This window comes from Betta splendens, chromosome 15 (genome assembly GCF_900634795.4).
Source record: "Betta splendens chromosome 15, fBetSpl5.4, whole genome shotgun sequence".
NCBI lineage: Eukaryota > Metazoa > Chordata > Actinopteri > Anabantiformes > Osphronemidae > Betta > Betta splendens.
The window spans coordinates 11,712,450-11,765,416 of NC_040895.2; the positions used below are offsets into that span (position 1 = coordinate 11,712,450).

At 46.5% G+C, this 52,967-nt stretch overlaps 5 protein-coding genes and 1 long non-coding RNA gene across 15 annotated transcripts; 3 read left to right on the forward strand and 3 right to left on the reverse strand.

Annotated features, from left to right (window-relative positions):
- Nucleotides 1-3,965: 3,965 nt before the first annotated feature.
- Nucleotides 3,966-6,373, reverse strand: LOC114870442 (uncharacterized). 2 transcript variants are annotated; one of them, XR_003788338.3, is made up of 3 exons: nucleotides 6,072-6,373; nucleotides 5,131-5,281; nucleotides 3,966-5,035 (listed from the first exon to the last, which is right to left on the reverse strand). It is a non-coding gene; the product is annotated as an uncharacterized LOC114870442 (long non-coding RNA). The 2 variants fall into 2 exon arrangements; XR_008692514.1 differs by having other exon boundaries at nucleotides 3,966-5,281.
- Nucleotides 4,158-6,051, forward strand: LOC114870441 (peroxiredoxin-like 2A). 2 transcript variants are annotated; one of them, XM_055502219.1, is made up of 6 exons: nucleotides 4,158-4,245; nucleotides 4,558-4,720; nucleotides 4,956-5,047; nucleotides 5,134-5,274; nucleotides 5,358-5,522; nucleotides 5,601-6,051. In XM_055502219.1, exons 1-6 carry the CDS (start codon nucleotides 4,222-4,224, stop codon nucleotides 5,712-5,714), a joined length of 699 nt encoding a protein of 232 aa, XP_055358194.1. In that variant the 5' UTR covers nucleotides 4,158-4,221; the 3' UTR covers nucleotides 5,715-6,051. The 2 variants fall into 2 exon arrangements, with proteins under 2 accessions (XP_055358194.1, XP_029030868.1); XM_029175035.3 differs by lacking the exon at nucleotides 4,158-4,245 and having other exon boundaries at nucleotides 4,525-4,720; nucleotides 5,601-6,050.
- Nucleotides 6,101-9,822, forward strand: LOC114870440 (peroxiredoxin-like 2A). 3 transcript variants are annotated; one of them, XM_029175031.1, is made up of 7 exons: nucleotides 6,107-6,221; nucleotides 7,557-7,805; nucleotides 8,103-8,285; nucleotides 8,468-8,559; nucleotides 8,651-8,791; nucleotides 8,883-9,047; nucleotides 9,131-9,822. In XM_029175031.1, exons 2-7 carry the CDS (start codon nucleotides 7,610-7,612, stop codon nucleotides 9,224-9,226), a joined length of 873 nt encoding a protein of 290 aa, XP_029030864.1. In that variant the 5' UTR covers nucleotides 6,107-6,221; nucleotides 7,557-7,609; the 3' UTR covers nucleotides 9,227-9,822. The 3 variants fall into 3 exon arrangements, with proteins under 3 accessions (XP_029030867.1, XP_029030864.1, XP_029030865.1); XM_029175032.3 differs by lacking the exon at nucleotides 6,107-6,221 and adding an exon at nucleotides 6,912-7,044; XM_029175034.3 differs by lacking the exon at nucleotides 7,557-7,805 and having other exon boundaries at nucleotides 6,101-6,221.
- Nucleotides 9,823-10,064: 242 nt separating this feature from the next.
- Nucleotides 10,065-17,274, reverse strand: sfxn3 (sideroflexin 3). Of its 3 annotated transcripts, XR_008692513.1 has the most exons (12): nucleotides 17,150-17,248; nucleotides 16,181-16,354; nucleotides 15,845-16,015; nucleotides 14,696-14,794; nucleotides 13,816-13,891; nucleotides 13,640-13,725; nucleotides 13,428-13,555; nucleotides 13,188-13,237; nucleotides 13,015-13,064; nucleotides 12,850-12,897; nucleotides 12,626-12,774; nucleotides 10,065-12,541 (listed from the first exon to the last, which is right to left on the reverse strand). XR_008692513.1 is itself a non-coding variant. In XM_029175029.3 (11 exons), exons 2-11 carry the CDS (start codon nucleotides 16,342-16,344, stop codon nucleotides 12,678-12,680), a joined length of 969 nt encoding a protein of 322 aa, XP_029030862.1. In that variant the 5' UTR covers nucleotides 16,345-16,362; nucleotides 17,150-17,274; the 3' UTR covers nucleotides 10,065-12,677. The 3 variants fall into 3 exon arrangements, 2 of the variants coding, with proteins under 2 accessions (XP_029030862.1, XP_029030863.1); XM_029175029.3 differs by having other exon boundaries at nucleotides 10,065-12,774; nucleotides 16,181-16,362; nucleotides 17,150-17,274; XM_029175030.3 differs by having other exon boundaries at nucleotides 10,065-12,774.
- Nucleotides 17,275-17,440: 166 nt separating this feature from the next.
- On the forward strand, nucleotides 17,441-26,846 carry pdzd7a (PDZ domain containing 7a). 2 transcript variants are annotated; one of them, XM_029175025.3, is made up of 17 exons: nucleotides 17,441-18,170; nucleotides 18,540-18,737; nucleotides 18,816-19,094; nucleotides 19,188-19,325; nucleotides 19,438-19,612; nucleotides 19,891-20,067; nucleotides 20,146-20,293; nucleotides 21,049-21,109; nucleotides 21,354-21,860; nucleotides 22,392-22,553; nucleotides 22,645-22,817; nucleotides 23,067-23,158; nucleotides 23,233-23,324; nucleotides 23,720-23,788; nucleotides 24,255-24,902; nucleotides 25,065-25,165; nucleotides 26,322-26,846. In XM_029175025.3, exons 3-17 carry the CDS (start codon nucleotides 18,902-18,904, stop codon nucleotides 26,487-26,489), a joined length of 2,904 nt encoding a protein of 967 aa, XP_029030858.1. In that variant the 5' UTR covers nucleotides 17,441-18,170; nucleotides 18,540-18,737; nucleotides 18,816-18,901; the 3' UTR covers nucleotides 26,490-26,846. The 2 variants fall into 2 exon arrangements, with proteins under 2 accessions (XP_029030858.1, XP_029030859.1); XM_029175026.3 differs by lacking the exons at nucleotides 17,441-18,170; nucleotides 18,540-18,737 and having other exon boundaries at nucleotides 18,956-19,094; nucleotides 19,443-19,612.
- A 389-nt stretch (nucleotides 26,847-27,235) lies between these two features.
- lzts2a (leucine zipper, putative tumor suppressor 2a) lies at nucleotides 27,236-52,093 on the reverse strand. Of its 3 annotated transcripts, XM_029175027.3 has the most exons (9): nucleotides 51,866-52,093; nucleotides 43,244-43,349; nucleotides 32,369-33,025; nucleotides 31,037-31,696; nucleotides 30,817-30,939; nucleotides 30,591-30,737; nucleotides 30,002-30,505; nucleotides 29,814-29,918; nucleotides 27,236-29,725 (listed from the first exon to the last, which is right to left on the reverse strand). In XM_029175027.3, exons 3-9 carry the CDS (start codon nucleotides 32,990-32,992, stop codon nucleotides 29,546-29,548), a joined length of 2,343 nt encoding a protein of 780 aa, XP_029030860.1. In that variant the 5' UTR covers nucleotides 32,993-33,025; nucleotides 43,244-43,349; nucleotides 51,866-52,093; the 3' UTR covers nucleotides 27,236-29,545. The 3 variants fall into 3 exon arrangements, with proteins under 3 accessions (XP_029030860.1, XP_055358193.1, XP_029030861.1); XM_055502218.1 differs by lacking the exon at nucleotides 43,244-43,349; XM_029175028.3 differs by lacking the exons at nucleotides 43,244-43,349; nucleotides 51,866-52,093 and adding an exon at nucleotides 40,090-40,357.
- Nucleotides 52,094-52,967: the final 874 nt, after the last annotated feature.

The window sequence follows — 52,967 nt, forward strand, 5'->3', positions numbered from 1 at the left end:
TTTCAGTTACTTTTCAGGCCTCTGTTTCAGCAGCTGGACTTAAACATGAAGGTGTGGATGAAATGAAGAGTCTTCTGATGACAAAGAGAGAGACTGTGGCCAGTCTGATGCCACCGTTAGTGACCTCTGTCTGATACACCTCTGTTTGTTTTGGCATAAATGAGCCAGGGTGAAAACAGGCAAAATAAGGCTCTCTGAAAAAGAGAAGCCGGCTTTCTTTATCTGCTTTCTACATATTTACTATCATTGTCCTGACAACGTGTCAACATGAAGAGATGAGAGTCGCTGCAGCTAATCATAAAAACCTCTAAACATTTTTGTACATTTCGATTATTACTTTTTTTTGGCTTCTTTTGAGACACATTTCAAAAGCAATTTCTCTGTACATTTCTACATGTGGTCAATGCAGAGGTGGATTTTTACAATGTGAGGACACACATTAGATAAAGTTCAAAGTTTAAACTGCACCCAACCTTCATCCCCAGACCTGCTGGGCCTCTCAGAAGATGAAGTGTAAAGTGATAAAGCCCAGATGACCTTTGCGTTGTTAAAGGGGGGGTGGGTTCCAGTTTGGCAGAACAGGATAAGACACGGTCAATTCAGAAAGTTTTCACTTTCACGCACTTTGGTACAGTAGATCCAGACACGGGACAGTTTTCAGGTCACAGTCTGCCTGGACAAGAGTTCATCTGGGAGGCAGGTAGGTGAAGAGTCAATAGATCTAGCTAATAGGTCTAACCAGCCTCTGAGACAGAACTAACAGTTCCATGAACGTGTGCATCCCGCTGTGAAGCTCGGTGGAGGTGTGATGCTGTGGTGCTGACGCTGTTGTTAACCTGCCAACCCATCTAGTTTGCGCCATCATGATTTTTTTGTTGTTGTTGTATTTTTGTTGTTATACTTTGTTCAGACCACAGAATCCTCCTTTAGTGTCCTTCACAGTTAATGTGTCATGTCAAAGGTCTGTCACAGATAGCTTCACTACGAGTAGGACCACTGTGTTCCTGGGAACAGCTTTTAAAACCTTTGCCCTGATCTGGTCCTCACCACACAATATTTTTGTGGGTTTTTCCCCCTTTTTTTGTTTATTGGCACAGAGCAAGAAACGATCAGAAGGTTTTATACATTTTCGTCACCGTTGCTGTGATCGCTGGCGTTTCATGGATGTGTGGGAACCCACGTTTGGTTGCACTGAGAACCTCCTGAGTTTGTGCTGTTTGACTGTTTGCACAGGCTCAAGGACACTACTCACCGGCCACTTGGTTGCAAACCAGTTTCATCTGGTCGGTCGGAGCCGTCAGAGCTGGCACCATATATTGAAAATTTGACTGAATGGTTGATTTTGGAGTGTTCCTGTGTACAACATATCTAGTGCCTTATCTAGTGTTTGTTGATAGAACTTATCATCAAACACTAGATATCACAAACAGTCTAACTAGCACTGGGATATTTTTTGTGCCATGTAGCTGTTTTTACAGCCATGTCAGTTTATTATCATCACCTCAGCCTCAGAAATACAAATGTTACAACGCACACACTCCTTCCATCTTGAAATACACCTAAGAGATGATCTTGCTTCTCTCATGACCTACAATGACTCCCCCTGCCCTACTCCTACTACAGCCCTGCCAGCGGCTCCATTCACACAAACAATATGCCATGTTAACCAATGCCTGCTGGTGCAAACACTACACGGAGGGGTGGGGTTCCGATCTGCAGCCGTGAGTGGCTGCTCCACCACATCAGAGGACGTTTAGTGGAGACGAGTCTGTTCTGTATTTGTGTACGTGTGTGACGGCAGCAAAACAGAGCGCCTCGCTTCGCAAAGAGACATTTGTGCTTGCATGCACATGTGAAATGATTACAATCAGTTTACTACTGAACTGACATGAGTGTAAAATTGCTGAAATCTCCCTGGAATCTTTTACATTTACAACCATTTACGACATGCAGGCAGCCTGTCACACACTCACACAAGCCAGCAAACAGCCAGAGGGAGCGCAGCAGCTGGGCTCATGGAGTGTCATCCTATCCCATCTATATTCCAGCCCGTCTCGGACCCTCAGCACATTCCTGGTTGAAGCTGAAGCGGCCACCAATAACTGAAATATTACCACAGTGCAAGTGCAGGAACATAAGGTGTTCAACTCACTTGTCTGTCACTGTGTAATTAAAAAGCAACTGAATTCTGTGTCAAAGTGCATTGGTTTACCCTCCTATTATTATTATTATTATAATATTAGGAGGGGATTATATTCCAAGTCATCCACATGTCTTTAAGACCCAATCCCCAGCAGATTACTCAAAGAAGTCCTATTCTTAATGAGCTTGTCCATATTAAATCAAATCAACCAATCTTTACTCACAGGTCAAAGTAAGTAAGTCAAACATTTATTGGAAAAACCTACTCTACTCTACTACTCTACTCTACTCTACTAGACCCTGGAGAACTAGCCAACTATAGGCCAATTTCAAATTTATTTAAAAGTCGTAGCTAAATAATTATCTGACAACCTGAGCTAATTCTGTTCAGTCTATACATGTCTCCTCTAGGTGAGATTATTAGGAAGCATTCTATAAATGATCATTGTTATGCAGATGATACTCAGCTATATCTGTCTTTGGAACCAAATGAAATAGATGAAGTAGTCGCAATTCAAAGTTGAAAGACATCTAATACTGGATGTCCCAAAACTTCCTTCAACTAAATTCAGATAAAATCAAGGTGTCACGATTTGGGTTTTTGTTTGTTTTACTATCTACCGGTGGTCTCATCGCTGTGCATGTGGGTCCGATCTCTGCCGTACGCTGACACAAGGTTCTTATTGTTGAGCCTAAAACTCAGATGCTATTGAGCCAGATAGCCACCCTGAATGACATAACATTAGCTTCAGATTCTACTGTGAGGAACCTTGTTGTCATCTTTGACCAGGATCTCTTTTTTACATCATGAATTAATGAAATCTCCAGAACCGCCTACTTTCATTTGAGAAATATAGCTAAAATTAGAAGCATCATCTCTGATTAGGCTGGACTACTGTACTGTAACTCCTTAATCATAGGATGTCATAACAGCTCTTTTAAAAGCCTCCAGCTAATTCAAAATACTGCAGCCAGAGTTTTGACAGGATTACGAAAGAGAAATCACATTTCTCCCACATTAGCTTCTCTGACACTGGCTGTATGCCTGTAAAATATAGGATAGAGTTTAAAATTCTCCTACTCACTTCCTTGGTTTAGGTCACTGGCAATGATTAGTTTAACTAATTATTTGGTAAGCTGCAATAGACATAGACTGCTGAGGGACTTAATTCAACAAGCTCATTTGTTTCCATCTATTTCTTCTATCCAAGAATCCCTCATGGTTCCATGTTTAACTAACCTTGTCTCTTTCTCTCCAATAGTCGTGCTTCTCCCTCTCCCTCCCCCACTCTGTCCTCACCTACAGGTATCATCAGACTCAGAGCGTGCGCCTGTGATGGGCAGCTGCGGATCCAACCATTCCGCCTGTGCTCTGTTGTTGCTTGTTGTTGCTGCTGTGCTTTTTTCTCTCTCTCTCTCCCCTCACCCCAACCGGCTGAGGCAGTTGGCCGCCCACATCCAGCCTGGTTCCGCTGAAGGCTTTTTCTTCATTAGACAGGGAGTTTTTCCTTAAAATTCTAATTAAAGGCTTGCTGTATGTGGGATTTGAAACCTTACCTTGTAAAGTGCCTTGAGATAACTCTGTTGTGATTTGACACTATATGAATAAAATTGAAGTGAACTGAACTAAAACTATCATAGCTGAACCAGAACCTACTGGGCAGACATGTACTGCCACAAAACTCCTGCAGGGGTCACACTGGCTCTGAACTATGACAGCTGGTGATCTTAGACTTAAAGACGTTATGACAAACATGTATTACTTCCACCAGACACCAGTGTATTTCAGCAAGACAGAAATCAGAAATCATTTAGAAAACAGGAAGTGTAAATATCTGTTTAATTGTGCATTACATTCGTGTCACAGATTTTAAAAAATGGTCAAATACCACAACATATCTTATTAATTCAATACTCAAACATATTGCTTAAATGCTGATGTAACAATCCTCTGCACTGCAATCAACCCTGGTACTGAGCAGCTGAATTGAGCCTTGTTTCCCAGCAGACTTTAAGGATAATCTGTCAGATTTCAGCCGCTTAAAGGTAAGAGCCTGGCTGAAAACATTAGAATCCCTCATGTTTGAAGCCAGGCGCAGTCTGGTGAGTTGCACCTTTTTATTTTGTACATTATTATTATTATGTAAATATTGTAAATGCCATGTTATTACTATTTTATTCCTATAGCGTTTGTTGTTTAAGTTGCTAATCTAATTAAATGTACAGAGTTTTAAATGGCTACATTACACTGAGCCATTCTCCTTCTTTGAACTATAACATTTATATTTGTTTGGATTAAAATAACAGATTAAGAAATTAACAATACATACATCCCATCATATTACTTTACCAGCTAACTGTTGTGGAGCATTTCCAAAGCAGATGTGTGACATGTTTTTCTCTGTATGTGGCCAGTGGAGCATGTCTAGGGCCATGCTGACTGGAACCATGGTCCTGAAAGCTGTGAGCCTATTTATTGCAGAACTCATCAGCTCCATCACAGACTGGTTCCAGACCAAGCCGGTATGGGCTGACCTAGAAGTGTTGGAGAAAACGGACCTGAAGGCCACCGGAGGCAGTGAGTCTAAAAAATGAAACAAACAAGTGTAGGCCTTGGTCGTCCTGTTTATACTGAAAGTTTAGACATTTCCTCTCAATGCATTTGCAGTTGAAGTGAATTTAATGGCCTGTTTGTGATAAGGAAAAATATGGCATTAATGCAAAAAGCCTTGATGTTAAATGAATGACCTCTCAACTTTATTAGGCTTCATCTGTGACTTTTAAACTTTGTAATGTTCGTCTTTTCCTTTTAGGCGGTGAACATCACAGGGCCAAAACTCTCTGGGAGAAGGCTGGAGCTGTGATCATGGTGGTCCGGCGACCTGGGTGACTACTGTGCAGAGAGGTGTGACAGTCCTATACAGTATATGTACAAATGTGCAGTTACCACTCCTTTACTTTCATGCATTCTGTTTGATCCTCTCTCACCAGGAGGCTGCTGCGCTGTCCTCTCTGAAGTACCAGCTGCAGGAACTTGACGTTCCTCTCATCGCTGTGGTGAAGGAAAATCTTGGCAGGGAGCTGGAAAACTTCAAGAAGTACTTTTCTGGGACGGTTTATGTGGATCTGAAGGTCTGCCCTTGTAAAATCAAGATATTATCAGAAAATGAATATGCGTCATCTGTTAACAAGCTGCTGCTTTTGTTTTTCCTTAGAAAAATTTCTACGGCCCTAAAAAGCGTTGGATGTTTCTCTCCATGTTTCTGCGTATCGGCGTGTGGGTGAATATCTGGCGGGCCCACAGGAAGGGCTTTAAAGGAAACCTGAGAGGCGAAGGCCTTATCCTAGGGGGGTTATTCGTCATTGGGCCAGGTGATCAGGTGAGATCCAGTACACAAATACTTTTCAACAAGTGCACCAAGATGTTTCAGAGAGTTATGACTGTGTTTCTCAACTAGGGCATTTTGCTGGAGCACCGTGAGAAGGAGTTTGGGGATCAAGTGAATATGTTGGCAGTCCTCAGAGCAGCCCGAAAAATGCGAGATGACGCAGTCAAAAACTTGAATGAATAGACTGTTTTTTTAACAGAGGTGATTAAGCCTCTAGCACACTTTACAATGCAACTCTGATGTATTTGCATACACCACAAATATGTCTGATTATGTGACTTTATGTGGCTAAAGTCTGTTTATTTCCCCATTTCTGGTTTTGCTTGTGTGATGGTGTTTTTGTGCATTTAATGAAGATCTGTTTTAAACTCTGCAGAGAGAGCAGCTCTGACGTTACACAACTGTACACAGATGCAATCTATTTACGAGAATGTCTGACATAGAGAGAATAAACGGATTCACTGTTTTTTGTCATACATTTACCTGCTATCAATAAATAAACACAGAGGACATCTTTATAGAAGGTTTGTTCGTATTTACCTGTCGAGCTCCCAGTGTGTCCCACCTGTGTCGTCGTTTTCTCCTGATCGATTAGTCTCCCCTGCTCTGGATCGTTTAGTGCGCCTGCGCCGAACTCTGTTTTCAAAACGTTGGATTATAGAGGTGTTGTTTGTCGCTTCATTGATTCTGGTGAGTTTGCGTTCATTAATTTATGACTTCATCGCGCCACGAGAGCGTGGCAAGCACATCTCAGCCGGTTTAACGCTGACAGTTCGCTGCGGCGTAACTCAGCGTCCGTTCGCTGGGACGCGCTCGTCTCTGTGATCGCGTTCACAGTGACAGTAAATTTGAAGGGCACCATTACCATTTATTATGCGCTATTCATCGCCATGTGTATTTAAACAGGCCGAAAATACCACGATCTACTCGGTTAAAGTTCTGCATGCATAATATCATTGATATTAAAAGGTTTGTCTGGATACTTTGTTGTCCTCTTGTGGCCTTGGCACTTTAAATAATAAATTAAGGTAAATAAAGGCACTGACATCACATAGTAAATGTTACATGTAAAATTGTAAAATAACAGAATTATTGTTTGTATGTAGTTGAATTTTATGGTATTTAATACGAAAACAAAACCAGATCCGATTACGCCATCTAAGTAGACATGTTGAATGTAAGATAAAAGAAATCACCTTTGATCAGCAACTGAAAAACAGTAAAGCAATCATGCAGTGTTTGTTTTTAACTGCTTGATAAACACACACACACACACACACACACACACACACACACACACACACACACACACACACACACACACACACACATTAAACTACCTTCCTGCCTTCCTGCTATGCTTCTTTGCAGCAGGCGTGGTGTTTTTTTTCAAGCTTCTGTCTGTGTTGTAAAGTGTCACGCCAGATATGTACGTAGGGTATTTGAAGCTTGCATCTGGGTTCGTTAAGTTCACCACAGGATTATTTTACCTTTTGCAAAAGGAGGCGCAAAAGTTTGTATATTACATTTTTTATTTTTACTGACATACAATATATACTGTAGTTTATAGACAAAAGCAATTATATTCTGCATGAATTAAGTTTCCTTTTTCTAAATTTTCTGTAAATATTTCCATTACATAATATATTATTAAGTACTTATCTAATATAATAATGTAGCTTATTGTACCAGTATGTTTGTCTTTGCATTTTATGTGTTTAACATGCACAGAGGTACATGGGCAGGAAGTTTACTGTCAAATGAAAAGGCAATGTAAAATTAATACATCTTCAGAATTACCTTTACAATTGCATTGCAAGCAGTGGGTAAATTCCTATAGTAAGCATAAATGAAGCCTGACTGACTTGTCTATCAGTAGGTTTACTGTACTCTTACCTTTGAAGATCATGTTTTTCCTCTTCTCTATGAAAACACTGCAATTCAAATCAGGGCTTGCAGTGCAGATGCCTGCTACTGTTACTGAAATGGTTTGCGGCACAGAAAAAATGTGTTTTTTTCTTCCAGTGAAATCTTGAGGCTGTGTGTAGTCAGAGGATCAGAGCTTTTCCACGGTCCAAATGCTTGCTCTGTCCAGATGTTCAGCCTTGAGGAACGCGCCTTCCGTGCGCTACTCTGTCCCATCTCTGGGGAGAGTAACCAAAAGCGGACAGCGCTCCACCACAGCCAGGTCCCAGTTTTTAGGAGCACAGTCTGCTCCGTTTCACCAAACTAATGCCAATTCTGCCAGTCCTGACCCAAACAAGCCCACTTCAGGCAAGGACTTATTTGACTCCCCATCCAGCTGTTAGCTGTTCTCTACCCTAACCCTAACTAGAAACACAAGAAAAAGAGCTAGCTCTACCTTGTGTTAGAATGACATTATATTACTTTTATTAATTTTTGTCTTTATCTTTCAGGTGCTGTAAAATGTTTTTTTATAAAGATTATGACCAAAGCTTGTTATTTTATGATTCCTTCACTAGTTAAACAGAGCATCACATCAGATTAGCTACTTAAATATCTTTGGATTTTCAGACTCACATCTCTCTGCCTGTGTCTTTCCTGCTGCAGTGCTGTCCGAGTCTGGGCTGGAGGGGGATCTGTTTGGGATGGGGATGTGGTCGCTGGGTCTGGGGGCTGTAGGAGCCGCCCTGGCTGGCATCCTTCTGGCCAACACGGATCTGTGTTTAACTAAACCTGCCAAGGCATCTTTGGAGTACCTTGAAGATGCTGACCTGCGCTCCACCACAAGTGGTAAAATGGTTCTGTTTAGTTGTCATCCTAGATTACACACAAGACTTACTGTGTTATTCCTAAGCATATTTAGCATGTTGATCATCAGTTTAGCTTTTAGCTCAGTTTTAGCTCACACTATGACACTATACTGAATGCTTGTATCTCACAATGCATTAGACGTCTCCTTATTTTGTCTACAGATGACAAGGTCATCAAAGCAAAGAGCCTGTGGGAGGAGAACGGCGCCGTGGTCATGGCGGTGCGGCGGCCTGGATGATTTTTGTGCAGAGAGGTGAAACAGCATGTTTGAAAGGAACAATAAAGGCCGAGTGTGCAGTTTCTAAGTTGCGTTTGAAAGCTTTGGTGCCTCTCTGTATCTGTAGGAGGCCTCTGAGCTGTCCTCTCTGAAGCCCCAGCTGGAGGAGCTCGGGGTCCCTCTGGTTGCCGTAGTGAAGGAGAACATCGGCAGAGAGATCCAGGACTTCAGACCGCACTTCGCTGGGGATATCTATGTAGACGAAAAGGTCAGCAGTGGTAGATGAGACTTATGAATTATAATAAGGTCATTCGGCTCTAACTACACTTCATGGTGGGCTTCTATTCATACGGCTGCAGAAGCATTTCTACGGTCCACTGCAGAGGAAGATGGGGGGTTTGGGTTTCATTCGCCTCGGAGTGTGGCAGAACTTCATACGTGCGTGGAGGTCTGGTTATGAGGGCAACATGAGCGGCGAAGGCTTCATCCTTGGAGGAGTGTTTGTTATTGGTCCAGGGAACCAGGTAGGGACGCACACGTCTGAACTGACAAGATTTGGCTCAGTGGAGCTTTACAAAACACACCTTTCAAAATCCTTGTTTTGCAGGGAATTCTCCTGGAGCATTATGAGAAGGAATTTGGCGATAAGGTGAACATTGCAGATGTTCTGGAGGCCGTGAAGAAAATTCAGCCAGTGACATAGTTTTCTTTGAAACGAGTGAGATCAGAACTTAATTTTGTTTAAAGCTAGAGAAAAACTAAAAAGCATGTTTAACTTACTGCAGTCAATTTCCATCCATTGCTAGAATATTAGAGTAGACCTCTAATATTACAATATTTGCACATTCATTTAATGTTGAAATGAAGATTTGAGCCATTAATGTTGTAGGATTTGTCACTGATTATTCCTGTGTTCCTCTGAAGTGAAGTTTTAAAATTCAGGTAATAAACATGTCAGTTTACTTGAAATCTGCTCTTATAGATTCACATCCTGTGAATATGAATAACTTGATTAGTAATATAGTACCATGTTAGTGCGTTTTCTTCTTAACCTGCTTTTCCTGTTGAGCACCATAAACACAAGCCTCCAACATGGCAGCACGAGCGTGGTCTGTGTGTGATAATGACAACTTGACTCCAAACTCAGCACTGAGAAGAGCAGGTTTGATGCTCAAACACACAGCTTCAGCCTCAGTCACCATGTTAAGGCGTGTTTATGCTGCCTGAAGATGATGTCAAGTGTTTGTGTGGGCCTGGACACGAGTAGCTACATACAATAAAAATAATACATCACCTTCATTAGATTTGTGCATTTATTTCATTATGTTGTGTTAGCAGCTCACTGCAAAATAATTTTGTGTGTGTGTCTTGCATTCGAAAGCAGAAGTTTCATATGTACATTTTTTGTTACACCTCTTGGTTGTGATTAATGTTTAGTCACTGGTATAGCAACTCCATAACAGATTAATTGTAAAACCCTTTTTAATCCATTACTCAGATTATTAACTGTAAAATCTACAGCCAATGTTTAACACCACAGATCTGTTTCATTTCATTTTATTGCTCTGAATAAAATACATTTTACATCCATGAAAACATGTTACGATACAAAAAATAGGGGGAGAACACTGTGCACTGATACTGACAGGAACTGTATTTAACTTTAAAGGTACTGGAAATAATAATAACAAAGATTGTCTTTACATTGTGCCTTCAATTCACAACCAAATTTATAAAATAAAAAATGCCTGGGGGGATTTTTTTTTTACAATCTTAAACATTTGTTTTGTGGTCTTGAACATGTTGATCCCCTTCTCTGTAAAACCTTATGCCTTTTTGCATGAGAAAAACCAGTTAAAGTTTTGTGTACTAAAGCTGAAAGGAAAGTTTGAAAGCTACACACATTCTCCTCTTTCCTGTACAATTCAGACCCACGTCATCTTTGGCTGGGTGTAGGGTGCATATGGTGGTACGATGGAGTCATGAGAAACATGAGCTCCTCACTAAAACCCTCCGCATTTGTTCTTGACACATGTGCCGCAATACAAAAAAAGTGAAAAGCAGAAGCAAAACTGGAGCCACTTGGTTATTAGCATTGAAAGCTGTCAGACAAGAAACATTCATTTACCAAATTGCAGAGGGGGAGAGGGGTGATACTAATTTCAATAAACATGTAAAAGCTGCTTTTAAATAACACACACCTCCGACAGCAGTATTAAGTAGTAGACAGGAGTAAGTGCAGTATTAGCCTCAACAGGAACACAGTAACAAGGACTGCAACACACAAAACATTGTTTTGAGGATGTAGCTACTGTGTGGTGTAAAAGGACATTCGTAGATCAGTACAAATATAGTAGATATGATGAATATGAAACACTGTCCTGCAGTGCATGTGATCGTGTGATTATCAGGTTGCAACAAGAATGATGGGATCACAAACATCATTCATAAATCATTATACTGTACAGTGTGTCCTTGTGTGTCCGATTAGAGTTGCATTATATAGATACATTAGTTGTGCGGTTGCTACACTTCATCTACAATCAGTCAACTTTAAACACAGCTCTGGTATGAACATAAACATGGCTGATACAATCTTACTATTAGTTACGAGGACTTTTCAAACAGGAAACAGACATCGAATCAGATAAATTTCCTTCTATGCATCAAGTTACTACATATGGAGAAACACATTTATGCTATACAAGTTCAAGACCTTTTACCATTTATCTAATCTGAAATCTCATTTGCCCTAAAGCACGAGATTGCAGTAATATGTCATTAATATTATGTCATCACTAGCGTTTGTCAGTTTTTCTATGCATAAAAAACTCATCACTCACTAGCAGAGCCACACCTTTGAACAAGAGCGTCAATCTCTGATTTCAATCATGTGTCTCTGAGATACATTAAAGTCATATTTCCCTGCATGCACCATCATTACCATGGTTATGTAGTTATACTACAGCTTAGTCAATGCATAATTTGATCAGAAACGCTCAAATGCGGCTTAAACTTCCATTTTAACAAAAGCAGAAAAAACGCCCGACCTGTGTATAAGCATGTATTAGGCTGACTTTGTACACGCTTCATTTGGTAAAATGGGAACTTAATAGCCGTTTATAGATGGAAATATAGCTAATGCACATAAAACCATGTCTCTGACTTAATTAGTCGACTTTGCTTAACAATCAAGCTGTTTTAAATCTGTCCAACCTCCTGTTCAGTCTTTCAGTTCAAACTGCATTCATCATACTCTTAGCGTCAACGCAGAACTTCCCTCTCTACTTCAAACAAACAAAACTGTGTGCAACAATCAAAGAACATAACATGCTGCTAAAGACGTGGGCCTATTAGCTCACAGAGTGATAGCAAATAAAAGAGGCCTTGAAACATAGACTTGTGTTGGCAGAGACAACACCGGCGTTAGTGTTGATCATGTACTCTATGCTGTGCTTTGCGAGCCTTTACAGGATAATTTTACATCATATCTCTTAATATGTTCTTCTTCATCTGTACCTAGCACCTCTTTTCCTGGCCTACAAAGAGACATAAGTACACTTAAAGGAGTGTTGAAGGGAGTAAGGAGTCACGCTGCTCAACAGAAAACAGCAAAAGACAACTATTTAGAGCTAATTACCAAACAGCTTTTATATTTTATCTATATATTGTAACGGAACTAGTACAATGTGAAAGATTTAACATACAATGGTCTGTGTGCAATTGATAAAATACTTTTCAAAACAATATTCTAACAATAACTAAAAAAAAGGATGGACACAAGGTGAATATATACAGTATGTACTGTATCTATAGGTCACATTCAAAGCAATTACACACTCACAAACACACACCTTACAAGCAAATGTCTGCACTTTAAACTGGAGCTCTTACATTTAACAGTAGTTGTTAAACTACATTAACCCCTTCCTAATGGGCTGAGGAAGACACTAAAAACACCACAAAACAATAAAAATATAAAAAATAGGAGTCATTTTTGTTTTCTGAAGAGTGCAGTCTGGGGAAAGACAGAACATGGCCAAATAAAAAAAATGCTGCAGTACATACAAAAAAAAGCATAAATATATTCATTCTCGCTCACCTACTGTAACTGTGCCCACAGGACAACAGACATGTTTACGTGGTGGCTGGTTCTACAGGCCCTTGTTAAAGTAGACGGTGGTGGTGTGAGGACTGATTTGTTTTATCTTCTCCTGGAGATCTTCTTCCAGACTAGTTACTCTCATTGAGCTGAAAGAGGTGGTAAATATGGTTAATTAATGCCAAATGATAAAACACCCTTCAAAAAAAAAAAAGTCTTGATACCTTTTTTGTGGAAAGAGTGCGCAACACAGAGGGGTTGCAAACACCAGGCTGAAAACAAGATGTAGAAAAAAAAACAACTTTAGACCATGTTACTGGTTCAGTTCTAAATACTCATCCATCGATACAATAAGAGCCTGGTGTACTTGGTCAGTGTGATTTACTTACCACAGGCCAACAAGTCCCACTTGAACAGGAGCATTTAGGATAGGAAACCGCTAAAATAGGAACATCAGAGAAAGAATAAAGTGAAGTGAAATTATACCAGAAGTAGTAAAAAAGCAGTAAAAAAAGGCAAAAGTGACATCAACAAACAAACGTGGGCTAGATGAACCACTTACTTTCATGAAGGCTCGTTTCTCCAAAGCATTCATTATAACCGGGGGAATGGCTGAAAAACACAAACATCGAGTGAAATCTTCTGTTAAGCAACAAAAGCAAAAAAAGACTTCACAATTACAACATTGTAAAAAACTGCAAATCAGTACAAAGACCCTTTCCACAGTGTCATTTGATGCTCTGCTGTCTGCTATTAGATCTGAATTATTAGGCTAGCTAATGCAGTAGAACCCTGACATTACCCATCGCTGGCACTGCCATGCCGATCCTGGATACCACCACCTGCACGATGGCCTGTTTGGCAGCATTGGCAGACTCTCCTAACCGGTTTCCATTCTCATCTGTCACAGGGATGCCGTACTTTAATTCTCTGAAAGAAACAAAAACAGAGCTTATTTCAAGTAGTTCCAAGAGTGAGCAGAGAAGGCACTGGCTTTTACTTTAGATGTTTTACCTCTGTCTCATGAAGGGAATGTTGATGCAATTAGCAGCGGCAACAGCAGCGAAGGGGACAAACCTGCTGACAATCGGGGGGAGGCGCTGCAAAGATGGGAGAGAATCAGAGACATGTTCAGGCCACTGGCTTCAAATCTCTAAACAAAGTGTATTAGCTTTAACTACGGGCATTACCACAGCTAGAGACTTGAGGCTCAGGGCAGTGACAACGGCTCCAGTAGTAGCACTAACATAGGCTGCACCAAGCTGACTGCAAGTAAACAGATGCATTAGCCACATGTCACACATTAATAAGCCACTTCCTCTTTCAGTGTTTCACACATCACATATAGCTGACTTGTGACAAAACACACGTCTGAAAATGATGGTTCACTGAAGTAAATGTTGCTAAATAGGAGTCAAATGCAAGGTCATGCTACTTGGATGTGTATAAAAAAACTACTTCGTAAACAACAATGCTGTCAACGATACATTAACACTAAACTTTAATTACTGATCCATAAATACTCATTTGTGAAAAATGCATGCTAATGCTGCACTTCAGTGGAACCTGAAGGCATATTTAAAAGTACTGACCTGACATCAGTCAGAAACAGTGGACCTTCAGGTTTGTTTCCACCAGTAAATGCATGTTACTTTTCTTTCCCAGAAACTACAGGCCAAGAACTGTATGCGGGGGTAAAAGTCCCTCAAGCACTGTGTGTATTTTCAGAGCAGGGCCAAAGTCTGAGAAAGATTAAACGAGTTAGTCCCTGCCCTGCTAACTCCCTCCCTTGCACCTATAATTTTTAGTGCAACTTTAATAGACCAACTTTTTAAAATAGTCTGCTTTAAAAAATGCTTTCGTATGAAATACTGTACAGTTTCTAAATATTTAGAAGTACTACACTCCAGCGGCTTATGTCAGAAGTGAATGGGTACATGCTTAAGAGTGAAATGCAATACTGCTGTAAAGGAAGTAGAGAGGATAGCAGCTCACGCAGCTTCCTTATAGACACTATCTTAGAGTGAATGGATGATGTAGAGAGGGATTGAGGAGAGAAGCTCTTCCTACTTCACAGTGATGGGTGCATCTCCACTGCGGTTGGTGTAGTTGACAACAGCGTTGAACGACTGGTTAACCCACTGCCAGAACACCACTGCCGGAGTAGTCCTGCAAAACAATAGGGAAAATGTTAGAGAAACTGGAATTTCACACGATGTAAAGTAAAAGCTACATTTCTGGAAGCTAAATGTACTTGCAGTCATGTGTGTGAATATGTTACTATATGTTTAAAGAAAAATGTTAATGCATAATATGCACTACACGTTCTCTTATTATTACTATTAGTAGTCACCAAGCCACCAAGAAGTTTAGTCCTGGTTAAAGCGGATGCATCAGATAAAGATAAATCAGTTTCAGTAGTAGAACTTACTAAACCACAAAAGCAGCTGTGGCTCAAGATACTTTGAAATGCAACCGACAGGTTTGATTGATCTTCACATCAAGACGCTTCAATTATTTTACCTTAAAATAAAACGACGTTGAACAACTTTAGTCTCACACCATGCACTTTTGATTGTGGTCTGATCTAAATATTAATATTCATAATAACCATAGCTCTATTTGTTGTTACACTTTGTGAAAACAATGACAGTTTTTATTTCCCCAGATGTAGTCTTAGAAATATGAGTATAGCGCCTCCCAGTGGTGGTAAGCATTACAAACATGATCACTGGTTTTATGAACAACCAAATATTTAACAAAGTAACAAATGATGGTAATCAGATGAACTGAAAAGTGCAAAAAGGTTTTTTCTTAACCTTAAACTTCTTAATAGAAGTTTTGGGTTTTGTTGCAGGTCTTTTGAATTTTAATCCATCAGATTTGATTTCAAATGTCTTATTCCCAAGCCTTTCTTCACCTTCTCAGTTTTCAGCAAATTATATCAGGAAAAAGCAACAGTGCTGTTCTTTCCTCTCAGCTGCAGGACAGTAATTTATCAGTATTCAGCAACAATAGTTATATTTTAAGAGGATTTTCAGTCTGTGCAGGGATTAGAATGTCTATTTATACACCTATCTGATTTTGTTACTCTTGTGATAACTGCCTGATATACAGTATGTGCAGCAGGGTGGCAGATTTATAGTTTTGTAATTTAACTGAACCATTGTTTTCAATTTAGAATTTAAAATATACCAAACTGTGAACTATGTGCTGTACCTGTAGAAAGTGAGCATGCAGCCTGTGATGGACATGTTCATTGGCACCTGAGCAGACATCCGGCCAATCACAAACATCTTCTCCCCAGTGTCAGGGTGGAAGGCGGAATCATAGATGTATTTGGCTCTCCAGAGCTCATCCTCCGTCAAACCAGGTCTCACAATACCAGCTCTGAAAAGGCAAAAACAGGAAATATGCAGCACTAATTCATAACGGTGACACATCCTCACAAATCAGCACTGCCTTTAGAAAGTCCCATTGTCTATGCTTTTGTGAAAAGGCTATTCTGAACTGAATTCTCAATTAAAGTCAAACACAGTTACTCTGGTGCTCTACCTGTAGTTCTCCACAGTCACCCTGGCCTCCTCCAGGGTCTCAGAGGACAGCAGGACATTCCTGGGATCTGTGACCATGAAGAAGTGCTTGGCACGTCCCATGAAGGTGCCCTGGTCCCATCGTGGCTCCTTGATGTTTATGTTGAGGGACAGATCTCCAGACATTTTGACTCTCCTTGAGCAGTTTTACAAATTGGAATTAGTGTAATAACAGGCAATCTTACACAATCATCCTACTATTACTCACAGATGGCGTACAAAACGCTTCAGTTCTTATTCATGTGCATGAAAACTACAAATCCCAATAAGAAAACAGCATCTTCTGGAATGTAATGTTCAGATCTAAACAAGATATCTCTGGTACCACGTACTCTCTCTCTCTAAGTGACTCCGTATGGAGGGAAAAGTGTCTGCTGGGCGTACTGCAGTAATTAGATAAGACCGAACATAGTGGTTCAAGTGAATAAAAAAGTTCGGCCATTGTTTTGCTACTTTCGACTGTTGTTAGAGATGACCAGGTATCGAGGCAATCCGTTAGATTCTGTGTCTAATTGCTAATTGACTAGCGTGACAATCACTAAGTGACAGATGGAGATGGGACTAGGTAAGTCACGACACGCTGTCAGTATTCCTGCTAGCAATGAGGGCTAACGAGTGCGTTAAGCTAACGAGGTAGTAAATAATGCTTATTGTGAAGAACGGAATTACTCAACCAGATCCCCAACAATATATCCCATTCCCATAAAAGCGACTGACAGTTTAGAAAATAAACAACATCGGTGCTCTCTTGATAGGTTAACCGCTATGCTAAGCTAACGCCACCCAGCAAAGGGAGCAGTGCACTTCATAAGCTAGGAGACACTTAAGTTTGCGTTGCACAGCTTCACCTTGAAAACCAGCACGATTAAACTGCTTCGTTCCCTACGCCAAATGATCCAAAGCTGTAAATTCAGGCAATAATGTAACCTACCTGGGTCTGTACGTCTGTTATTTGAAGATGTATGACCTCTCAATATCACCGAAACGCCGGGATGACGTATGGTGCATTCATGGACTGTTAGAAGCAGCGGACAAAGCTATTCACCACAAACCACTATGACCACAAGTAAACGTATAAACTCTAATAAGTAACTCAGTGAATTACTTTTACATTTGTAAAGGCGAGAGACAATATCTTATTAAAATTGATCACATGGTAGAGCATAGCATTTAAATTAGATTGCATGAAAGCTGAATATTGGACGTCCGGGGGCAATCAAAAGCACCAAGGGGCGCTGTTTGTCATAGGGAATGAGAGAAGCTGGAAACTCTGGGCGTGGAGGGCCAAGAGAACATGATTGGATAAAAACAAGTCACGTTTTTTTTTATTGCACCCCTCTAATAACGTATGTTAATAACAATGTCACAGTAAGGACAAAAGTTACGAATAATTAACAAACTTTAATAAGTGAGCTAAGTGATCATCTAGGTTTAACACTTCCAATACCAATTGGAGGTCACCTCCATCCAGCACTATAAAATCTTATCTTATCTCCTAAAACAACACGCCCAAGCTTTCTGTTTCTATTTAATTCTAGTGCATTTACTGTTTCTGACAGATTAGTTAAGGTTGGCCTGGATTATGATATAACACACTTGACCACTGTGTGGCGCTGTTAAGCCCTGCCACTGCCTTAGAGAATAGTGTCAGGAAGAGCCTGCTCAGTTTTCCTTCTGCCTCTTTCATGTTTCAGTTTCACTGAAACATGTGGACTCGTGAAGATATAAATAATAAGGTTTATCTGAGGCCATGATGCATTTGACTGGAAACAGTTTCCTGTGATATTGTGGAAGTACTGTGCTTCCAACAGCGCCAGTGGCTTCGCACCTGCAGGGGCTTTATGTGAAAGGCTTACAAGATAATAACGACAGTCGTCTGAAGAACATTATCGGAGAAGTCCGATAATGCGCCAGTGAGACGGATCCGTGACCGTGTGTCCGAGCTCATTCAGGTAACGCTTCCAGACTTTGTTCCCTGTACTTTAGTGCAACGCGGAGTGTATCAGCCTCGTTTTGTGGTTTATGGTAACGACGGGAAAAAAGTTTGCCTCAGAAACAGGACGCGCTGAGTTCAACCCTCGTCTTTTAGTCGCTGTCCGTGGTGCTGACAGACAGATTAACAACGCGACGTTCCTCCGTAATACTGATGCTGTAATGTTTGATGTGTGAAACTGACCTAGGTGACACAGTTTTATTATATCACTCGTGACGCCTGAGCCTACGTTAGTGATCATATACCAGCATATACTACTTACAGCAGATATCCGTTTAATTAAACATGACCCAGGGGGAATCACTATGCACCACTGACTCCTTTGCAGACAGGCCAGCAGCCTCTCAGATAAAACCAGCAACCAGGCATCATGGACATGTTCAGAAGAGGACAAAGAGGAATGCCACACTTTTCACAGAGGTGTGGATTTAGATCAACATGACATTTTCTGCTCTGAACATTGGATTTTTATATAAAAAAAGAGATCTTCACTTATTGTCCAACACTGGATTTCAGCAAAGATCAGGTGCGTTACCAGGTATGTTAATTATCAAATATTGGCAAAAAGTCTAGTTTCCCACCACGTGTTCCCCACCTCCTCCAGAGAGATCCCAAGCTGCAGCTCTTCTATCCTGAGCCCAGATACTCTACTGTCTGGATGACTAACGGAAGAACTGTCAGACACACACCATGGCTTACTCCTCTCACCCCTCTGGTTGGAGGGAGATGACAAATGGAGGGGGGCACCCCCATTACAACAATGGAGGCCAGACCGGGGGTTCCCACAGTGCCACTCGCTACATGCTGAAGAAACAGCAGCGCCACAGACACAGATCCTCCTCTCCCATGGGCAGGGTCATTCTCATCAATGCACCTGTTGACGGTGGGTCTGCGCATGATAACATCCTCTGTTACCATGGCGATGTAAGCATGGTCAGGAAGGTGTTCCAACGAAGGTGTTTTGGGTGTTCTGCAGGAGGCGATGACTGTGAAGACCTTCACACAGTGACAGTGGATAAGAGTCCCGATGGACGTCTGGGTTTCAGCGTTCGTGGAGGCTCTGAGCACGGACTTGGCGTATTTGTCAGCAAAGTGGAGGACGACAGCTCCGCAGGTGAGGCGGAAGGGTGTTTGTGGTGTCACAGGAGGATTCCCGTGGCAATAACAAGCTTTATGTATCTTTTGCGTTCACTGTGAGCATCACCCTGGGTCTCCACTGTGTGCAGCGCAGGCCGGGCTGACCGTGGGCGACAAACTGGTGGAGGTGAACGGCGTCAGCCTGGAGAGCATCACCATGAGCAGCGCTGTGAAGGTCCTGACAGGCAACAACAGGCTGAGGATGGTGGTGAGACGCGTGGGCAAGATCCCCGGCATCCGCTACTCCAAGGAGAAGACCACGTGGTGAGGGGCTGGCTGTCAACGATAGCCTACAGTAAAATATGCTTTGGTACCATCGATATAATAGACCACTGAGCTGTTAGCGCCGCTGTCCTTTGCATGGATGGTGTTGATTGTAGCTCACACTGACGAGCTCCATATCTTGGTTTCATGTAGCAGCAGTGGATAGGTTACTGCTGTGACCTTTATGGCTGTTTGATTAGCTGACTAATCACAAGCCTGAGCTCAGCCGGGAAAGAGGAGTTTGACGGCACATAACACCAAGTCCTCCTCCGATGCAGGGTGGATCTGATCCACCGGCGGATGGTGGTGGAGGAGAGCGGCCGGACGCCTTCGGAGGCCAGTTCGGACAGCGCCCTCCGCAGGATCGTGCATCTCTTCACCACGTCTGACGACTACTGCCTGGGCTTCAACATCAGGGGAGGCAAAGAGTTCGGGCTGGGAATTTATGTGTCTAAGTATGAATGCTGCCAGGATGAAATCGCGTTTGTTTGCCCTCCACTACCTGACTACATCCGCCCTGTTTGTGCCTCCAGGTTGGACCCGGGCGGTCTTGCTGAGCAACATGGCATCAAGATGGGTGATCAGATCCTGGCAGCCAACGGCGTCAGCTTCGATGACATCACCCACAGCAATGCCGTCGAGGTCCTGAAGAGCCACACACATGTCATGCTGACAATCAGGGTGAGGAAGGAACACACACAGCAGCTATAACCCCACAGCTGCCTGCCTACAACCAAAGCACTCAAGTTAATGTTAATGTGTAAAAATAGACTAGAGATTGAGAATAATGAAACAAAAAAACAAAAAAAGTAGGCAGCAAAAATCAGTAAATGCATGTTTAATCTGACATAAAAATATTGTGGTGCCGCCTAATGTGGCGTCTTTAATCATTTGCTCGTATTTATTTAACAATGGATTGGATGCCGTGAGTGCTGAGACACTGTAATAAATGTTACGCCGTGTTAAGCAGCACCAGCTCCGAGCTGGTTCACGGCCCTTGAATCAGCTTTTTGTGTCTGTGCATGCAACACTTAGCCACTGTCATTCTCAGATAAAGTGGCTGCGTACACGGTTGTGCGTATGAATATGTATATGTGTGTTTCCTCGATGTGTCTGGGTGTGTGTGTGTATGTGCGCGCTCACCTCTGTTGCTCATTTTACGGCTCTGATCTCAGGTTCCACGTGTGAAAAAGCGCCAGGGGCTGCGTTCATTATTCAAAGGCTGTCAGGGATCAGGTTATAATCAACAAAAAGCCTAATTTTATGTCTTCCCTCTGTTCTGCATTGGGCTGAATCCCACTCAGGCCGAGCAAGGTTTTAGTTGAAGACGTTATAGCTGAAACGTTGTGTGCAAACATGCAACGTGTGCGGCATAAAAACACCAACTTGTGTCTCATAAATGTGAAGTGAAATAACAGGTTGCTGTGTTTTGACAGGAGGCTGGGAGGTATCCTGCATACAAGGAGATGGTGGCAGAATACGGCTGGCTTGACAAATGTACGCTGACTCTTTAAAAAGGTTTTACTGGAACTGTGTGGCCAAGAAACACATTATATGCTACAGAAGTTGGACATTTTACTGCATTCCACCCCTTGTTTTCAGTTTATACTATTGGGATTCATTCTATTTACTCAAGGAAAGATAATCTAAGTTAACATAGTGTTATATCCTTGTTTTCATACAAAATCATTTTGGAGGTTTAAAGACGTTCCTCATTCTAATGATGCCTTCTTCTCCACAGTGGCTAACGGGGTCCCTGCAGCATCCTCCCAGGGTTCAGACTCCAACTCCTCCGTCTCCTCGCTCTCCTCCAGCACTCCCCTCAGCTCCCTCAGCGGTCTGTCCCAGGTCCTCTTCCCTCCCGTCTTCAGCTCAGAGATGGTAGACGTCGCCATCTCCACGGAGGCCGGCTCCCGACGTCCGAGCGGCAGCGAACGCACCGCGGACACCGCCATGCAGACGGACGCCCACCCTCCGAGCTACTCGGACGCTCCAGAGAGGCCGGCCGCCGCAGATACCAGTCGAAGCATCGGCACCACAGTGCTGCTGAAGGACACGGTGGTGTGCGGGAGAGGGGAAGGGCCGAGGGAGACGGGAGGCGCCGGGGAACGAGCGCGAGGGAGGACAAGGACGATGTCGTCTGGCGACCGGGAAGTGATGAAGCACTCGCCAAAGACGGCGGCGCTGATGGCCCTCAGTAAACCGCGCAAGCCAATCAGACGCTCCCAGAGCCACATCACGGTGTCAGGTGAAAACTCAAGGTTGAGTGAAACCGAGTCTAATAAGACAGAAGAGTTTGTTCAGGAGCTAAAGTTACAGGTTTATGATAAATCCCCGCCCCTTTCTGTCTCTTCTTTGAGTTGCTTGAGAAATAAATATAAACATATGGTGAAATCTGTCCAAGCCTTGTGAAGGTAAAGCTGCTGAATTATTATCCGTTCCATTTCCATTCATCCTGCTTTTTCACACCTTCAGGCCCTAAAGGGGGTTTGGGGCAAGACCCAGGGCTGATTGAACATTTGTTATCCTCTGTAAGCGGAGGAGGAGCAGGAGCTGCAATTCATCAGTATTATTGTGTTACTTTCCAAGGTGGCAGATTTACTGCAGTGAGTCTGGCCTCAGTGCAGAATGTGTGTTGTCTAACAGCTGAGGAGTAGCACAAAGCTTGATGAATTATGTTTTCAGTAGCAGACAGAGATGCAGAAACTCTAGAATTTAATAGCTTTAATTGGTTATAGTTGCTTTGTTAGTATTTCCTACATTTCTTTTCCATCTTTAGAGGACAGGCAGAAGAAGAAGAAGAAGCAGCAACAGACGGAGCAAAGCGTGGCAGAGAATAAGAACAGCCTGCAGCGCTCCAAAACCTTTGTCAACCTGCTGTTTAAAAAGGACCGCAGAGACAAAGGCCGCTCCAAGTCGCCGTCCCGTCACGCTGACAGAGGTGAGGGCGGACGCGTGCGTCTTTTCAGCATCCCACACAAAACCTGAAATCTGCCGGTTGAGGCCTCCAGCTGAACTCTTTAACCCCTCAGATAGAGAGCGAGGTCGCCCCTTCCAGGTTTTGACTTCGCCGAGGGAGTCTCGCGCCGGGGTCCGAGATAAAAGCCCGCTGCCTCGACTGGAGACCCTGCAGCACGTGGAGGACATGGCAACGAGGCTGCTCAGCCAGGACGAGGTGGCTGCAGTGATGAGGCACTGTCAGCGGGTCAGTTCCCGGCTCGTTGTCAGATTTCAAGGCTGTCTACTTAGGGCAGAGTGTGAATGAGCTGCTAATGCAGCTAATTAAACACCAGCACAAACTGTGGAGGGGACCCTTTCATGCACTGTCCCCAAACCCAGGAGATTCTTCCTCCACACTTTGCAAGATGGACTTTCTGCAGTAGAGCTTTTAGAACAGTTTTATGGAGAAAATGATATGAAATCATTATTCTGATTTACTAAATCTTTCTCCCAGTTTTTGACCGACAACGTGATTGAAGATTTAGTGCGTCCCCTTTTGGCCATACTGGACAGGCCAGAGAAACTACTACTCCTTAGAGAAATAAGGTGCGACACACAGACATAACATACTGTAGGTAGGAGGTGATGCATGGGAGTAAATGTGACTGCTTCCTTTGCAGAATGCTGATTCCCATCACAGAGTTGGGCCAGTTTGACAGCATGGTCATGCCCTTTGAGCTAGAGGCATATAACACTCTGAAGACCCTCTCTAGTAAGAACAAGATGATAAATAAAATTAATTGTAACTGCAACATATTTCTAAGATAAGAAGAATAAGAAAATCTTGAATAGTCCCGCTGTAAATAAACCTACAGAATTATATTTAACACATTTGTAGTTCTTTTCACTTCTGACTCTGAGGCAAACAATGCACGACTCACATACTGTAGTAACAGCTGTAGATATAGAAAAGTGACCTACAGTAGATTAACATCCTATAATATCCCTATCAGCTAATCTCTTCTTCCATCCAGATTATGGCAGCTGCACAGTCAGGGGACACTTAAGAGATATACAGTAGTTGAGACAGTGGGTCTTTACATCGACTGCTCATTGATACAACGTATGGAAGTCAGAGCGAATGATGGTTGTTTGTTTTCGCCTCAGTTCGTTCCCCAGCCCTGCGCTCCCCTCGCAGCGGCACCCCTAGACGTCACCTCATCACCCCAATCCCAGGTACAGTACGTAACGCAGGCTGCTCCCCGGCCGCATGCGCCTGGTTCATGAGTTGGCTACACAGTGACACATTGCCCGGCACAGAACATCTCGGGTTTCCTGTGCTGCAGGAGGTTAGTGTTACATCTCTGCGGCAACTGAATGGACCGAGACGTCCCTGCTCGGCTGCTGTGACACAGATGCTTTAAGGGCCTTGTCCACGTTGAAGAGTCACCAAGTCACAATCAATAGAGGCTCACTTTAGACTGAATGCGTGCATTTCTTTCTAAGGTTATACATTAGGGGTCAAAGGGTCACTGATAATAAAGCAAAAGGAAAATGACTATTTCTAAACTGTCACTAAGATGCAGTCTTATGTAGGCGTTGTATTGTCAATAGACTATTAAATTACACTTTATTATGATGATCTCCATGAAATAGTCAATTTGCTACAAGTTACCCAGCTACCAATGTGTTGTTGGTCCAGACTTCAGGGGCGGCTTCCATCTCCAGCCGGTGCAGGACACGCTGCGAGAGCGTCAGCTGATCGAGGAGCTGGACAGACTGCGTTTGTCCAGCCACCCGTCGGCCCACCCTCCCCCTTCCTGTGCCTTCACTGCCTTGCTGGATGTACCTGTGGACAGCTACTGCGCGCGCCCCCCCCGCTCCCCGAGCCCCTCCTCCGTCCACAGCTTCCCCCTGACGGACCCCCCGCACGGCTCCCAGCCCGGGCGCCGACCGGCCCGCTCCCCAGGGAGGAGAGACGACGAGGCGTCCTCGTTGTCTGCGTCCGACCCGAGCGACGTGGCCCCCGAACGCGGGAGGTCCCCCGTGAGAAACGGCCACGGGCGAGCGAGGAGGGAGGCGAGTCCTGACAGCATAGATGGCGGCCGAGGCAGACAGGGGGGCTACACGGAGGTCAGCGTGCGCGTCCCCTCGCAGCCACGAGGGAGGACTCCTCTGGCGGACGTGTTCGAGGCGCCCACAGACAAGGGTCCGTCCACAGACAGAGGGCGCGGCGAGCAGGTCAACGGACGCGCACAAAATGGGCACGGCGTAAGAAGAAGAGCGACTCTGCCACGGGAAGAGTATGAAATCGCCACTTTGACCATCTCTAAGGCCAAGCAATCATTGGGTGAGTTTGCACTTTCATTAAACCACCAGCAGAGGGCAGGACTCGTTTGTAAACTGAAGGCATTGGGTTAGGCTCTTTAGCTGCAACAATCAAAATAGTATATGAGGATCCACTGCTGTCCACCAGGTCCTTGGGTCATATGGTTTCCCTGCTACTTTACAGGCATTAGCATCTCTGGAGGAATGGAGTCTAGGGTGCAGCCCATGATAAAGATCGAGAAAATCTTCCCAGGAGGAGCTGCGTCCACAAATGAAGCTCTGAAGGTGAAAGGTCACAGCACAAACACCTCAGCAATTTACAAATGGTCTTCATTAAACAATAAGTGGATGAGACAAGGACACCTGTATGCACAGAAGCCGTGCTCCAAGTTTCTAAGTCTGTCCTGTGGTTTTAAACTGTTCTTGATAAAAGTAGGTCAGTGATGGGGGTTGAAGGTGTGTAATGTGCAGTGGACAGCAGATGAGCGAGTCTCATCTCAAGTAGCCCATCAGTTCCATTATTGATGAGGTACACGAGTGCAGGTCTGGTAATGTATTGCTAATGTACTGCCTGCACATTAACTGTACAGTTGCTCAAGATCCTGGTTCATGTGATCCTCATGCTCATTCACTACGTCTGCTATTGGACAGAGGAGATGAATGTTTATGTAAAGGTTTAACGAGTGTGACAGGATCCCTGGTTAAACTGGGAGCAAAAGTCACAAGATGCCTTGACATGATAATAAACAGACATTGTAACAGACCCCCCTATGAAAAAAAACAAAAAATCTTTAATCTCTCTCGGAATTGAGAATAATGTCTGTGTTAGAACAAACACAGCTCTAACCTTCTATTGTACAAGCCACATATGTTTAAATCCCAATAGCTAGAAGGGACTTTCCCACAATGAAGGGAAATGTATCTATCTGTGTCAGATGGCCGCAGGGGAAAAGGAAAGAAGACGTACGTGGTAGATACAATGGCCGACGGCCTTGCGTGGATCTGTTTGACGTGTGTCTAACCTTCGCTGAAGCGGAGCGCATGAGGCAGGTGCATCCTTGGCAAACGCCGATGACATCAGAGGAAGTTCCTCTCCTCCGCGCCTGGAGATTCGCCACGCTCTGCTGACATCCTGCAGGAAGCGGCACGCTTGACGCCCCACTGTAGCTGAGTGCACGTGTTCCTCTGTTAACGGCCTTGTACCAAAGGGGGAACTCAGTGTGTGCGGGAGTAATGGCCTTCAGTGTGAATGTATTAATGCGGTGGGAGAGCCCCAATTCTCTCTGGCATAAATCAGGTTGTTGCTAAAGGACACAATCACTGTAGATCTGTGGAAACTAACTATAATGTTGCCATGGAAGGTGACAGGTTGCGGCAGATAAACTAACACAGAGGGCTGGAGAAAGCAAACGGGCCACTAATTCGTTGTTTGCATCTGCAGGCGGGTCATGAGCTGCTGTCTGTCGATGGTGAGAGCTTGCAGGGCGTGACTCATCAGCACGCTGTGGATGTGATTCGCCGTGCATTCAGCAACAAGGCCAGGGACCCCATGGTGTTTGTGGTCAAGGTCCCCACCACCACCACCAGCCTCGGGAGACCTGCTGACTAACCTCAACGTACCCGCACCTCACAGGGAGCGATTCCAATACACGACCCACTGCGGAACAAAGAGGACAAATGATATGAAATGCATTAGCTCATGTTTGCTACACTGCAGCCGTTCAGGGACGAGGTGGTGGTTTATGAAGTCCTCCTCTGTTGATATTGTGCCACTGTTTGACGCGTACCGCCGTGACCTTGCAGTGACCTCTAAATGCCGTCTGACTCTGGAGTCAGTGGTTTGCACTTTTCAGCTGGAGCATCTCAGTCCAGCCGGCCTGCAGGCTCGCCAGAGGGAGATTACCCAACCCTGTGTTATGAGATTTGTAGATTTATACCCAGATTAAACCCCTGTATTATGTCAAAACTGATAGTTTGGGTTTATGGGATGTCTGGGGGGGATTACTACAAATTGCTGCTCAGTATTTTTTGCGCTGTATTTTCATGGCAGAAGTGCTTGTGCTCTGGAGCAATCCGCCACTTTAGGGGCTTAATTACACCATGCTGTGGACTGAGCTTATGCAGGCATGTGGAGGAGTTGGAAAAACACGTCAGTGATGAATGCACAACACCGAGGCCAGTGGCACAGTTTAAATCAAAGCGGAGGAGAGGAGCTATGGGCAGTGCGATAAGTGAAATATAGTGCACAGTGCCTTATTTCTGCAGATGGTCAGTGTGTAGCAGTGCTAGAAAACATCAAGGTTATATAAGGATAAAACATGATGCCTGATGTTACTGCAATAAAAGCCACCTAAACATGTGACAACTTGTTTTTTAATTAAAAACAGTAAATTTGTACAAGAAATGTACACGTAAAAATATACATACAACTTACTAATACTTTATGAATTAACGACAACACAACAAGTAAACATAAAAGAATGCTCACAAAAGGAAAAGAAAATGCCACGAAAAAGAAATGTGTTACATTTGCTTTGGTCTAGTCACAGTGGCTACGTTGGAAATAGATATGTTTGTCTAAACGAAAGACAATGTCACTCTGTTATACTCTGCTATTTAGTGTTTTACATATTTACACAGATGATGGTTCACGCGATTTTGACCAGGGAAAAAATGAACGTCTGGGACGCACAGTGGTTTTCAGTGAGGGGTTTGGTTTGAGTTGTGGTCTGTATCTGTTGGAACTAACAGTCTGGATTAGTTTGGTGAAGTAAAAACCCTCCTTGTTTTTTTTTTTACAGACGTTGAGTTGTGTACGTTATCCCATAAACCACAGTTACTGTAATGTCATGCAAACTAAAGACCGATCGATTATACTGCTCTGAAACTGTCTGAAAGGAGATTTATCTTATTTACCAAGTGTAGTGAAGATGACACGTCCTCGCTTTGCATCTGCTCTGGCCCCATCTTACTGGAGAAGTCATGCATTTATAAAGGAATAACGTGCATAGAACCCAACATTGAAGACATGGATCATTGTGATATTATGATATGACAATCAAAGGATGCATCAATGAAAATGGAGCGACAACAGCTCAAAACTGAGCCCAGTGGGACGTTTGGTCGTCGGGTTGTTGTTTGGTTGATGTTTGTGTCACAGAGAGTATATGATGTAAACAGATTTTCATGCAGTAGTAGGTTCTATGATGCCGCCTCCATTTGTAATTGATCCATCATTTAAAATGTTCTTGTGTCATAGATATATTTAAATATGTAGAAGTCTTTATACTTTGAATATTAAACCCACACTTGTAGCAGTAATACAACAAAATATCTTCAGGTGCTATATATAAAAAATATACAACATCTCCTCCATTATATAGAATAGCATTTAACTATTATTTCTCAATAGACTTTTTGTAAAACAAAAGTTGTCATCCCACTGCTTCGTTTCTGAGTGCTGAGTCTCATTCCGCGAGACAACTGAGCGTCCCACAGCTTCATTCGTTAACGCGCGCCTCGCTTCAACCACCGACGTGCCGGAGGACAGTTACTGCCTCCGAAATGTGACAGAACAAAGACATGCAGACATGCCGACTCCCACTATCTGTATGGCATTCAGTGAGGATTATAGTCCAGGGGAGACTAGGAAGACTTGAAGATTTAGTTACTTGGCTCTGGGCTGCCAGGAGCTAAATAAAGAGCACTAACGGGAATAAAGGAGAATAAACGCAAACTCTGAATAAGCTCTGGTTCAAACGCCGGCTCCAATCTCTAAGCAACGTCACGAACAAAGTGAATATGCTCCATTTTTAGTTGCTTGATACGACCACTGAGGTACTTTTCACCCCTATAAAAATAGCTGCGTAAGAAGCGGAGAGCAGACGAAGAGAAACAAAATGACAGGGTAAAAGGAGAGTCAGCAGTGGCGGAGGCTTGACGCCAGGCAGCCTCTAAGTTCTACAGAACAGCCAATGCAAATACGTGTGACAAGGTTTGCTGCGTTGTCTGAGTCGCTGAATAGGATGTCCACATGTGAGCAAAGAAAGCGGTCGGGAGAAAAGCCCGGTGCAAAATAACAATGTGTTTCCCTCCGAGAGCAGACGCTTCCTTGACAACGAGGACAGAAGGGTTTTCATTGTTTCCAGGAAGCAATGTGAGTTTCTGATCGTCTGATAGGACGACGTGCAAACAGCTGTTGTTGGTCTTCATTAACAGCCAGCGGCGCCGTGGTCCGACTACATGCATGCTGGTGCTCGGGTGTTTTGACCTTGTCTTCTACCCGCAGACGCGTGACTGGGCTTTTTTTTTTTTTGCTTCGGTCCCGTCGTGTTCTGATACCCTGATCTGAATGTGGTGTGAGAAACAAGCGCTTCTTGCCGCCACACAGGGGGAAGTCTTTATGCTGGCTTTGTAGTGGAATGAAGCCCCTTAGACGTGCTGCGGGGTCCACGCCGTATAAAGGACTTTTTATGTGCGTCTCTGTTGCCAGGAAGTAAAAAATGCACCTTTGGGAGATCTCCCATTTGACAGTGGCGAGTGAGGAGCGCGCGCTCGGTGTTCCGGGCGACGCCGCGATGGAGAGAGTGCAGCATTTGGCTTGGAGTTCCGTGTTTGGTTCAGTCGTGCGTGGTTCTGTGCACGCGTTGCTCAACGAGGGACCTCTTAGATTTCGGTGGCTGTGATTTCTTCAAAGTGGATGTCGTTGCTGCCGCTGTGGACCTCATAGTCCACATCCCTGTTCTCCAGCTCCAGACTGAGCTCCCGCATCACGCGCTCCAGGTCGCGGTTCCGACGGTACATCTGGATGTAGTTCTGCTGCAGCTGCTTCTGGTAGACGATTACCTGAGTGACGGAAAAGAACAAAATGATGAAACGAGTGCTCCCCAGACTGCGCTCGTCAAGGAAAAGGATCAAAGTCAGACTCCTGCACCTTCTCCTTCTCCTCCTGCCACACCCTCCTCTCGTCCTCGAACCGCGAGAGCTGCTCCTCACTCGTCCTCCTCTCGTACATGAGCTCAGCCTTCAGTCTGTCCACCTGAAGAGAAAGAGTAAAACAGTCCAAATCTATTCATCAAACAGGCCGCTTACATAAAAACCGTTACCGTTTCTTAGTGGTACCTGCTGTTTGAGGCCCATCACTGCCTCTGCGTTCTGCCTCTGGGCCTTGGCTTCATCGCTCTCTCCCCCCCAGATGAGGTGCGTCTCCTCCCCTTCCCGGTACACAGAGGGGCTGGGCCCCCCCCTCCCCGCCAGGCCTCTGCCCGGATGGAGGTTCAGACTCGTGCACTGCCCCTTCATGGTTGCACTGGGTCCGCCGTGGCAGGCCAGGGCGTCCCGGAGCCGCGTTATTTCCTCCTCCAGGCGGCCCACTTTCTCCCGGAGCAGCTCGGCTTCGCTCTTGCGCCTCTGGAGTTCGTTCTCGCAGACCTCCAGCTCCAAAGACCGCGTACGCACGGAGACCTGGGCCTCCTGGGAGCGGATCTGGCTGGCCTGCAGTTCAGACCGGGCCTCCCTTAGCTGGGCCTTGAGCACCACAATGTCTCCAGCCTTCTGGCTGAGCTCCGACTGAATCTCCTTCACCTGCTGCTTCAGAAGGGAGATCTCACCGGACTTCTGACACACCTGAGGACGCGAGAGCAGTTGGAGAGGTGTAAATCAACTGTCTCCGAGGGTAAAATAATGTGTGCGCGGTCAGACGTCCACCCACCTCCCACTTCGTCTCCTCCAGACGCGGGCCCAGCTGCGTCTGCTCCCTCTGAATGGTGGCGCACCTGCGCTCCAGCGCCTCTCTGTCCTGAAGCAGCGAGGAGAAGTCCTCCTGCAGCTTCTTCTTCTCTTGCTGTAGTTGAAACACCTGATGGCACGCAGAGACGTTTATTCGCATACAGGATGTTGCGCAGAATGCAGAACGAGGCTGATCTGTGCTCACGCACCTGTAGCTGTAGCACCTGCTGGGCCCTTTGAGCCTTCTGAGACGTCTGCTTCATCTTGGCCGCACAGCTCTGTCTCAACTCCTCCATTTCTCCCTCGCAGCGACGCTGCTTCTCTTCGTACACCTTTTTAAAGCAAAACACATAGATGGAGAATCAAAGGTGAGTTCACTTGTGCTGCATCAGCTGTTTATTTGCCGAATCCAAGGTCTTCGTCCTTCACCTGGCAGATGGCGGCTTCATTCTCGTCCAGATTCTCCCGCAGCTGCTGGAGCTCCAGGTCTCGCTCCCTCAGCTTCTCCTCCAGTTCCCTCACCACGACCTCATACCCCTCCACCGGGTGTGGGGAGTGGCCACAGGAGCCGCTGTCGGACAGGGGCTGCCCGCGGCCGCTCAGCGAGCCGGAGCCCGTGCTCTTGCTGGACGAGGACCGCCCGCTGTCTGAGTTAGTGTGACCGTGGCTGCCGCTTCCTCCCGAGGTGTTTCGGCCGAGGCTGGTGACGGGCTCCAGCTGAGCCCCGGAGCCCGACCCGGAGCTGGAGCCCTCGCTGGGGGCCAGGCTGTAGCCCGTGCTGCTGTGAGTGGGAAGGCTGGAGAGAGAGTTCCTCCCTGAGTCCGACATGGAGCAGGACTGGCTGCTGCGAGCGTTGCGGCATCCGTTGTAGGAGTTGCGATTCCCTTCAGAACTGGAGCTGCTGCTCCCTCTCTTGCCACCGGTGGCGCCGGTGCTACCGGACCCCCCGGGGGGCAGCACGAGGTTGAGGCTGGCCTGGCTCTCGGACACGCCGCTGCCCCCCGGCCTCGACAGATACTGCACAGAGTGGCGATTCTTGGGCATGACGGGTTTGAACGCCGTGGGACGGATCAGCACTTTCTCCATGTTCTGAAAGCACAAAGCAGCATTAGTGATTTTTCAACCTTAAGCTGTGCTAATTAGCAACGGGTGAATGGAGCTCATTAGGCAGGGGTGAGTGATATGCTGGCAGGTCACCCCTCCAGACTCTGATTAATTTAATTTGGTTTATTTCATATTCATGGGCTTCATTAAGCATGTTTCCTACTGATCATCTAACACAGAGATACAGAGAGTGGACAGAGAAACAGAGCAGGGAGGAGGAAGAGACAAGATGAAGGCAGAGGGTGTGAAAGTTTTTCTCCAGTAAATACGTCACTGGGCGTAAGTGAGCGCTGACATTGATGATGACAAGGCGAGTATCTGTCAGCGGATCCATCTGAACCTGTCAGGCCACTGATTAAGGTTCCCTCTGGATCGATGGAAATAAATAGCCAATCAGACAGCCGAGGTAATCTGCAATAAAACATGCCAGCACCTCCTGCAGGGACGCTCACGCCTCCTCCAGTCCACTTACAACATTCAGACGTGTTAGTAGTGAATGTCAACAATGATGTGACAACGATAAACATATGCAAAGTGCTTTTACATATTTACTGCATGTATGAATTTATTTACAGACTTCAGACGTCAGATTTCTCTGATAATTGCTTCTAAGCTTCAGGTTCTTGTTACTTTAATTTTGGATCTCACTCGTCTCACCTTCTCCAACTGTCCTGACACTGGGACGAGTTTAGGCGGAGGACCTCCTATGTTGCCATTCACAGCCCTGTTGTCCCTGTGATCCTCCGAGTCGCTGCAGGGGCTCGCAGCTGCCACCACGAGGTTGTCGTTCCAGTCCCCGACTACCACCTCACTGCTCACATACCCAAAGTTCCCATTGGTGCCACCCCCCGCTGCCCCAGCGCCAGCGCCCGGGTCGCTGCCGCCCGCCCCGGCGGAGTTACCGGCACGCGGCTGCTTCTTGGTGGGCAGCGGGGGAGGCAGAACCTGGGCGTGAGGCTGCATCTGGTTGCTGATGACCAGCAGCTGCTCCAGGGAGCTGCCACTGCGGAGGGTGTTATCCTGGAGGCGGAAACAGCTGGTGGCGGGAGTGGAGCGGCGCGGTTTGCCGCTGAATTCGCTGGCGGCCCGACAATGTCTCTCTTGGTACGTGCGGCCGGATATGAGACTGCTGACGGACCCCATGGCTGTCCCAGGGCTACAGGGCCCACAGGTGCCGGAGCAGGGGCCTGGGGGGGAGTGGGACGACAGCGGCCGGCACTGCTGGACGTTGACACCGGGAGTGGGGTGGTCAGTCACAGGTAGCGCCTGAACCAGAGCCATGGCAGCCTGACGGTGTCAGACACACCACACGGTCTGCGGAAAGAGAGAGAATGGGGCTAAATGTGCAACTCAAACGAGAAGTGCGTATTACACATGCTCCACTTCCATGCACGTCAGGCTTTTAATTGAATATTTATCAGACCTACGAGCGATGTCCTCTAAAATTCCTTGTAGCCTTAAATATTTATCCTGCAATTTCTGACAAATATTTAATGCAAAATGTGAATGAATGTGGTTTATAGTTTAATTTCATGATTTCTTGCTTTAGTAGCCAGCATGTTTGATACCACTCACTTATTGTTGACACCTTTTCCAACAGAAGGCATAAATAAGCCAGTCATCCTAATAAACTAATGGATGGCTTTAGTTTACATGCACACTGTAGAAACGCATTACGATTAAAATGCATCTTTGGAAGTCAAAGCCAAATTATTTATTGATTTTAGGCCGGTTCCCAGGGACAAAACCCATTAGCAACAGCCACTTTACAGTTGTTTATGTGAAACACTTGTCCTGGGGATACCGGTCCCCAGACTCATTAAATACAGTATCTGTGTCTGGTGATGCCACCACTAATTGCTATGCCATTAAAGACACACAGTAAGAAAAAAAGAGAGCAGGATTAAGCAGAGACTGAGATCAACGCAGACAGAGGGAGAGTGAATGAGTCACGATCATCAGCAGCTGCAGCTGTTCTGTAATTTTCCCGAACGTCCTTGTCTGAACTCGGTAAGCTGTCATTTGCATATCGCTTCTAAAGAGGCTTGAAATCACTCCGCTGTTTCATGTGCACAATGCTCACACAGACATACAAAAATTAAATCTTAGAAGAAATAAATAGTAGGTCCGACTTTGCTGCGCTATTTTTAGGCAAAGGAGCATGGATACAGATTACTAACAAAGTAGCAGCAGATTCGCTCTTCCATTTGCAGATAGTATTATCAGTGTTAGCTGCCGAGGGGGACAGAGAGGGGACACATATCCTGAGCTTGTCGTGCCAAGTCCAAATCCGTCTGGCCAAGTAGAATAATCCACTCCAGCTACGGCTGTGCACAGTCTGCCAGAACTAACCCGGTCACAGGCGCACGTCTATGCACACACCATGGGTGCAATGCGATCAGTCATCAATCACGCGAAGCCTGTTGTCTCGTACGGAAATACCACTAAAGAAGGGCTGACAGAGAGGGAAGTCGCTAGACAGCAGAGGTTTTCATGGTGAGAATAGGACAGATCCAACTTTTAGATATTTGGTTGTAGCAGAAAGTGACGATGCGGTTCCTGAATGTGTGGTTCCCACTGTGAAGTCTGGAGGAGGAGGTGTGAAGGTGTGGGGCAGCGTGGCTCCTCCCACCTGGTTTGCACTTAGTGAGACTGTGGTTTGTTTTCCCACAGGACAATGACCCTAAAACTCCACCTTTGTGCTTTCACCTACACCCCCCGACGCTTGACCGAACACTTTGAAAGCAGTCCCACTACGTTGGTCCCCTCCTGAAGCGCACACTCAAACATCCATAACTAGTCCGTGCAATGATTAGCCACATTTGCAGAGTGGTGTTCACAACTGAGGGGGAGACGGACTTCACAGGTAAGACATGCATCACAAGATAAGAAATGCGTGGAGCGTGTGATCACCTCTCATACCAAAATAATGATGCCTCACAACCTCCTAGCATCCCGTAATCTCCTCCTCTTCTTCACTCCCAGCCCTGACAAGGACCTCTCTGGCAGGGGATAATAAAATTAACAACCCCTTGCAATCGCCTTTGCGCCCCCTCCCCATGCCGGCCACGCTAACCCGGTGACCTCCTGATGAGTGGAGGGGAGCTGCTCTGATTCTGTCCTCCCACTCCAAGGGTCTGGTTTTGTTCTGGCTACTTGGGAAACAAATCCCCAAAGCCGTCGTCCCCCTCTGATGCCCATAAGGGTGTTGGGGCCTCCACTCCTCCCCTCCTCGGCTGGATTCCTCTACTTGTACCATCCTTCCCTCCACCCTCGCCGCCTCCTCCACCTTTCATCACACGCATCCACCTCTGCTGTCAGCAGCACAAGACAGGCGGAGAACAAACATTCATCGTCACTAAAAATAGAAAAGATCTCAAGTGCCTGAAATCATTCCGATAGTCTTTCATGAGGCGTTTCTCTCCGTGAGTCATTCGAGTCGATGTTCAAAAATAAACTCCAATAGAGTCGCAGCCAGCTATTACGGGGTCAAACCAGGGGCACGTTATACCACATCCTGACACTCTAAGACTATTAAATGATGCTGGATGGCTTAAAGGCAGCCTCGCTTGTGTCAGGAGCAGGAAATCTGCCCAGCGGCCGCGATGGTTTACCCTCCACATGGCACCAACGCACTTAGATAAGTGAGAGCGGGACGGACAGAATAAAGAAGTTCTCAGGTAGCGCTCTACGGGACCCAGAAGTGGGGTCTGTGATGGGGAAATAATCCTGTTATGATAAGTCTGTTAATATCGCCGGGAAGGGAAGCCCATTATTCCACAGCGGCACATCGCCCCTTGGACCCACACGCAACCTCCGAGCTGTTCCGGAGGCTCCACTGGGCTCAGGATGGAATTATAAAAGGGAGAAGGGAGGAGAAGAAAGAGAAAGGGGTTTAAGGGGGTAATGGCCGAGGGGGGTGGAGGAATTCCAGACCCAGGTAGACCAGAGACGCCTGACCTAACCAGGCAACTTTAATCCTGTTTGGCCTTTATTCGATGAGCACACAGACACTGGAGAGCGAATAAATTTAAAATTAAGACAGTTTCCAACTTTATCTCTATTCTTTTCTTTTCTCTATTCTTTTCCATGTTTAATGGACCTTCCACTCAACCCTCCACTTTCATTCCCGTTTCCTGTTCCTGCTCATTTTTACCCACATCCCCTTTCTCCCGTCCTCATTTCCTGCGCTGTGTTATTGTTCCTCTGCTCTTTTGTCCCTCTTTTCCTCCTCCCCCCCTTTGAAACAACTCCCGGATCACTGGTCCATGCAACTAGATTTTCATCTGCCCTTCCCTTAACAGCAACAACACAGCGTGACTGATAATGCAAAGCTAGAGTGAAGATGAGCGCAACAGGTGGGAAGTATAAAATTGTCAAATCAGAGCAGACGCTGTATGGATGAAGGAAAAATGGGACTTAAAATAAGGCTCATTCATAAAAAATTATGAAAAAATTATTACGCTTTAGTGTAACGTTTCCTCGTTTTCGAAGGGTGGTCAGACTTTGAGTTTCCAAAATCAAGCAGGATATGAAGTGAGCTTGGTGTAAATATTCCACTTTAGCATACAGAGCATGGGTGGCCCTGATTAATCTTAAAACCAGTATTCCCAGTCGATGGAGAGAGAAAGACAGACAGTGAGACTGGGGTAGAAAAAGAAAGTCAACAGGGTAGGTGAGTCACCGTAATCCTCAGCAGCTGCTCACAAAAGAAAATCCACAAGTGCTGTACAGACAAGGCAGATACTCCCCGACACACACAATAACCTCAGCAAAGCAATCAGTCCACACCTAATCTACTCCCCCATTTATTTGTCACGAATCCACCCGCTGCTGCTCTGCAATAAAGCTTCCAACAGGCAAGAAAATGTTATTGTAATGAAAACGGCCGACCAAACTGTAAAAGGAGAGAAGTCTTTTAATGTTTAGCCAGAAGACCTGAGGTTATATCATGCCTCCATTCCAACACAATGACTGTCTGTCTGAGCGGCCGCTCACTGTCACCTACCCCCACATGGCTCCGAGTGTGTGTGTGTGTGTGTGTGTGTGTGTGTGTGTGTGTGTGTGTGTGTGTGTGTGTGTGTGTGTGTGTGTGTGTGTGTGAGACTGCTGAATGCAGGAAAACCTATGCAGAGCTCATTAAGCCACTGCCTCAGTGCCAAATCTATTTTTACCCAAACCAGAGAAGCATTGTCCTCTTTGGCAAAGCAACACTGTAGCTTAACAAAAGTTGCGAGTTCAGGCCTGCACGCCGCCGCTGCAGGGCTCTGACTTCATGAAACCAGGTTTTCCGCTGTGAAACAATGCAGAAAATAAGGTTTATAAAAAGTGAAGCCTGCGCATGAGTAACTGGCAGCAGGTCCTCGCTCGGTCCGGTTCTTCTTTTACTGCCGACTTGCAGCAGACCTGAGCCTCTCGCTCTGTTTAGAGGCGTTGCCATGGCAGCGGAGGCCCACATTTTTCAAACGCGGGGCCGAAATGAGATAGAGGGACGGGGGGGAGCGGGGGGCGGGGAGGGGAGGATTGAGCGGGCGAGCGAGCGGGTGAATGAGCGAGGGAGTTCCATGTGTGCGCCTGACGGTGACAGCGAGCAGGTTGTCTCCTTAGCATCTCAAAGCATCTGGCCTCAATTCAGACGCGAGAGGTGGCCTGTGAGAGGGGTGAACGGAGCCTTCCATCTTCTCTCCTCCATCAGACCAACACGGAACTGCAGGGGGACGACGTCCCTGCGGGGGTTGAGGGCCGGAGCAGCCAACAATCAAGTGAAAAGGGGACACAGTGGCATAAAAGTAGCGACGGCCTTGTAAACACTTTATGGGCATTCACATCGCTACGATATTCTTATTTACACCAAGGCTAATACTCCATTTCTCACAGATGTCCACTAAAGACAAGCTCCATCTTTTTCTTTGGCACAGGAGCAAAATCCTCCCGTATGAAAGTTTTAACTTAGTCAGAATGTGAAGGAGACATTACTTCCTGTTTTCCGTCAACCGATTCATCCGACGCATCAAATCCTCCTCCAATAAGACATAAATTGAGAAACTCAGTCGATACGCGGAGTTATCATTATTACTTTGTTCCTAATTCCAGATTGCAGTTCTTGGCACTGAGGTAGCAGCATGTGAAAGCAGGAGATGGCTGACATTCTTGGGTTTTTTTTCCTTCAATTGCTAGATTTTCCAGGAGTTTTTCCAGCCACTAACAGTTCTCCAGCAGCAGTCAGTGGTCGGACCTGCAGACACTGGAAATACCAAGACAGGACAGAGGAGTAAAGTTTTCCCCCCCTGAACTGCTCCTCCTGCCCCCCCGCTGGCTCGCTTGTATGGACGGAGCCGGGCCATTGTTTCAGCTCCACAGAGGAACAGGGTGGGTCGTCCCACAGCGGACGCGGACGACGGTGACGGTGATTTCACTGTAGCCGCCGCACTTCTGCAAAGGTGCCGCGTCATTTAAGTGAAATCCCTGCTGCTAAAGCAGCGCGTAACACAGTGCCACCCTCGCACGCCCAGCGCAGCCAAAATACAGCAGGCAAATGAGTTCCACAGCAGCTGTTACATAAGCAGCTACGCCTCGGTTTAACGGTGCCAGCTTCGATGTATAATTCATTTCCACCCACTTGAGAAAAATCTATGACGCCGTGAAACCAGCACACGTGCCGGCGCCTTCAGAGACGGCGTCCATTTCTGCGCGGAGGTGACAAACGAAGGTGGAGAACGGCCGTTCAGCGAACTCGGGTTCGGACACCAGGATGTGGATCGGATCAGAACCCAGGCCTTGTGTCTCCCTTAGGGGCACGGTCCTGTACCTACACCACAGGGGCTCTGCAGGATTCACGGCGCTTTGTCACCGGTGTGACATTCATTAGCAGCGGCCCGACCCGCTTCCTCACTAGGGGGCTGTGCTACATCTGCAGAAATAAAAACAATCTTTCAGCACATATCGGATAAACAAATGGCACTTTGCTGCATAAATAATGCATTTAACGTGGCTGGGAACCTTTGCGGCGCTGCCATCGGTTGCAGCATCAGCACAGAGGACCCAACACTTTCTCAAGTTGTGAAAAAGTCCAAAAGCTGTAACATCGCGTTACGTGGGTCGAGTTGGGCATATTTATTCTGCACGTCGCCCGTTTTAGCCGCTGATCCCCGCGGATGAATGGAGACAACGGAGACGGAGCTGCGGCGTTTTCTCGGGTCTTTTAGCGCTGTTTGAACACACAAAGGAAGCATGTCGCAACACGGCTGGAAAGCGTTACCTCACCTCCAAGTTAAACTCTACGTCAGCGCCGGAGTCTCGACACCTGCCCTTTTACAGACGCCGTGTTTACGGAGCGGCGCGTGGGCCCCGAAGAACCACAGAATCTCAGCCTCCGTCCAGCGGGCCCTCGAACGGAACCCCGACACGACGCGCTCCGGCTACTACAGAGAGCTGAGTGAACGGGCCTCCAGCCACTCTGACTATAAACACAATCCGCTGACGCATCACTTTCGCGGCCATAACAGACTTGATGGGAAACTACAACGATGTGGCCCAGGGCGCGAGCGGAGTCTTGTAATTACATGCATGGGGAACACAGAGGAGAGCGGCCTGCATCTGCCAGGGCTCCGTCATCAACACAAACACTGATTCCCTCGGACTCCTCTGGGTAAATACGCTTAGCACGAGTCACACTTGTGAATGCGGCCCCGGCGCTGATTTGCTGGAGATATGTGCTGCCACGTGCCCCAGATCAAATAGCTCCATCCCTCCCCCTCCGGGACGACACCTTTAGTAATGGCTGAAATTTCTAATCAATAGCCCAGAGTTCTGTGACGATCAAATTACCCAGGGTGAGGATTCAAAAACGTCCGCGTCATCAAAACCGATCGTCCGCCCTCAACAATTTTATCTGGAGTTTATCTGCTCGGCCAAAGGTCCACGGGGTCAGGTCTGTTCTTGAGAAATCCAACGTCCAGTCAAGACCAGGCAGCTGATTCTGCATCATCCAGATGCCGTCAGCCACTGGTAAAATCAGAGGAAACTTGACCATTTACGTTTTAGAAGCCACCGCCAATGTTTTGCTCTTTACTTTCGCTTTTAAACCAGTCTCCAGTTCTGTTAAGATGAGTTTCTCCATGTGAACTGTCTCAGGCTCTTTCCGTTACCTTTCACTAACGGCATTTCCATTATCGACTCGATCCACTCAAATGGCTTCACACGGACCCGAAGCTCTCATGAGTGCAAAGTTTCCTCAAACACATCTACTGTATGTTCATGTAAACAAAGACCAAATGGAATGGGGAGGATAGAAGACTGTGGAGAAGCACACACACACACACACACACACACACACACACACACACACACACACACACACACACACACACTGCACTCACCCCACTGAGAGCCCTGCATCGCTGCCTTCACTTGTCTCCGTCCCTCTTGGAAAGAAGTAAGATTTTCAAACCACTACAATGTGCCTCGGCTCCGACTCCTTCACGTCCCTCCTTCTGTTTCCCGGCTTCTACAGCGCTCCGGCTTCCAGGACCTCATATCCCGACACGAGTACAAATGCATGCACCATATTTTCCTGTCCAGTCCTGCCTTCTCCTCCTCTCTCTTCTCACTTCACTCCAATGTTCCTCTTCTCAGCTTTCCTTCCCCGCTGTCTGCGTTAGCACCGCCCCCCTCCCCCCTCCCCATTCCTCCCTCCCCTCTCTCACTTTTGTCTGCCTGCCCCCGTTCCTCTAGTTTTCCTCTTTTAACACTCACACACCTCTCTCTCCTCCCCCTTCTCTTTTTAGCTTCAGCTTCATCCATCCCCTGCACTTACACACAAATTCTCCGCATCCCCATAATCCTACGAACATTTTTTTTTAGAAACTGCAGCCAGTGTTAGAGTTTGTCGATGAGGGGAAGCCTCCTTTCACCCCAGTTGTCTGCATCTGTCCTCTGGCTGAATAACTGCACTGTTACTGCCTATTGCACAATTATCAAAGAGATCAACAAGAAGAGCTGCAGCCAAAACAGAAGAAGACAGAGATCAGGGGCGTGAATATTACATAACGCATCCGTGGTCATGTTTGCACACCTGCACTTCAGTTATTCGATTATTGTATGTTCTGCTTTGCTGCTTTTATTGTGAAGGCCACCACGTTGGCCTATTTCATTTGCAATGAATATAAAGCAGTCTACAAAAGGTTTAAATGGACAATCAAAAAGGTGTAGCCATGTCTTAAGCTGCTAAACCCTTTCAAACCATAAAATGATGCAAAACAAGGTCCCACTGGAGCCACAGTGTTGCATTTACTTCAGATATCTCTGTTTAGAAAAGCATCTCCTGCATTTGAAGCTGCCATTTTTACCCGTGCCAAAAATAGGATATGTAGTCGCTAATGTCAGGCTTTTGCTAGAGATTGACAAAGATTCCACCGAGACTTTATGATAATGGTTTTTTCTCTGTTCAAAAGCCCACAGACCTAAAGACAGAATGGAAACATTAGCGTTAACATTTGATTTAACTGATTTCAATTTGACTAATTCTTTGTGTAGGGTGTAACATGGCAATAGAAAGACACTGGAATTCAATCTACCCCCTCTCGCTGCTTCAGTCCACCACACCCTGCAAAGCCCTGTAACTAAATAGTGCTGTACACTGAGGGCAACACAAAGACTGTGCAATAGTAAAGAGACCAGTGCGCCCATCAGCCCCTTTTCAGCCCTAGGAAACACAACGTCACTGGTCTGACAGCGTGAGCAGCAGCTCGCACGGCAGCGCGGCTTCATCACTCCTCCACTAACAAGCTAAACCAAGAGTGTGAGATTCACGGCGCTGCTGACGCGCCGGTAAACAGTCATTTGATCGTCAGGAGAAAGGAAAAGTTAAACTGCTCCACGCTTCTTTTGCCAAACTGGCATCGGAATGATTCCCCCAGTGTTGAAGCGCTAAGCTACTGTGCACACACACTGATCCGCTGTGTGATACACAACATGCCCACTCCGCTTTTGTTGTGGTGCTGCCATGGAAAAACAGTAGGAGGATTGAGTAATGCTGGAGGAGAAGGGTGTGTTGTCTGCCTTTACTGGAACTTCCCTGCACCTCCCTCTGGATCCCAAGGTGGCACAACGAGTCCCTCGCCGTTAACTCAGCCCACCGAGCTGAAAACACCACAGGAGAAAGCTCTCCGGCCTTTCACACATGTGAGTGTGTGTGTGTGTGTGTGAGTCAGCAAGGTTTTCTTTTTCTATATGAATCAGCTGAACAGGTACAGTCGCAACACGTAGGTAATAGTCAGCACATAGTGGGACGATGAGTGTAACGTGACAAATAGTACGAAGAGACTTTTTACTGGATGATGACGAATAACTTACACTGTAACAGAGATAGACAGAGATCTCCGTTTTCTCATTGTCTGGCCACTCAAGAGCAGCCAATAAGCTGTAGATGCAAAAGATTACAGCTATACATACTCTGGCTCATCTACTAATAACTATTAACCCAAAGGTTGTGTTCAGTGGCAACTTGATTCCATCTATGAACCAAAGCAATGAGCTGAAAGACACTTAGCAACAGCATGGTTCAATCTAATCCTCTGGGATTTCAGCATCTCACACTGTATACTCTACACACATCTATCCACTGATGACAACAAATAGATATCACATACAAGGACCTGGTATCGGGGCTGTGTGGAACCTCAGTGGAACCTGCTCAGTGTTGTGGGAGCACTGGTGAAGGACGGGGACAGCTGGGCTGAAACCAGCTGAGCCAAACGAGAGCGGGGACGGAGGCCGATCTGTAATGGAGACGGTGGAGAGGAGAGAGGAGGGCAGCTGCTGCTGTGTTGACCACACATTGTTATCAGCCCACGTATCTCACAAACACTGTGAGCCTGTGAGCCGATCGAAACCATAAGAAGCCCAGGAAAAACAAAACAGAGACAAAACCTTCTGAGCATAGGTGCATTCAGACCTTTCTGGCCCATGACCATCGCCTCTTCATACTTCAGTGAGGTATTTCTGTCACCCAGCTCCCACAAGGAGCAACACGGGCCCAGCGGCGCATTCCTGACCCCGTGACCCCTAATCTTGTCCCCTCCTCCCTCCCCCCTTGTGTCACACACTCTAACTGCCATCCATCTCTAAAGCCAGTCCCTAACTGGACACTTCAAAGCAGCAGGGCAGGACCCCCATTACCATAACTGTGTGTGCGCGCTGGTGAGTCTGAGTGACCACAGAAGCCCACTCTAAACTCAGCCCACACCAAGTCAGGCCCCTGATTAATGTCTCTGAAGGACAGGAGAGAGAGAGAGAGAGAGAGAGAGAGAGAGAGAGAGAGAGAGAGAGAGAGAGAGAGAGCAGCGACGGGAGGGGAAGAAGGCGAAAAATCAGAAAGGCTGTGTGTGTGTGTGTGTGTGTGTGTGTGTGTGTGTGTGTGTGTGTGTGTGTGTGTGTGTGTGTGTGTTTGAGTCAGCAAATACTGAAGGTCAGCATCCTCAGAGAAGACTTTTGTCTGCAGAGGATGCTCCGTCTACTTGTGTAGCTCTCTACCTCACAGTGTCGCCCAGCGTTCTCCTCCTCTGGGGGGTCTGGGGGAGACTGGGCAGCGACGCAGAGCTCTCATCCCAGGGCCTCGCTCCTCTCTGCGCACTCCGACCTGAAGCAAAACACCAGACCTCGGTGTTAGTAACCAGGAAAAGTTTGGACATTCATTAAGTGAATATCACCACCTCTGGCATCCAATAATGAAACGCTCATGTGCACTGAACGACAATGTCATCTCCCCACAAACACTCCTTTATCGTCTGATCTCACCCTTGCTTGTCCTCCTCCCTCTCAGTCACCTCTACGCTCCGCACCAGAACTCAGTGAGGCAATCAGTCAGCTCTGTGTAGTCTGAGATACGATACCACTATTGATTTTGGCCCTCCGTGTCCCGACGCAGGGACGGATCAGAACTCGCTACGCGGCCCGGGGGCCTCGGAGCTGCTTTTAGGGACCGGTCGCAAAAATATTACACTTTCTTTTAAATCCAACTGCAGTTTTCACCACAACCCGTTAAAGCAGATTGAGATCAGGTTTTTCCGCCACCCGATGATTAATGTATTTCGGATTGATGGTCATGGTTTTACCGTGAACAACCCAGTGACACCTGATCATCTGAGGCTGAGCATGAAGTGGGGGCTGTGAGGGAGCATCAGCATCAGTGTAACCTAATGAGGAGCCCCCAGCAGGGCAGATGGTCACGGTCTGCCCTGAGGGGCACAGTGTTAACGTGGGGGTGAAACAGGTTCAGTAAAACGCAGGGGTTAAGTTGATTATGAAGCCCACTGCAGCGATTTGGATACATTTAAAATGCGTCTCTAGTGTTTTTTTCAAGTTTAAAAAAAGTTTTTGTGAATACCCACGTGTGCTGTACATAGGTGCTACAGTATATGATCCAGATCTGCTTGTGAACCAGCTTTACGCCGCTTAATTTTCATAAAATGCAATATAAGCCCAAAAGACGTGACCTGTGACACACACACACACACACACACACACACACACACACACACACACACACACACACACACACACACACACACACACACACACACACACACACACACACACACACACACACACACACCACCTCTAATCAGGAAATGACATCTCACTCAGTTTGATGGGCGGATGTGAACCCAGGGGTTCAGATTAGATTGAGATTATTAATGCTTTAGATCGCTGGCAGACAGATTACATGGCTATGGCAGCATATGCCGTCACTGCAGGGGCCACACTTGATGTGAGTACAATGACACTAGAATTCAAGGCTGGGGGGTCTGCAGTATTACGTTGTACTGAGCTCATTTGCTTAAGTGCCTTGAGTTCACTGTGATCCCGTCACACCAGAATTCCAGAAACAGTTATTAGTTCGAGTTTACAAAGGAATGAATTACTGAAAGATGTTTAAATGAACTGAAATCTCAGTTTACTGTCATAATCTGTGATTGCTGTCATAATGTTTCTACTGCACACGGGCATATCTACAGTATAACTGAGTATACAGTCAGCAGCACACACACACCACAGCAGGACGGTCACCGTCAGAGCAGCCGGGTTTATGCATCTGTCCTTTCATTGTCGTTGTCATCAGCCAAACACCCATTTCTGCTCTGAGCCCGGCACTTTGATGGCTGCCGCTGTCGTTTTTCTAAGAAAGTGGAAAGCTGCTTTGTTGCCATAATATGCCCTGTGTGATGCTTGGCCCACTTTCCTGCCTGCTTTCATTGTGTAAGCACACATACATAAAACATGATTTGCTGCTTCAATTTCTGACTTTTATTCCGCCGGGATTCGGTGGCAGACAACATCAGAGCCATGAAAAGCAGCGCGGAGCAGTGGCGAAATGCAACTCTGCCTTTGATCCTCGGAGCGAGGGAGGGAAAGCGAGCGAGTGAGCGAGAGAGACAGAGAGAGAGAGAGAGAGAGAGAGAGAGAGAGAGAGAGTTGGCTGTGATACAGAGAACAAGGTTTAATCACTGACCTCTAGACTTACAACTGAAGGCAAGCGGCCATGATTAATGAGGGCCATTCATCTTATAGTAAGGAAAAAAACAATGGGAGAGATGGATCTATCCGCTGCATGTATTGAACTCCAGCCCTGTTAGTTTGCTCCGCACTTCCGATCAGAGTGTAGATCCGGCGCCGGCCACTAGAGGGCAGCGCGTAGCCTGGCATCTGAACTAATGGCTGTTCTCAATTAAAGCTGATATGGAGCCTCAGGGAGAACAACAGGGAACAGAGGGGAGAAAATGTGCAAACATGAGAAGCTGAGCCCTCAACGATGGGAAGTACAGGAAGGACGAATCACTAAATACTCACGGCTCATCAAAGTCCTACTTAAGTAGAAGCAACAAGTTACAGTCAGCAAAATTGAAGTTCCTTGTTACACTAGTGATTATAACTGTCAATCAAATGGAGGCAAGTCAAACCGTATTCATCCAGGAAAACTCAAGTAGAGTAACTGGAGTCTGCCTCAGTGAGCACAGTGCCCCTTTGGCTCCACACTCACTCCCCCCTGGAGTGAAGCGATCAATACCGCTGACTCTCCTCTCTACAGCCTGATGCTCCTCTAACGTTTCAGATTGTAAGTCATCCCCGTTGTGGCAGGATCAGATGAGACGACGCGATAACGGCGGAGCGGCGGCAGCAGATCCATCGCGGAGCAGGAGGTGACGCTCGGCACAGTCTCTGTTCAAACCCCCCTGAGATAAATCTCGCACGTTCACAGACTGCGGGTGACTTATGTGGGTCCTCAGGGCGAACGCTGAGTGACGGACCGAAGGAGCCAAAGGCAGGAAACGGTCTTCGGTCTGAGCTTTTCAGCAGCACGACCATCGCGTGCATGTGGGAGCGTCGCACAAACGCACCCGAGCATCCGTCAGCATCCGGCGGCTGAACCGTGCGTTTAGGAGCCAAAGCTGAAATGAGAGGCTGCAGCCGACACGCTCCCCGCTCCAAAGCGCACGAAAGCAAAGGATTTGCTGCCGACCTCACGTTTCACCACACAGAGCTTGTCACTGTGACGGGAGCAGATGGAAATGACTCCGAGATGCGTCTCAGCCTCCAGCTCCATTCAGTTAATTGCATGTTTGTGTAGCGTTAATAAGAAAATGAACTGGGAGCTCCTCTCACTGTAGTTTTTCCTGCCACACTGTGACACAAAAGCAAATCAACACAGCAAAAACAAGCGATTTAGCAGGAAGAGAAGACATGGGTAGTGTTATGTGGAGGGGGAGCTTCTCTACCTTCACTCAGACCTGCACACACGTGTGTGACGCCGGCGTTGGAGCGTATAGAGTTAATGAAGATTGACACGTGGACTGACACGAACGCTGAGCCGTGCTGCGCCGGGCCGCACGTTCTGGCCCAACAGCGGGGATGAACTAAAAATAGAGCCGTCCTCTCTCAGCACCGCCCGTCCACAGTTTTCTCCCGTTTCCTCTTTTTGTTTCGCTGTGTGCGCTCAGCCGTTAATATCATTTCACCTTAGCATTTTTCTACCCACTTCCGGTCTGGGCCTGATTTCTATTACTCCCCTCATCATCTGCCCCCTCCCCAAGGTCCCTCCCTCTCTCTCCAGGTTTCGCCTCATAGCTAAAATATATAAACAACGGAGCTGTGACCTGGAAACAGAAAGGGGGGGGGGGGGGGGGGGGGGGCAGCCGGAGGGAGACCCCGGCTAATCCTGGCCGACTGACAATCAGCAGAAGTTACACATGCAGCAGATGAGCTCTTACATAATTCATGGTTTAATTGTGAAGACGCGCTCAGAAAGATCTGATTTCTGAAAAGCCGTCTTACGCAACGCAAAGCAAAGCATGAGAACAATGAGGGAGGGCGGTGTTTCTGTCATCAGACCACTCTTTGAATGCAGACTCTCCTCCAGACTCTGTCTTCTCAGATCCTACACTTTAAACCCCCCTTGTCCAACTTTCTCATCACGAGTCTGTGGACACGCTAAACCACTAGAGGTCAGCAAAAACAGGAAGGTCATGAAGGGGACGTTTTCCGACTGATTCTGAACAGATCTTTATTACAAAGCAGGCTTATTGGAGGAGGAGGCAGCGTTTATTGTGTTGAGGCAGCAAACGAGCTGAAGGAAGTGGACCCCCGGTGCCAACGAGGCCCTTTAACCCCCCCCCCCCCACTCAGACAGGACGCTCCACTAAACTTTGACCTACTTCTGCCGTCAGCGTGGAAAGAAAGAACGCAGGATCCCGAGCAGAGCGAGCTTCACGCCGATCCAGCCCGATCACCATGATATGAGCATCAAAGGCCTGTTTGGACAATGCATGTGTTGAATGTCGAGTCATAGCGGAGCTGAGGAAAAGCTCCAGGACATGTGCATATGAAAGGTCACGCTGGAGCCTTTGTTAGAAACAATTAAAACTCCAGCTTGTGTGTCTCTTCGTCTCCCTCAGCAGACGGACTCCAGCCTCCATAACCAATTCTCTGCAGCACCGGGGCGGACAGCGGCCCCAGGTTCCAGCTGCATCAGCTCGAGCCCAAGTCCTGCTGGGACCCGGGTCCGAGTCGTGACAGCATCCCTGTAACGTGGAAACGCCAAAGGCTGCATAAGCACTGGAGCTGAGTCCTGCTGAACCACGAGGGGCTCCGAGAGGGCGGCGGCAGTTCTGTTACAGGGGCCGTAGCCGGGACCACGACCCAGAGGTTCCCCGACGGATTCTGGGAACGTCGGAGCGCAGCACGCGAGACATGAGACGGAGGAACGGACGGAGAGGGGGAGACATCTGTCATGAATTAAGCGGGAGGAATTCATCCCATAGTTAAAAGCTCCCAGCCCCCATCTGTGGGACCAAACCCGACCCAGCCGGCCCGAGCCAGGCAGCTGACGCGAGGCGAGGGGCGGCGGCGGCGGCGGCAGAGGGGTCATCTGCACTCACACGGGGGGAGGACTCGGGCCAGGAGGGTGGAGGGCGTCCAAGCAACAGGGTCTGACTGTAAGAAGCAGGAGGAGCCCCCGCTTCAGGTCCGCTGAGGTAACACAGGGTTATACACAATCATATCGGGGGGGGTCCTAATGAATCCACACCCACGTGGGGCTTATGAGCTTTCCAGGCAGATCGATAGTTCGTGTTTTGCTTCCCTCGCTGCTACAAATCAGGTTTCCAATAGACACAAGCCATCAACAGCCTAATCAATGGCCTTTACACTTGTACGGATGCGTGGCGCTGGAGGATGTCTCTCTCATATTAAGTGTGTGTCGACTGCACAACTCACACCGACTTAAGAGTGCCGTTGAGCCACATGCAGTGACTGCATCTAATAAAAAAACATCTAATTGCTGCGGATGCAGGTCATCTCCAGACGCCTGTCTCCTCCTAAAAGCATTCATCTGCTCCCAGGCAACGAGCTTCAATTCCACACCTAATACTTGTGTCATCCATCAATCTCCCGTGTGTGTGTGTGTGTGTGTGTGTGTGTGTGTGTGTGTGTGTGTGTGTGTGTGTGTGTGTGTGTGTGTGTGTGTGTGTGTGTGTGTGTGTGTGTGTGTGTGTGCCGTTTCAGCACTGGCCTCTTCAGTCCTCATATATCACCCTCCCGACTGCGGTGAAGTGACGCTCGGTGACATATGAGGCCACTCTGCCCTCCTCTCGGAGCGAAGGGACGAGCGAGAGACGGGGAGGATGGAAATGGCTCCAGGTGGGCCCGCGCTGCAGCACTTCTGCGTCCACGCAGGACGGCAGCTGCATCCCGACAACGGCCGAGGTCGATACGTACACACGCTGCAGCCTCCACGGGGAGTTCTTCAAACTTCACGCTCAAGTGAGCGGCTGAAGTTTCTGCGCGCGGTGAACAAACAGGCGAGTGTTGAGCAGACGCGCTTTGATTGGGCCGCTAATGGAGGTGTGGGGCGGTTGGCAGACGTCAGCGCTCCTGGATCTAATGTGATCTGTGCCAGTGCTCTGCCCAGTAATGTCCATTATGCTCAGACTTACTCCACCCCGCATTGATTCGGGCTCCCTTTACAGACTGTAAGAGCTTTCTGAGCCCGTCTCCACCGGCCATCGCAGCTATCAGATTCCAATAGCACTTTAATTGAGCCGTAATCTACTTACACGGGGGAAAAAGCACATTTAGAGTTTCCTTTCACGCGGCGAAAAAGTTCCGCACCACCACGTTAATATGTTTATGGTGCATGTCACTGCTTCCTTTTTAAGTTAAGTCAAAGGGGATAATGACTGAGGGCATGTTGGTCTGTGCAGCCACACCTTGGGGCTGATGAATACCCACTTACATCATCTGTGGCTCCGGGGCATTGGACTTGAGGTTCTGGCATTTATCACACAGGGAGGATCAAATGAAAGATGCTGATTGGTCAGTGAAGTCAGTCTATCTGTCCACTCTTCAGAAACAGAAACCACAGCTCCTGCAGTGTGATGGATAAGCTGCATGAACATAATTATGACCAGACAAATGCTGTTGAATCCACGGAAACAGCCAGAATATAGAGTTTTCATATCATCAAGGTTAAGTCTGATTGAATTAAGTGCAAAACAGTTTTCTGGTGCAAAACCTGCAAACCTAATGATTTGCTACCCTGATTGTTTTACACAGCCACTGCAAGATGTCCATTAATAACTGGGGAAATTTTAGAAAATCTAATTAAGTTTAACTAAATTAATTGAGACAAATTCATAAGACTCTAAATATTTAATGAGGATATGACATTACATAAAACTAAGCACTACAGGTCTCAGGTGTCTTTCATTGTTTCATTAGACTTGATTTAAAATTAAAATGAGATTTTATTCTTTGTAAAACTATTTATTCTGGAATTTGTAAGGATGTAAGGATTTGAAAGCATTTGCTGAAGCTCAGATCTTCAGAAAAGAGGAGGTTTGTGGTATTAATGTTGTTGTTGCTACACACTTGGTTTTTAAAAGCAGCAAAAGAAAGGTCACTATAAACCCAAGCGGCACCTAATTACAGTGTGTGTGTGGGGGGGGGGGGGGGGGGTTACTTAGTCTGTGTGGGTGTGGGTCTGACTGACAGCTTGTCTCTCCCCTGCTGTGCTTTGGCTCTTGTCCTGCTTTAATGGTCTGACAGTGAGGAACTCTGATGGCAATGGTCAGATCCGCTGGAACCATCATTACCCTCACACAACAAAACAAGACACCGAAACCACATACAGCATATTTGAAACTCACGTGTTAGAAAACCTCCCGCTGTCTCTAAAACAGACCCAAAGATGAGTTTACTGCCAGTACGAGACAGAGTTTCTGCCGTGTTACATCATGATGGAAGGCCATGAATTAAATATGCCACATGCAGCTTGTGCACCGTCATCATCATCATCATCATCATCATCATCTCCGCTGCAGCAAAATGAAACGACAGTCATCATTTCAAGTAGTGGCCAATGTGCATCCGCTGTGATTGTGCCTCAAGCTCCATTCTGGTTCCACTCACACGTAAAAAGAAACTTTTAATGAGGTTAGTAAAAAAAATGAAGAAGAATGAAGAATTCTTTACCACCTCCCCTCTCATCCTTTACAAGCCCTCTATCCTGGTCTTTAGCTGCTCCAGTCCTGATCGCCTGACAGCTTGGTCATCACCTCCCACCACCACCACCAAATCCCCCCCTCCCCCCGTGCTGTGGTGACAGCGCGGGATGATCTAGCATCTCTGAGCTGCTGCGATGCCCGAGCGCTGGGCTAAAATCGGGCCCGTGAAGCACATAAAGCAGGAGTGCAGCACATTTTAAGGACGCGCGTCTGCGAGCGCGCGGCCTGTTTACATTCAGCCATCAGTCACTGCAGCGATGGGGGCTCGCCACAGATGAGAAGGAGATGGAGAGGGCGCTCCTTCAGCGTTTATATTCGCTCCTGGGGGGATGATTTATGCTCCAATCAGACCGTGGGCGTCTCCAATTCAACTCAAAATTAATCCATATGTTAAAGCAGGCCCCGAGAGCATAAAACAGGTGGCGCTGAGCTCGCTCCCTCACTCTGTGACCTTTGGTTTTGCTCACATCCCCATCATCCCCTCCTGTCTACGCGCACAAACCAACCAACCACACGAAATAAGCTGCAGAGTTTAGGAGCAAAAAATAGAACAGTGGCGTTTAAGAGTGGACGTGTGTGTGCGTGTGTGTGTGTGTGTGTGTGTGTGTGTGTGTGTGTGTGTGTGTGTGTGTGCCAGCTGCAAGGGCTACAGCTGGATGGAGACAGCAGAACAATGCTTACTCTCTGATATCCCTCCCATCCTCTCTCTCTCTCTCTCTCTCTCTCTCTCTCTCTCTCTCGCTCAGCACCACATACCAGTTACTAAAGAAAAACAGCTGAGACACTGGAGAAACTGGCAAAGTAGTGGGAAAACTCACTGTCACAGCACCAAGCCGCTCAGCTACAGATCATGTTCAAGCATTTTACTCGTTCAAGTTAAACTATTCATAACTTGTCCTCTTTATGTATGAAAGCATTCGTTTGTTCCCATTAGACTGCGTTTCTCCGTTGAGTCCAGCGTCGTTAAATAAGTTGACTGCATGTTAATGGGACATCCTGCTCCTTTTAACCAGAACCATTAACTTTACTGAACCTCCTGTTACAAACACAACAACACAACGTTACATCACCGTTGCACGCCGCGTTATTTACTCACCATAAACAAGACGCTCACATGCAGCCTGCGATATTTCATCCGCGTATCCGATCTCTTCTTCTACGCTGACACAACTTTTAATTCTCAACAGAGAATGAGGCAAAGAAGAAAAATACAGGCTGGTCGTGTCTCACTGTAGTTTCTGCTCCTTTCCCCCCCAAAGCAAACCCGTCCAGTCCACAGAAGCCCAGCACATCCGCTGCTGTTCCGACGCTGCTGTGGAGCCTGAGTGCGTTTGGCGCGTTCACCGACAGAGCCCGGCGCCGAGTCCCGCGGGGCGGAGCCGGATCACGCTCTGGTCCAATCACAGGCTCGACGGCTGATCGACAACAAAAAGTTTTTGGAGCGTGCATGGACGTCCAGGGGCTCCGCACAGGGGACCACGACCACCGATGATGTAGATTCTGTAGTAAAGCGCAGGATGTTTGTCATTTTACTTTATATTTGGCATGTTTATTGATTTAAAAATAAATAAATAAATAAATAAATAAATAAATAAATAAATAAATAAATAAATAAATAAATAAATAAATAAATAAATAAATAAATAAATAAATATTGTTTTTTAAACATTTAAAAATAATATATACAAATATATAATAAAATATACATATATTTTACCATCTTGAATAAAATGTATTTGTTTTCTTTCTGTGTACGTCTGGTGCTTCAGTGACTCATATTCTATTTTAAATCAGTTCAAAACAGGAAGCAACATTTTCATAATGTACATGCTTCATTTTTTTTCTCTCTGCTTTTTGTTTAATCTTAACTTTCAGCACCTCTCCTTCAATTCCCACGTCATTCCTCGTGCGTGGAGCTTCCATGCCGTTGTTGTGTTGCTGGACATGCAAACTGTAGCTCGTACAGCTTGTTTACAGCACATGCAGCATTAACAACACTTGATCCGGACGGTTAGAGGTGAATTCCTGCTGCTCTGCAGAAGATTTCCTGCCCGCTCCCTGCAGCCTGCACACACCCCGGTAACGCGATACAGGCTCTTGTGCTCTCACTACACAATAGTCAGCCACCTGCCTGATTTATCCACGAAAGAGGAGCTGCAGGACAGACAGAGCGGTCTAATTTATTATAGGAATGTGGA

Bases quoted from the DNA above. Each gene is read 5' to 3' on its own strand.
- sfxn3 (XM_029175029.3), bottom strand. From the start codon at position 16,344: ATGTCTGGAGATCTGTCCCTCAACATAAACATCAAGGAGCCACGATGG. The intron at 13,892-14,695 runs GTAGGAAGAGCT...GTTTACTTGCAG, and splicing joins GATGCACCCATCACTGTGAA to TCAGCTTGGTGCAGCCTATG. The intron at 13,726-13,815 runs GTAATGCCCGTA...CCATCTTTGCAG, and splicing joins GCCTCAAGTCTCTAGCTGTG to CGCCTCCCCCCGATTGTCAG.
- lzts2a (XM_055502218.1), bottom strand. From the start codon at position 32,992: ATGGCTCTGGTTCAGGCGCTACCTGTGACTGACCACCCCACTCCCGGT. The intron at 30,940-31,036 runs GTGAAGGACGAA...TGCTTTAAAAAG, and splicing joins ATGAAGCCGCCATCTGCCAG to GTGTACGAAGAGAAGCAGCG. The intron at 30,738-30,816 runs GTGCGTGAGCAC...GCGTGCCATCAG, and splicing joins AGCAGGTGCTACAGCTACAG to GTGTTTCAACTACAGCAAGA.
- pdzd7a (XM_029175025.3), top strand. From the start codon at position 18,902: ATGGCTTACTCCTCTCACCCCTCTGGTTGGAGGGAGATGACAAATGGA. The intron at 20,294-21,048 runs GTGAGGAAGGAA...GTGTTTTGACAG, and splicing joins ATGTCATGCTGACAATCAGG to GAGGCTGGGAGGTATCCTGC. The intron at 23,789-24,254 runs GTACAGTACGTA...TTGTTGGTCCAG, and splicing joins CCTCATCACCCCAATCCCAG to ACTTCAGGGGCGGCTTCCAT.